Source organism: Fringilla coelebs, assembly GCF_963513975.1.
Source record: "Fringilla coelebs genome assembly, chromosome: 6".
Taxonomy (NCBI): Eukaryota; Metazoa; Chordata; class Aves; order Passeriformes; family Fringillidae; genus Fringilla; species Fringilla coelebs.
The window spans coordinates 40,831,995-40,892,942 of record NC_140034.1 but is presented as its reverse complement, the minus strand read 5'-3'; the positions used below and the strand labels follow the sequence as shown (position 1 = coordinate 40,892,942).

General features: G+C 50.7%; 1 protein-coding gene across 1 annotated transcript; it reads right to left on the bottom strand.

The window, feature by feature from the left end:
• Positions 1-4,953: 4,953 nt before the first annotated feature.
• Positions 4,954-43,278, bottom strand: ALX4 (ALX homeobox 4; the record flags this gene model as incomplete). Its single annotated transcript, XM_084207644.1, has 4 exons — positions 4,954-5,277; positions 7,336-7,464; positions 14,916-15,226; positions 42,882-43,278. 4 exons carry the CDS (start codon positions 43,276-43,278, stop codon positions 4,954-4,956), a joined length of 1,161 nt encoding a protein of 386 aa, XP_084063770.1.
• Between the last annotated feature and the right edge of the window lie 17,670 nt (positions 43,279-60,948).

Genomic DNA, 60,948 nt, shown 5'->3' with positions numbered 1-60,948 from the left:
AAAAAAGAAAAAAAGAAAGCTGCAAGTGCAATAACTTACTTCAAAAAAAAGTTAAAAAGAATCAAGCTGCAAGACCGTTTGTTCTTTTTTAATATTCCACTGTAATGAACTGGTAATACATGGTTGCATAGGCAATAACATTGCATGGCACAAACCTCATGTGGCAACATTTAAAATGATTTTTTTTATTCTTTTTTTCCTGAACATTTTAAAAACTTTTTTATTTTTTTCTATGTTCTACCCCAGGCCATTAAGCTAAAGAGAAAAAAAAAAAGGTAGCATTTATACAAGGTTACAATATTTTACAACAAAAAACCAATAATATTGATTGAGGTTTGTTTTCTTTCTTTCTCCCAGTCTCTCTTTCAAGCACTGCACACCTAAACCGATATATTATTATACATTGAAAACTGTCCTTCAAAATCAGTAGTATAAAAGTCCTAGCTCTACCTACCTACCTAGCTATGTGGGGGGAGTGGAGAACCATGTTACCAGCAAAGAGTTAAGGGGGTGTAAGGCTGTTCCCTCGCCTCCTCCCAGCTCCCTTCGGGAAGCTGCAGAGGCCTGAATGACTTTCCATCCGATTCCACCCCCTTCCCATTTGGGTTTAATTTCTCCCTCGGTCTGTTTGCTTTTTGCTGTGTCAGTCAGAGCAGCAAAATAAACATGGGGCTCTGCCTCTGCTTGATTATTTTTCAATCCTTTTCCAAGAAACTACCTTTTTGCCTTAGTTTGTTTGGAGAGTGTTTTACAATGTGCTGCCCGGTCTGAGTGTACTCTGGGAATCAGGGGAACGCGCCTCCTCCGGGGCAGGAGGAAAGCAGCAGGCAGCCCTGCTGGGCAGCACACGGGGTATTCCTGGACCGGGCTGGTGATGCATCCCCTCGGCTGACGGGGCAAGTGAAGCCATGTGCGCTGCAGCTCTGCGACCTCACGTGTGACAGACACATTGTCACTGCGTGTGGCCTTTCCCTAACACCCTGCCCATGCCATGGCTCAGGCCAGGTGTGTCACCCAGCAGGGATGTGCATTCCGGCAGGGATGGACGCTCGACCCTGCCATGAGCTTTAGAGGAGAGGGAAGGTGGTTCTCTTTTTAGTTTGCTGTCTTGGTCTTCCTCCCTGTAGGCTATACCCAGGTAGGTGCTGGGGCAGTGAGACCTGAACTGGGTAGCATATCCTGGAGGGGCAACTGGAGCCTGATGGGAGTGCAGGTGGGTGGCACTGCTGGCAGTAGGTGATGTGCCAGGGGGCTGACCTGGCCCCTCCCCAGGAGCTTGTTGAGGCACAGCAGCCCAAAGAGCCTGGACCCTGCAGGGCCCAGCAAGCCCAAGCCTAGTTCCCCACTGGTTTCAGTTGCTACCAAAGCCCTAACTACTGCTTGTAGGCAAGAAGTGCCTCCAAGTGCTTGGCAGCCAGTGGTACCCAACCACTTTTAAGCCAGTGCCAGGAACCCGTGCTGCTCTTGCTATTTACATCCTCCTGGTCTCAAAGCTCTGGGACATCTCTGGTGTTCCCAGCCATGGGCAACATAAGGCAGCCACCTTGTAGGATACCTGCTGCATAGCCAGGGCCAGGACTGCTTGGGAGAAATGTTTTGCTCCTTCCTCCATGGGGCTGGAGGGACAATCTGGGTGAGCCCAGTTTGCTGGGCTGCACCCACAGAGGATGCCACCATGGGCATGGCAGGTGTTGGGACGGCTGATGTTTGTGAGACATTTTGGTGGTGGATGGGGATAAAGCTTGCAGCTTTGAAGGCAAGTCCAAGCCAGGGAATTGTGATTCAATGTATAGATAGGAGTAAAATACTAAATAAGAAATAAATAGAGAAGAAAGTCATAAATAGAATTGAAAAGTATTAAAATAACAACAATAATAATAATTAAAAAAGGTATCATCATGGTAACATGAGATTGCAAGAACAGCACTGACCCTGTGACCTTTAAGAAATGCAGTAGCTCTAGGCTGGCTAGGTTAAGATACACATGCATATATATATATATACATATATATAAGCATATATATATATATTTATACAGTTTTTCATGTTAATTTAACAGCTAGTTTTAAAAACCCTTTTAAATTAATTTCAAAAATGTGTTTGAAGTACAGATGCATGTAGCTTAAAAACTACCAGAACTGCTTCTGAAGGTTTGGGAGGGACACCCCTTCCAGAATTATCCAGAAGTGTGGGTGCAAGGCACTGTGCCAGAATGGCAGCAGCACCCAGGGAGGTGAGGCAGAGCCCGATGAGCAGTGGGGCTGCCTGCAGCTGGAGGTGGGGAGGGAGCCCTGCACAAGGGGGTCCAGGGAACAACATTCCCCTTGCCTCGTGGGGTTTTCAGGCAGGCTGAGGGCTGGGCACGCGCAGTGGTGTTTAAATTAGACTGAGTCCAACATGTGCTTTCCACATGAATTTTAAGGTGAGAGAAAGTGGGGGCCAAGCTTTTCTAAATGCCAAGTCTGCTGCCAGGACACTCTCCTCTCTCTCTCTAACAAGACAGGGATACAACACTTAATCCTCTGGGCTGTTAAACAGCTCCCATGATATACTGGCCCCGCGGAAGTCTGTGAGGAAAAGCTACTCTTTAACTTCAGTAGGGAATGCAGCTAAGCTCTTGAATAGATACAGCCCTCCACTGGAGCTGCCTTTAGAGCTTGCAGGCTAAGTGAGACCTGTCCCCATATGCCTGCCTGCCCCACTGCCCTCTCCTTAGCTCTGTTTGTTGCTAATTGCCCTTGTCAACAATGGTACTGGACTGTTCAGGCAGCAGCCCTCCACTGATTGCCTGCTGACATTGGGAAGCATCAAGATCTCCAGTGTACCTGGGAAAAAGCTCAACACTGTGCCCAGCTGCCTGCACAAATCTGATGGACAAATTGCTTCCTGCCACCAGTCCCTGGGTAGCTGGGAAGCTCAGTGGCTTCTGGGGTACCCTGTGGGGATGTACACACCTCCAACTGGTCAGCATGATCCTGCCTGGTTTGGTGATCAGCATCACTTTCAGCATCTAAGCCACCATGCCTGAGGTCTCAGCTGAATGTTTAGGCTGGGATGTAAATCCTGGCTGCTTGTGATGGGAGAGGCCCTGGTTATGCGGATGATGCATGCTGGCTCCCTGTGCCTGTGCATAGCAGGGAATGCATCTCTCAGCATTTCTGAGGAGAGAAAAAAAACACTACTACTGGTGGGTTTTTATTCCAGTAAATATTACTTTTGACCTAGCAATAGTGTGTCATTAAGGTAGTGTATTGACAGTCTAGGCACTATGGAAATACTTGTATGGCTCATTAACCTGAAGCTGGACATTTGGTTGTAGCTTATTTGGAACTTTTTCTGAGACCACTAGATATTCCTGGACCTTAAACCACAAGATCCCCTAACACTGAGCATGAGGAAAGAGGGCAGGGTGACAAACCAGTTTTTCTGGGAGTAGTATGCTATAATTCCCTTACAAATCTTGGAGATGGCTACCCCAGCTCAAGCCCAGTTTGCAGAGCTACACGGTGTGGCTGGTAGTGCTCAGCTGACTTTCAGCTTCTCCTTGGCAGTATTTCAGTGGGGTAAAAGGATGTTCCAAAATTATTCCGTGCACTGTGATCACTGAAAAACTTGTAAAGGTTTAGCCTTGCAAAGGAGATGTTACATAACAGCTCTGTGCAGGTAAGAGCACTGGGATGGAAAAGCAGAGAGGCATGTTGGTTCACACAAACCAGAGAAGTTCTGGTCTCTTCTACTTCCTCTGCAAATGAAGAGGATCTGAGGTGGCTGGAGATGGGGCAGTATCACCTTGTTCTCCCCTGAGCCCCTCCCCAGCCTGTTTCCTTTGCTGTCCCTGGTGCAGAGATGCCCGCAGCCATTGTGTGGAACAGGGCACTGGGGTGGAGGGCTGAGGGAGGGCCTGTCATTGCACATGTCTGACCCCAGGATGAGGTGTAGGAGGGATTTGGTGGCCTTGTGCCACTGTGGCAGTGTGCTAGTGCTTGAGCTCTTTCTTAGAGCAGTCTTTCTGGGGACTTGCAGATTTACATAGCAGTTGTGCTTCCCCGCCAGAGCTGCTGTCTCTAAACTGAATAATTCCTGACCCAGTGAAAGACAGAGGAAATCTTTTCCTGTCCCACCATGCTTGTGAGGCTCAACATAGAGCGTGACTAGGGAAAGCAAAGCCCAGACACTCCCTGGGGCATCAAGCCATGCTGGAAAGCTTTTGTTTGCTGGGGTGTATCTCCATCTGGGTCACCAGAGAGCTGGCAAAGACTCTCAGCATGATAACACCATGTTATGGTGGGTAGAGGGGCATCCCCTTCACAACTCTGCTTCATCTCAGAGTACAAGATGGAGTGGGAGCAGGGTAGAAGGAGGTGGGCTAATGTTGCCTTTTTTCTAGCTGCAGTTATCTTCCCAGCCCTGTTCCCCACACAGCTGTGGGAAGTCGTAGCTCCCACTAAAATGATCTTGGCAGTGTGAGAGAGTCTCTTTGCTGGTGCCAGAGTCCCCATCCAGTCCCCTGCCCGGGGCAGAATATGTGTGTGAGAGTGTGTGTGTGTGTGTGTGTGGGTGGTGGGATGGGAGAAGCTGCTGAAAGGCCAGTGGGCTCTTGCTCTTTGGAAAGGCATGTCTGGTGTCAGAAAAAACAGCGGGAAGAAAAAATGCCCAGGTTGTTGGGGAGGTGGCAGTGAGGAGGGATGCATCCCATCCCAGATCTTGACGGAAGAAGTGCCGCTCCACAGCCTCCCTCTCCCTGCCTGATCCCAGGAAGCTGGGAGCTGCCACGCTCATGCTGGAAACACTCCACTTACATTACCATATGTACTTTACATGCCTAGGGTAGCTAAAAGTGCTGCATTCAGATCCCCGAGGAGGCAACTGCTGTCTGGAGTCCAAGCGGATGGATGTACTGGGCTGTCCCCACGAGCTCTCTCCGTGTCTGGCGGGCACCGGGCCGCAGCCCTGTCATGTCGCCCAGGAGATCGCGGCGCTGTGCTCCTTCGCTTTCATCCTCAGGGCAGCGATGCTGGAGGTCTTGCGGTCCGGCTCGCTGTTCAGCTCGTAGCCATTGAGGCTGGGGCTCATGCCGGCTGTGCCGAAGAGGCCGCCCATGTGAGTCTGTCCCACGTGGCTGCCGGGCCCGGAGACTCCGAGGAACTCGGAGACGCCGCCGGCCGCGTGGGGGTGGGCATGGGGGGACATGCAGGAGGGCACCGTCTCGCAGGGGACCACGCAGGCGGGCACGGGGGAGGCTGCTCCATTGTTGCCGATCCAAGAGGGGTTCTGGATCTGGGGGTGGGAAAAGAAGCGTCAGGGCTGCCCCATGCAGGGTATTTTGGGCAGCTGGCCTGAGGGAATGGCCTGTGTCCAGCCCCGGCCTGGCAGGGCAGCCTAGTGGAGGGGCAGGCAGTGAGAAGGGCGTGCAGTCCCGTCTGCTGGCCCCTGCAGCACCCTCAGCCCTGCTGCAGCCCGCAAATCCACTCCAAAAGTGTATGCCGGCCTGGCCAGGGGCAGGGAGTGCAGCAGGATTACTCACAGGGAGCAGGATTGTGCTCCTTCTCTGCCACAGCATCTGTTTATTTATTCCTCTCCCAGACACTCCTCTTACTTTTTTTGTACCATGAGCACTTTTCTCAGCAGAGGAAGCTTTGTGTCATCCATGGTGTTTCTGTGGTCCTACTCATTACAGAAAGCAGTGCTGTGAGGCTGCTCATCCACCATCCTTCTCTGGCTCGGGGCAGCTTTCCCTAGGCAAGGGCTATTTTGTACCACACAGACATGCCTGTCAGAGCTGAGCCCCCAGCACAGGCAGCTTCATTGCCCCTCTGCCCCAAAAGGGCCCATCCAGGCAGCATCACCCACCCTGCTGCAGAGCAGAGCCATGCAGGGCCACCCCAAGAGATGATCTGGGATCCTGCAGTGCCACTCATAAGATGATATTGCAGAAGAAGAGAGGAGGGCTCAGTGTTTGGCAGTGGGGATAGGTGTGTTGCTGCAGGGGGATGCATGGGCATGCAGGATGAAAGCAGGGAGGAGGTGAGCAGCTGGCTGGAGCAAGAGAGCAAAGGGCCCTTCATCCCACTGCCCCTTTCCACTGCTTGCCCTTGGGCCCTCTCTGATCTCTTACCTCCTGCATATTGCTTTTCAAATTTTTGATCTCTTGTGCTGGGAGAGGAGGGCAGTATGGAGGGAGAGAGCAGTGTAAGTTACAAAGGCAAGAGAAGGACATGCTAAAAAGGCTGCTGAGAGCATTCTCTGCTTGAAAAGCTGCTTTGGCATCTCAGCTGTTTCAAAAGGGTTTCTTGTTCAGTTTATGGGAGACGCCAAGCGGGAGAGAGGTCAAACACTCCCGGCTTGGCTGCAGGGTAGCATTGGTACAGCACTGGCTGGGAAGGCAGCTGACAGGCAGGGTGTTAGGGAGGGAGGGCTTCCAGCAGATGTGTGAGGACAGTCAGGTTCAGAGCATCATGCCTGTAGAATTGTGCCCTTCAGCAAATTCTGGGTGGTGGGAAGAGGAGTGGAGGAAGGCGGGAGCGCTTTCTGCGGCACAGCCTAGCCCTGGAGCTAGCAAAGCCCAGTCTGCCTGGCATCATCTGAAGTGTTGTGAAACTGGACCTGGCCTAATGTTGAGGAGGCTATTGTGCTGACAGGTTTTCCAAGACAGGAAGCTAAGGAGGAAAGGCAACCCTGCCACTTGCTTCCAGAGTCAGGGCAGGAATGGTTTCAATAGGACTCAGAAGCAGCCTCAGGTACCCCAACAAGGCTGCTCCCTCCCTTCTTCCTTTGGAGCATAAATCTACAACTCCCTTGGGAAGCATCCCCAGATGTCACCAAGTGTGCTGTGTGTGCCACAGCCCATCACTGGGAGACTGCTGTGGGAGTTTGCCAGGGGAAAAATGCTTTTATCCAACCACCATGTCCAAGGGGCATCAAAACCAGACGCGGTAACAGGAAGCCTCCCTGGGATCAGCTATTCTTTAGGCATGAATTAGCCTTTTGGATCTCTTTCAAACCAGGGGAAAGTTAGTGGGCAGCAGCGCATGTGCTAGGATGTGCTGAGCAGGGTGACCTGTGCCCAAGGGTGCTGCTCTGTATCACACAGAGCTGGGCCTGGTACCTGCTTTAAAGATGGCCACTCTGGCCAGGGCAGGAGGGAGCCAAGCAGAACACCTGGCTAAAAAACTGCCCTTCAGCCCTTCAGTGCCTGGCAGTATAGCCCTGCTGTCCCTGCAGCCTTGCCTAAGGGCAGGTGGATGTGCCTGAGAAGTGAAGCATGGCTCGGGGAGGACTGGGGCCAGAGGCAGCATGTCCAGCAAGCACAGTGCCTGGGCAGGAGAGTGCACTCACCTGGGCGTAGTTCTCAGCACGGGTGAGCAGAGGCAGCTCGTAGGCGGTGGAGAAGTGGGTCCGGACCTGCTGCATCTGACCGAACCGCTCCCGCTTGCGCCACTTGGCTCTCCGGTTCTGAAACCACACCTGGGGAGAGGCGACAGCGGGGCTGTGACCAAGGGGAGCCCGGCAGTGGCTGGTAGCCCGGCAGCCCTAAAGAGCCCACCAGAGGGCAGGGCCACACCAGGCGGGTGGTTTTGTATGGCACGGAGAAATGCCATACGTGCTCTGCAGGGGAGAGACAGTCCTTCCCTGCTTCTCCTGAAGGTCTGGGGCCAGCCTGCGCTCCTAGAAAGGGAACACTCCATGCAAAAAGGGACGTCTATCTTCTGGTGCACAGCCTCTAGGGACATTCCCAGCTCTTGCCTCCCACGGCCTGATTTGCCCTGGAACAGCCTGTCTTCCTCTCACCCCTAAATCTGCGTTACCCAGGCTCTGCCTGCAGCTCTCCTGCTGTCAGCCAGTCTCAGAGGAGAAGTGTGAATACATCTGTGTGTGCTGCTGCCAGGCTGAAAACAGCAGTGATGGGGCTTTCCCCAAGACTAATCCTGGCTATGATGATGCCATTGACTGCAGCTTGCATTTCTCACCAACTCCCTCATTTTTCTTAACCGCAACAAGAAATACAAAGCCGAACACCCCTTCCCTCCTTAGCTGCAGGAAAGGACAGGTGTCCTTCTATAGCATCCTTTGGTTTACACTGAGTTTTCTTTGCAGGGTTTGCTACTCTTTACTTCACAGTGCTGCTCAGATCCCTTCAAGGCAAAGACCAAAACTCTGTTTCTGCTCTTATTTTTACTGGCTTGACATCAGTGTGGATTATTGCACTGTTGTCAGCACCATTGCTCCTGATTTGCATCAGCCTTGGAGAGATCAGAGCCTGGCCCAGTGTCTTCAAAGCCTCTTGAAGCTCGTGAGTCAGGGAAACACATCAATCAAGAGCTGCTTTGAAGGCACTGAGAGATGAGGGCGATCACCAGGGGCTGGGTTGTGCAGGTCACGCCAGTGCATGAAAGGAGCAGTCCTAGAGCCTCTCAGCTCTGCTTCGAGTTTTACACGGTGACTCGCTGCGGGGGGCCAGAGGGGGTATTGCTGACAAGCAGCTTGGCCCTTCCCACGCCTGCTTGCCAGGCACCTGGGGAAAGCAGACGCCAGGTAGGAAGCTCATGTCTTCGCAGGACAGCAGGACAAGCCAGGTACTTGGCACAGGGTAGGATGGCAGGACAATTTTTGCAGGGGCAGGAGTGCTGCGGTACCTGCAGCCTGAATCTGTGCAGCCAGAAGCTGCTGCGGGGAGGGCTTCGGTTTTCTGGTCTGAGCTGACCTTCCTGCTTGTGCTGGAAGACTTGTTTCAGGCTCTCCTGCTTCAGTTTCTGCCTTCCACCACATAGACAGCCTTGTGCTGGTCTCTCGCAGCCAGGCCTGTGGTATGAGTCGGCAGCTGAGGGTCTGGCCACGCACTGTGCTCTGCTTTGGGCAGGGAGCCGATAGCGCAGCTGCCAGGCACGTGCTCCTCATGTGGGCTGTGGATAGCACAGGGTTCAGTGCCCGGCCCCATGGCCATGGCAATGCCCCTGGCACAGGCCATCCACAAGCTGGCCAAAGCAGCAACCCGCTATCAACCACCTACCCCAAATCAAAAACCCCGTGAGTGTTTTCAGCGGGCGCAAAAAGCACCGGGAGAAGCATCCCAACGTTATCCCAGCTGCGCACACGCTGCACACGCAGAGCGTCCTACTGGAGCAGGTTTGATGCCTCAGGCATCTGTCTGTTTTTCTTCTACCTCTTCTTGGCACAGCCACTCCAGCCCAGCTGCAGGCCAGTCCCAGGGCTGGCCTGGATCACGCCGCTTTGATCTGCAGATTCAAAGTTAGCGGTGGTGACCTGGTTCCTCCTCGGGCGGAGGAGGCCCCGCTGTGCACGGAGGGGTGCGGAACAGGTAGGGAGCAGAGTGCCGGCTGTGCACGGGCTGGGATGAACATGTGCCAGGCATGCACAGCCCTCCCTGTGCGGGGAAGGCCCCGGCTGCCTTGCCCGCCTGCGCAGCCCACCTGGGAGCAGGGCGGCCGAGCTCAGGCCCCCATGGCAGTGTGTGGCTCTGCAGCGGGACCTTCGAAGGCAGCAGCGCAGGGTCTGCGCCCTCTTCTTCCCAGGACAGCACAAGACCTGCCCTGACAGAGCACAGTGAGGTCTCAGCCTCTGCTCTAATGCATTCATACATTGGATTGAACAGAGCAAAGTGCTTTAAACTGGCAGTCCCCAAAGTGCCACGTGGCTGGTGGGCTGGGATGATGTGACAAGTCATCGCATTAGGCTGAAGAAGAAGAGTGTCTTCAGTCCAAATGTCGGTGTCACAGGCACCAGAGACACTCTGAGAGCTGACAGTGAGCTCTGAAGCACTTGTGGCAAGGTTTGGACTGCTTTTTAAAGCTTTCCTTTCTCCTCTGGTCCAAATCCTTATAGGCTTCTTGGTATCTTGCAAATGGGTTTCTCCAGGCCTCCACAGTGCTCCGGGGAAAACAAGACAGGCATGGCAACGTATAATGTGAAAATGTCAGCAAAAAACCTCAACTAATCCTCAGTATTTCCACAGTCTTAGAAGACACCTGCTTTTAAAAAGCAAATCTAAACCCGAACAGAAGTTCATTTTCCTTTCATTGCCTGTCACTCCTTGTCAAGAGCGGCTGTTGTGGGATGGGAATGTGACAGCGGAGGTTGCAGTGGCTAGTGCAGCATGTTCTCTGGGGTCAGGACGGGCTACTTCTGCTGTGCAGCAGCCAGCAGGCACTGTGGACTGAATCTCAGAGTTAGCAATCACAGTAGGAGTGTATGGTAATGTCATGTGTCCAACTCCTGCAGACAATGCTTTGATAAGCCCTGATGTACCAAATCAGCCTTGTAAAAATCTACAGAACAGAGTATGTTTCATGTCTCCATAAAAGTTCAGCTATATGTGGTACCTAAATCCATATGCATACACAGCTGATGTGCTCTTGGGGGTGGAGAGGTCAGAAGTGGCCTGAGACAAAGCAAGGAGGCTCCTGCTCACTCTCCTGCTGCCTCTACCCTCACACCCATAGGGCACTGCCAGTCTGCCCCTGCCACCAAGTCCTGTGTGCCCTGTGCAGGTGGATGGGCTCAGTTGTGTCTTTACCCAGACCACTGGCCATGTCTGGATAATTTAGGACTGCATCACTGATTTTTCCTTCCTCCAAGTTAAAGGAAAAGGTGTTTTCCCCTCTCTCCTACCTGTGCCATGGCAGTGGTGGGTGAGGCTGACCTCTGCACACGTGGTGGGTTGGTGGCAGCTGTGGGGTTGTTGTGCTCGTGCCCTGTGCTCAACACCCCTCATTGCATCACTGCTCTGATGCAGGTAAGAGCTGCCCACCATGCTCAAGTCTCTTGTGCTTTTCTCTCTTCTGGCAGCCTCACAGCATCCATTCTCACCGTTCCTGTCCTCTCACCCTGCTACCCTCTTCTCTCTGCTCAGCCTCCATCTGTCTGTGTTCAGGACCTCATCCCTCTGTGAAAGGCCAGGCTGTCTCCTCTCCTGCCAGAGATGGACACCAGCCCTTTGCTTTTCATACTGGAAGAACAGAGCCAGAATTCATCCTTGAGTGCTGAAACTGGACACCATTTTATCAGTGGCCTGGAATGGGAAATTGGAGCCTGGGATGAGAGAATTGAATAACTTGAGCTTGTTTTCATTTCATGTTTAATTTCCTGCAGGCTTAGCTCAGTCTTTCCGCTCCTTCCACCAGCCTCCCAGGGTTTTATGGGGGAAAAGGGATCAAGATATATTACTTCTTGCTTTGCTTTGCTTTTTTTCTTTTCTTTTTTTTCCAAGGCGGTGATTTTGCTACAGCGGAGTTTGACATTTCCCTCTCACTTTCAAGCCCCCGCCGCATCACAGGGTCACCACCAAAAACATTTCATTAATGGTCCCAGCAATCATAAAGCTGGCTCTGAGGGGGGCTGGCTGAGGGGTTATATTCCCTGGCTGTGAAGCCTCCTTCCAGTCCCATCCCTTTCTCCTCTCTCAGAGAGCAGTCCAGGAGGCAGATACTGATAACTCAAGAGAGATAAGCAGCCAGGGCCAGGCTGGCATGGGCTTGGCATGTGCCTGTGTGTGTTTCTGTGCAAGGGGAAGGAAAAATGTGTGAATACATGTGTCTGCCTTGTTTTTCTAGTGTCACTGCCTTAGACATCTGCTGCAGACCTGGATGAGCTGAAAGAGCCTCGAGCAGTAGCTGGTACCAAGCAGAAGCTCTTTGTGGGGCTCTGCAGCCCCAGACATGGAAGAGGACAAGAAAGGAATGGGGGATATACATGGTGCATAGGACCTACATGAACACAGCCCCCCCTGTGCACCCTTGCAGGTTTGTGGCTGAGCCATAGCAACCTCCTCCTGGCTGTGCCTCTGCACAGAGCTTATGCATGGCTCCCACTTTGGAAAACAGGGATGTGCAGTATCTTAATAGTACATGGAAACAAGGGGCAAGGTTGTGGGGAGTAGACAGGAAAATGTTGCACTGCATCACAGGGGGAATTAGCTTTTTGACATTGTCAGACACCAGTACAGATGGCTGGAAACTGAGGCAGGCAAGGAAATGGAGCAGGAGAAGGGCCAGGCTATGGAATTCCACTGCTTCACAGACAGTATGGTTCACCTCATGTATGCTGCTGGCACGGGCTCTTACCCAGACAACAAAATCTCCTGCAGCTACTTCACTAATGAAGCATGAGCTTGGGAAAGGGATGGAAGAATCAGAGCTGCAGAGCCTGTCTGGGCTCTGCATCTGCTCCTGCCTGCAGTGCAGCTGGTTATGCTCCCCAGGAAGCCAAGCCAGGCCAGAGGGGATGACCTCCAGCCAAAAGCTGTGAGAGGGAGCATCACACCTTAAACCTGCGTCTCGCCCTTCTGCCATCTTGCTTTGCTTAGTTCAGCTTTGCAGACAGATTAAGTTGGCCTCCAAAAAGTCATTCCAGGGCAGGATTATCTCTTAGATGACCATATCTTCCTTGGGAGAGGGGCTACTGAGCTTTCCTCAAAGCCCATGGGGCTGCAGCAGGCATGTGCTCAAACACCCCACAGCAGCCAGAGCCTTTCCCTGCACAACGGAGGGTGTCTGAGTAGCTAGCAGCTCTTTGGCTTGTGGGGGGAAAGTAGTGAGGGTTTGGTGTCGAATTTGTGATTTCCACCCTCTAGTTCTTGGTTCTTGCAGTAGGCATTTGCTTCACCATCAGCCTCCTGAGCTGCAGCCCCATGCCCGTACCCACTCTTGGGCTGTGAGCTCATGGCCCTTGATGCCATGCTGCTGATACTGGAAGACCCCACAGAGCAGAACTGCCCAGGGCTGGGAGACCAAAACCAAGGCTAAACAAGCTATAGAACAACCCAGAGGTGGAGACAGGCACTAGGTTGATCCACTAAGGCTTTGTCTCCAAGAGCCTCCCTGATGGGAAGAGCAGTCACCCCAGACTGCCCCTCTGGGGGCTGCCACTGCCATGCCAAGGCCACGCAGCTCCCTAGCCAGCAGCCTCAGCCCCCGGGAACACATCTGAGATACCAGCCCTGGGCTGCCTCTGAGCCTTCCCAGCCAGCACCTGCTGCTCTGGGCACAAGCCTGCTGGTCCTGGCTCTGCAGTGACAGGAGTGTGCTCTGCTGCTGGCAGCACGGCAGCCTGCATCACGAGGTGCTGGCCCGGTGCCTGCCCATGGCCCAGGTCGCTGGGTCCTGCCCAGCAGAGGCAGGGAATGACTGAAATGCTTACCCCTTTCACCATGGGGTAAGTGCATGAGCAGCCAGGCCACTCAGACAAGGCCTTCAGCAGCTCTGTCACACGAGCCCTGTCATCGCCATCCCAAGTGAGAGGTGGAACTGGCAGGGAGGCTGTTCTTGGCTGCCTGCTCCAACAGGCCACTGGCACGCTTATCTCAGAGCAAGCTGAAATTCCTCTTTGCCAAATATACTCCTGGGGAGTTCTTCTGCCCTCGGCTGAAGTGTGATCCAGTCGTAAAGTGGGGCAAAACCCCAAAATGAAAGGTCATATGTAAGGAATGTGTAGATTGCATCTGCCTCGCCTGCCCTGGCTCTGATGGACAGCCCTTCACACTGCCTGGGACAACACAGTAGCTGCAAACCCTGGCTCAAAAGTGAGCAGGAGGAGCTCACCACCCTCCAGCACCTCATTCTCATTCCTGAGCTGAAGGAATGTCATGCACTGTGCAGCCAGTAACCCGATGCTATGCCTGGCCTCCCAAGAGACCCCATTAGCACTTGTGGTGTGTTCTCGGGAAATGAAGAGCTGCATGCAGTGTGGCACAAGTAAAGAGCTGATGTTTGTAGCACTGCCTTGCTCTGCCCATCCTGTGGTGCTCAGCATGCTGCACTCGGGACCAATGGGAATCGCATTGCTGCCTACTGAAACACAGCCACGTCCAGCCTGAAGAGAAACAGCTGTGGGGAGGAAGGGCACACCAGCCCTGAAAACCAGTTTAGGCAAGCATACAAGAAAAGTTCTGCTTCTGGTTGAATTCAGAAGTGAATGTACAAACTAAAATGGACTTAAGCATGGCTATGGGCCTTATTTGCAACAACTACTCATAAAGATTGAAGCAGAGGCTGCCTGGGAGCTGGGAATATTCCTGGTATAAAAGATAGAATCAGGTGTCTCCATGGGCCAATTATTCTTGATGTTAGTGCCTGACTGACAAATGCCTGCAGACAGAAGTGACAGGATTAGCTGTGCTGGAGAAGGAGCTGGCCACCAAGGTGTGAGCTGCGGATGTCCGCCCTGTGCAGTGGTGCTCCTTTTTGCACACATTTCTGAGCCCTGACATGCCTCCTGCTTAACCTTGACTCACAGAAAAGAGCAGTAGTCAGAGAATCATTCCCTCCTGTGATGTGCATTTTGGGTCTGCTGGCCCCCCAGGTCAGTTCAAGGGAGCTAGTTCGTGAGAGCTGGCACCTGCGTGGGTGGGGGTGATTGAGAGGAACAGTGTGGCTGTTAGGCTCTCCTGCTCCTCCTGAGGTGGTGGGTACACCTTTTGCCTCCAGATCTCCAGCTTTCAAGCAGTCTCAGCACCTGCCAAGCAGCAACAAGAGCTGCCTCTCTTGCATCACCACATGTTCTCTGGCGCTGAACTCCCAGTCACCCTGCAGCCCCATGTGCCAGAAAGAGCTGATGGTGTGGAAAAGCTTGCTCCCACTCAGACTAATGAACCTGGGTCCCCTGCAAGCCTCCTGAAGAGAGCAGGTTTTGTGCAAGCTTTGTTCAGGGTGGTGGTGAGGCTTACCCACCTGCTGTCCCATTAGCTCAAGGGTGTTTCTGTGAACACTGGATTGCAGGACACCAGACCAAATAAAGGAGGTGACACCAGTGTCAGACGTGGATGTACCTCCTTGAGCATTCCCTGTGCCACAGGCTCTGATTAGGGCTCAGCTGCCTGCAGCTTATGGTGGGGCTGCAAGGGAACCTCAGAGGGTTTTTGCAGCTTATGCACCCCTCACCCAGCCCCAGGATTTCCCCCATACCTGTACACGAGCCTCGGTGAGGTCTGTCCTCATGGCTAGCTGCTCCCTGGCGTAGACATCGGGATAGTGGGTCTTCTGGAAGACCTTCTCCAGCTCCTCCAGCTGGTAGCTTGTGAAGGTGGTGCGGTTCCTCCGCTTTTTGCCCTTGTTGCTCTCGGAGTCAGCCTTGTCCATGGGGCTGGGGAGGTCTGTGCTGGCCCTGTCCTGGGGCACTTTCACCCCGGCCTCCTTCACGCTGAGGTAGCTGCTGTCCATTGCTGAAGGGTCGGAGCTTGGCTGCAAATCAGGCTCTCCCAAACCGCTTTCCTTACCTGTTTCAGTGGGAGGTAGGGGAGGGCAGAGGAGGGTGGGTTTGACCAGGGGTAGGGGGCAGGGAGAGAGAGAAAAGGAAACACATGTAAATCTTTTGACCTATTTTGCCCAGCACGGATGGGCAAGAGGAGGTTGGGGCAAGCTCTCTCAGCTCCTGCTCCCTCTCAGAGACCCAGCTGGGAGGATGAGCCCTGCTCAGGGACACACACACCCCCCAGCAAGACCCTCCTTCAACCTCTCAACACCCACAACAGGGTTGAACATCATGGAGCACTACATTCCTTGGTCCTGTCCACAGGAAAGGTCTCTGAGAGGTACCCATCTGCTCCTTGCACCATGCAGGTGCCCTGCCACCGGCCCATCTGTGCTCCCCTGCTGAATAACACAGTGTAGAAAACCAGGAGTACAGAGCAGCCACGCTCGGTGCTCGGTGGGATTTATTTTCTGCTCCTGCATTCTCAGGCAGTGCCCGTGGGTCAGCAGGGGTGCTCCTGACTGACACCCCCAGTCACCCCCACAGCCTTCTGCCAGGACTTGCACTACTTTTGGCAAAGAGGTTGTGAAAGGGGAAAAGGACAGTTTGAGACACCTGCAGAAAGAGCACCCCGTGTGTGCAGGGCAGAGAGAAATGAGAGGAGTGTGACAGCGGTCTGGGGCACTGTTCCTGCCTGGTTGCCCTCCACAATTAGTAATTAATGAGACATGACATATGAGAGCAGTATGGCAGGCAGGAGGAAGAGGTTTCAACCCCTGAACCAGTGAACTGGTTCCTTTCTAAAAACCACCTTTGTACTTTGTAAACAGGGTATCTGCATCCTCAGGCACAGGCACTGTGTGTGTCCTCTCCTGCAGACCTCCTGCCTCCAGTGACAGTGGTGTCCCCTTCCTTAGCAAGAGTGATGCTATGCCAGCAGGACCCTGGTGGGGATCTGTGGCTCTTCCCTGCCTGGTGCCACTGCTCTGCATGGTGGGCTGAACCCAGGACACAAAAAGAGGGATCTGTGTGAGTAACTGACCACCTGCCATGTAGTGCACAGCCAAGTGTCACACCTGGCCACGTTTCTGGCTGAGATCTTTGGGCAGAAAACATGGTAGCCCTACGGCTGGTTTTAACCTTGAGCCACTATGCTCAGTTCCTAAATGTGTGGGAAGTGATACTGTGGTATTTTCTATTCATGCCCTCCTTACTAAGCCAAGAGCACATCAAGCGTCTCATATTTTTTTGAAATTTCCCTTTAGTCTATTTTTAAAATTTACCAGGTCAGGATCAGTCTTTCTGGGAAACAGTTCCACTATTTAGTGATGTCCCCACTGGGAGCTTTTCCCAGGCAATGTGATTGAGTCATTAATGCCAGCTTAGGCATCTTAGCCTGTGTCTTTGGCAATACTCCTCTCTTAGTACAAAATCCTTTTGCTAATTCACTGTGTATTTACAGTTTAGCCCCTCTATGAACAGCCCTGTCACATCTTCACAGCCAAAAGCCCATGGAATTGTTGTGAGAAGGTGCACAGTGTACAAGTCCTTGCCCATCTCTCACTCTCGCAGCTGGAAGGCTGCACTGAGATGATTGGGTTGAAACCAGGAGGGTGAAATGTAGCTGTCACCCTCAGGCATGAGAGCAAGGGTGGCCCAAGTTTAAGCCTGGGGGAATGAGCTATGAAAGGGATTTGGGGAGAAAATTGCCCAGGTGGGACAGAGGGCTTGTGGGCAGACCTTGGATGAAGGCAATGGAGTTACCTGCTGCTTTCACCCTACTGTGATCTCGGATTTATTGCTTTCTCTAATATTGTTCCTTCGGACTTTTGAGGAGCTCTCTATAAAGCTTACCAAAGCTTGATGTCTATCTCAGCTCTCTTTGCTTTGATCCTTGGGAACATTTTGCAAAGATTTATGCTCCCTGGGTTCCAGGACCAGTGTCTAAGCCAGTGACTGACACACTGCCTCCTCTTTGAACCTGCCTTCTCCAACTGACTGGCCTCTCCCACTGCTCCTGGGGGATGCAGGTGGACAGACCTGTCCAAAACGGGCTGGGACGGTGCCCTGCCCCACAGCTTTGGTCAATCATAAGCTATGGACATGATATTTGTACTTTTTACAACTGAAAATAAAACAGTTCCAGAAGGTCTGCAGTAATGGACTACCATCTATGAGACTCAGTAGAAACAGAGTAATAAATAAAGTATTCCAAGAGGTTGGGTTTTGGGTTTTTTTTCCCCCTTTCTCTCTTTCTTTTATTATTTATGATGTCAGGGAGCTCAGTACATTTTCCCCCACAGCTTTGCTCCGGCTGCCTCCCTAACTCCTAAGCCCCCTGCAGCTCCAGCAGCATCAAACACAAGACCTAAAGCCTTTCCTTGGGAAATCCTCTGCTGGTTTTTATCTGCTTCAGGAGCTCAGTTAGCTGGGGAAAGGTCTGCACAAACACACTCAAACACACACACACAGAGAAAAGCGATGTGTCTGTTCTAATTTCATTGACAGCATAGCTCAGACTGCAGCTGAGAGCTGGGCCCAGGATTTTCAGCAGTGATAAGTTATCTCTATCACAAAGCATCAGCCCCAAGGAGCAAGAACTGTCCCTGCTGCACACACAGTGGGTGTTCCCTGCCTGCTCTGCCAGTCCAGAGCCCTCCATGCAGCTCAGCCATGCTGCTCTAGTGCTCCTGCATTGCAGCAGACATGGGCTTCTTCACCTCCAGCCCCTGAGAGCCCTGGTAGGGATGAACTGTTTCCATGGGAGGGGCAGAAACTCTGGATGGAGGGCCTGATGGCAATGCTGGGAGGGCATGGTGTGCATCCACCCTCAGCTGAGCATCCCAAGAAGCAACTCTCATTCCCTAGAAGCAAGCCCCCTGACCTCAAAGCAGCCACGCTAACTGCTGAAGTGAAACAAATTGCATACATCTGCATATGGATATGCCCAGACTTCCTGTAACTGGAGATGGCCTCAAAGTTTCAGTGCAAAGTTTGGGGTGTCTGTTTCTAATCAAACCTAGAGAGACCTTGAGTTACATATTGTGAAGATCTCTATGACAAGGAGCTAATGTGAGCACCACTGCACCCTTACAAGCCCAACAGCAGAGCTTGGTGCCTCCTTCCCTGCTTGCCAATCCATCCTTGCCCTCACAGCAGTAAAAAGAGGATATTTTCTGACTTCCCACAATTATACCCTGCTCTCCCAATGCCTTGGCTGCCTGCTAGATGTCAGCACTCCCAAGACCTTCCCTGAGTCACCCTGTGTCATCTGCCACGGGACAGTCCAGGATAACTGGGCATGTGGGCTCCAAGTATCTTGCAGCTCCTTTGGGCAGGAGGGATGCCTACATTCCCACTTCTGCAGGGAATATGCAGAATAAAGCCTTTCAAATCTCACCACGTCTGTCCTGGGAGCCCTTTGGAGGAGAAAGAGGGTGCAGGAGACACAAGACCATATTCACCTGTGGCCATGAGGTAAGGCCCTGAGACAGCAAGGCATTGCACTGCTCTGCTGATGCACTCCTGAAGGGAACAGTCATCTTTATCATGCTGTCAGAATGTTTGAATTCACAGTTTGTGTCTGTTTTGTTCCTCAGGTGTGCTATTTTGAGAGGGTGCTGAAGTAAAATCTTTGCTATGTACAATCCTATCCATGGAATTTCATTTGGAGCGAAGTCAGTTTGGTGCATCCACAGGAATGGACACTGGGGCATTTCCAACACACAGCTTTGGTTCCAACTTGAAATGGTAGGTGTGCTTTGCAGAACACATGCATGACAAGCCACAGCTCCTGCCTGATAGTCTCCTTCACACAGACCCTGTGATGGCAGCCCCGCAGCCCATAAGGCTGCAGGAGAGCAACACAGCCAGCACAGCCAGGGACACAGCCAGCACAGCCCAGGGACACAGCCAGCATGGCCCAGGGACACAGCCAGCACAGCCCAGGGACACAGCCAGCACAGGGCAGTTTCCCCTGGGCTCCAGGTAAAAAAGCCTGCTGGGTCTTGCCACTGCTGATGTACTGCTCTGGCAACATCTTGTCCAAGCTATTACAGTCTCAGCAAGAGCTGATGCTATCCCAGTCCTGGGAAGCTTCAAAAATAGCCTGGAACTCCCGCTGGCGTGTGGCAGCTCACAGACATTGTCTGCCTGTGGACAACCCATGTCCAAAGAGCATGGCACAGGTGGCATGGGGCTGCACCAGCCTGCCCCTCTGCTCCCACACTAAATGACATTGGGGCCTTCTGCCTTCCTGTCCAAGTGTGGGCACAGGGGTGTTCCCCCCTGCCCACCCCCAAATTCCATGGCCTCCAGTGCTGGCCACTTCAGGGTGCCTCTCCTTGCCTGCACAGGCATGGTCTGACTCCTCATAGCAGTGGCCCTCAAAAAAACAACAAAAAAGAGCCCTTAATTTCATTCTCTTAACTCTTGCTTAAATACCAGTGCTAAATTTTTGCCTAGAAAGGGCTCAGGCAGTGTATTTTACACTTCTTACCAAGGGAGATTTGCACCATAGCCCAGCCAGCACACCTCAAGGACTTGGCCAATTACAGGAACCTTATCCACCTCCTATGATTTTGCCATAACACATGCTGAAATGATTATACTTGTTTCTAGGCTGTCTGTTGCAGTCTTCTGCCTCCTATCTGTCACTGAAGTCTAGAAGTCAGCAGAAGACTATTATTTAAAAAACATCCACATTTTGGATTATATAGGAAAAATCCAAGTGACTGAATTTTAGACATATAAAGACCCAAATATTTAGGTTTATTTCTGTTCAGGGAGTCAGTGCTCTTGCAGTCTGCACTGAAGAAAAGATTTTAATGCTCTTTTATTTGTATGTGGCATCACTGATTTTATATGCAACGATCAGATGCTTAATCATACTTTCACTCTTGTGAAAAAAGTGAAAAACTGGGCAGCATTCATCTCTTAAATGCAGGTGGTAGAATTCTAGACAGGACACAAACCATTGGCTTCATTCTGGAAGCTGCAGTTACCATTTGCTGCTAAGCAGAAGCTGGTTGGAGCATCTCCATTTCAGCTCTGGATAAGGACAGGTATACAGCCTGTGCATCCCTTCCAGACCGGGCCTCCTTTGGTTGATTCTACAGAACCTGAAGGAAGGCTGAATATGGTCTGTGCTGTCCTCTGCTTTTGGTACAGCATTCACTGACTTCCCATTGTGCTCCAGAGACCACTGCATGAATGTTCTCATCTGCATGGACACTGTCCATCTCTGCTGAGCTTGTCAAAGCTGCTGGCACTGCTGCTCTGCTGCCTGCAGCCTCCTGAGGCTCTACAGCAAAGGGGACACACTCAGTGGTTACTCATGGTGGCCCTCACAGGCTAAAAATAGCTGTGAAATACCTGATCACCTTGGGGAGCTAATTACAGGCAGAGTGAAGTCCTACAGAAAAGTCTGTTTGAAGAAGAAGAATGAAAGGGGGAAGGAATGTTTCTCTCTGATGTGCTCCTCCTCACCTCACCTAGGACTCCCCTCTTTGAGAAGAGACTTATTTTTCTGCTCAGAGCATACAGCAGGAACAATGCTAAGGCCTGGAGCAGAAAGGTCTAAAACCCTCCTCCTGTTCCTGAAAAGCAGTCTGGAGACAGCATCAAAAGTCCCACACAGTAAGCCCATGGGTGGATTTTCGGTGGCCCTGAAGCCAGTGTATAACTTTAGTCTCTGGCTCTACCTCTGCTGTGTGCCTGGGAGATGTTTCTGTGGGAGTCAAATCCACCTCAGTCCTGGCTGCACTTAAGCCTCCTAGTTCCTGGCTGGCGAGTTCTCCTGGACTGAATCACTGTATGAGTTTGGGGACAGACAGCTTGATAAACATTAGCTCTAGTGCTGCTGAGAAGTTTACATCACAGCAAGCCTTGGGAATATGCACTATTTACTTGGGAAAATTGCTGTTCCTCTCACTTTTACTCTGAACTAGATTTTCTCCCCAATACAAACATCTGGTTTTGAGGGCATGTGTTGCTTTATTGCCTGATTAGCTGGATTCACACACCCTGTGGCTACTTGGGGAGAGCTCAGCATTGTCTGTACAAATGCAACATGTGCTGCTTGCTCCTCTTTCATGTTTTTTAAAGGACAGTAACAAAACTGGCTTTTACATAAACAAATCAATTCTGAAAACTCTGCATAGAAGCTGTGGCTAGAGAAAAAGGCACAGCTCATTCCCCAAGTCCTTTTTCATGTGGCACATCCATCTGAAAAGCAGGGAAGTGCTGACTAGCAAATTTTGAAGGCACAAAAATCCTTCTAGCAACCTGCTGCAATTGCAGTTGACTTTCTGGCTCCCAGAACATCATATGAGGAAAGATCAAGAAAATGTACTGCCATTACCTCCATGGAGAGAAAATGAAACTGCTCCATTGCATACCATGGCTTCCTCACTACTGAAGGTGAAGGGAGATTATTTCTTATGCCAATATTCTGGAGTTGGGCATCTCAGTTCTCTCTGATGAGCCCAGTAATTTCCCAGTGACATAGTTTTTTCCTCCCTGACACCTGAAGGTCTTCAGTGTTGCAGGGGGTGACACAGTGCCTTGGGGATATGCCAGGATCAGCCACAGGATGACTTTTTAAGTGACAGCCACCTCAGTGACATCAGAGCCTCATTAGATTCCACAGAGGTGTCCCCAGGCACAGGGCTGGGGGTGATCAGCTACAGGTTTGCAGCATGCCAGGCCATGTGCAAAGTTTGAAAGTATGACAGACAAGATGGGTCAGCTAATGCATTTTAAAATACCGCATTTCTCACATGTCCCGCTGGCATGTCACAAACAGCTAGGGAAAAATGGTGGATTTCTGCTCCATCCTACTGGTGTCTCTGCCTAAAGCAGTGCTTGTGAACCAAAGCAATCCAGAACCCCTGAACTGATATATCCCCAGTGAGTACCAGCCAGGGAAGATGGACAAGGCAGACAAGTATGAGAAGGGGGCTTGAAAAGGCTTTCAGTTTCCTCTTGGCTCTGGTTTTGATACCTTTTGGATAAGTGGTCTCCTCCTTCCCAAGCAGTCCTGTATGCCTTGCCATGACAGTGATCACCTGAGGGTCTTGGTTTTTCCTAAGCTCTCAGAACCAGATGTAAGCGCCTAACTGCTCTGAAGACTTAGCTCAGTGCTGAATGGATTAAATACGTGATTTCATTAAGAAAAAAAATCAGCATCACTAATATTGGACAAAGTATTGAATCTCAGTCATAGCCTCATACCTACACACAGAACAGACAGGTCCTCAGTGCTCTTTGCTGAAGACTTATGCTCTCCACAGACAGGCACTGTAGGGTTTTGCACTGTAGGGTTTTGGAACTCTGCTCTGCTCCTGTCTGAGCTGAGTTCTCCTAATGGGACATCCTTACTGGCTGTCAGTATCTGGAGCAACATCTGCCCAATCCACTAGGTCTACCTTACTTTGGGATCATTCAGTTCTCCCTCTGTTGTATTGTTTTTAGAAAAATCTAGATCCAGCAAGGTTGCTGCTCCTCTGCTTGGATGCTATCTCCAGCTGAGTTAGTGACAGTAGCACCTAAGGCAGCCGGGATTCAACCCCCTCCCTGTGCTGCAGGCCCTGCACCTGCAGCAGGGAGAGGTAAAGCTGTGGAGCTCTGGGGCTGACAGCAGTCAGTGCCACTCAGGGCCTGCAGTAGCACTGAGTGCTGTTCACATGTGAGTGACAGCTGAGGTTGATGCAGGGCTTAGGGCTAAGCTGTCGCTCTGAAAGGAAGAGCATAAGAGTTCCCATCAGATGGAGATTTATGCATTTCATCTTAACCTCACCTGTGCCATTTGGCCACCGCATGGATCTGAAAAGATCCCTCCCCTGAGCACTGCAAGAGAAAAGGGGGCTCTTTTCCACAAGCTGTCATCTTCTCCAGAGGTTTCCCCTGCAACCAGTCAGTGCCTCTCTCCTCCCCACAACATGCCCTGGACATTTCCCCTACAATTTCTACCCCAGGCTGTGTGCTGGATGAGCAGGACCTCTGCTCTGACAGGGTGAGAGGGAGGTGTGAGGCAGTCATGCAACCTTCCACACTCCAATGTGTGTGTTGCCTTCCATGCCAACTGCACACCAAGTGAGGCCCCACTGGCCATCACCTGCGACAGAAGGTATAAATCAGCCATTTAGTTAAGGAGGGAGTGGGGGATTCTACTTCCTGCTGGTGAGGAAAGCTGGTGAGACAAAGCTGCCTGAAGGGAGATGATCCTTGCTCTGATGTCTGGCTATGGCACAGTTTCATTCCCTGCTGCCAGCTTGCAGAGTGATTCACCCCATCCTGTGGGTCGGTGCCTGCCTGGACGCTGTTCACGTCATCGGGTTGGTTGGTCTGTCTGCCTCTCTCTGCATTCTTCTGTCTGTCTGCTTTGCAAAAGCAACCTCCCTGCAGCAGAGACAGCCAAACATTGCTGAAGTTTAGCTGCCTCCCAGAGGTGACTTCTAGTTGCCTGTTTTGTGCTGCTGGTAGCAGGGCTGGACCTGCTACCTGAAAATTGCTGACTGGGAAGAGGGGCAGTAGGAGGGAGGTCAGGGCCATTTTGTAATGGGCTGGGCAAGAGCTCAGCTGCATCTGCATTATGAAGTCCTGCTTCAGATTAATGACAGATGAACTTCAATGGCTTGTGGGCCCTGGCCAGGGCGGTGTCCAGCAGTCTCTGCCAGGCTGAAGCAGCCAGCCTGTGGCCCCAGTCCAGCAAGGCACTGCAGCACATGTGTGTCCCTGGACTACCCTTGTGCTCAAGTGCAGTGTTATGTACTTCAGATGGGCAGTCAGGCAAGCCCAAACAAATCTTCCCAACGCCACTCCCATGGTGCTCCTTGTGTTTCTCAGTTTGGGGCCTCAGGTGCCCCCACGGAGAAGACTTGGGGACTGCTGAGTCTGGATGAGATGCTGTGGCAACCCCATTGGAACCCAAGCACAACACAACTCAGGGGGATTTGAGTGCTACCAATTACACTTAGAAATTGGAAAGCAGGAGTGATAGAAAGCTGGAGTAAAAGCAGAAAACAACCAAAGTTGGCTGAACCTCATAGAACCACAGAAAGGGCTGAGTTTAGACATTGAGACAAAGTTTGGGCAAGGTTTCTTAGCAAAGCAGTTCTGTTGTTCTTCAGTTTTATACAGCTGATTAGTAAAGAAAGGCCCAGATGAGGGGAAAAAACCTTTCAGCCCTCCCCAAACCTGCCTGTTCTTGGAAGAACATCTATAATTTATTTCCATTTCAACTGCACATTGCAAAACTCAAGGCCAGCCAGGTCTGGGAAAATTCCTATGAGCACTGGTCTTTTAGAAGCATTCCAGAAAGAAATTAGGTTTCTGGCTACCAAACCCACTAATTCACCATCACTGGGCCTGGGCAACAGACTGGCATCAGCTTTTACTGGCAGAGAGCAGTAGGGCAGCAAAATCCCAAACTGAAGCAAAAAGTGGCACAACCAAACTGGGACCTTGCCAGCCAAGACACAATAACCAAGAGCAAACCTGAGAGCAGCAGGTTGTTCCCTCTGACCTTTACACCCTCATCATGAGGTGGCAACTCTGCTGCAGCCCCACAGGGGTTTCCTGCAGAGGAGATCCTAATGCCAATTGGGGTGGGAAAGCCCCAATGACTCCTGACATGATCTGAAGGTGGCAGCAGCAATGCCTGGTACTGGGCACTCTCATCCCTGGTCTCCATGAGCCCACATGCAGTGCAGGGGGTTCACAATGACGTCAAGGTCTCTCTGAGCTTGAGAGTTGTTTTGAGGTATTGAGGAGACATGGCTGCACTCATGGCCTGGCCATGAACTGCAGTGTGTCTATACCATAGCTGAGGAGAAAGGGCAAAGACAGAAAAATCCTTCTCAGACCGGCTTGCTTGGAAACTCCAGTTGACCCTGACACAGTCTAAACAAATATTTTTTTTAATTACTCAGAATGTCCCAGTCTTCTTATATGTATCCCCAAAGACTGTCATAAAATGTCTGCAGAAAGTATTCCATGAACCTCTGCTGCCCTGCACTAGAGGCACATATTTCAGCTCCAGTCAAACTGAAGTTTAATAAACCCTTGGCCTCTGTAGGTTCCCTCCAGCCTCTGCAGCAAACAGTTCTCCCCTGCCTCAGTCTGGCTCTGGGTCTGTGTCCACCACTGGTGTTCGCCATGAGCTGCCAACACCGCTGCAGCCTCTAATGGGAGACCACCATTAGTTGTGAGTGCTACTCTCTTACGCCTCACAGGTTTTCTGCTGGGGCTGTGAGGAGTAGGGAAAGAGTGTTTGAAACTCTCCCTCATTTGTCATCAGCTCTGAAACATATGTACCAGCTTAGGGCTTCTCTGGGGCTTTAGCTCCACATCCTTCATAACCCTGAAGAGAGAAGGTCTATGTTTACTATGGAGTCAAGATAATCTAAGTCTTTTGAATGATTCTAATAGCTGACACAAGCCACTGTGCTTGGTAAAATACTGGGAAACCCTGCTTGCGCCATGGTTTAGGTGCAATGCTTTCCTCATCCAAAAAAATACTTATGTGTTGTTCAATAATCCCCCTTTAATGAAGTTTTGCCAATTCATCAAGGAGTAAAATTGATAGTCCATTACTTGACCAATTACTCTCATGAGATACTTGTGCAAGAGCCCAAACACATGGTTCCCAAAGGAAAGGGATGAAAATGATTTACAGAAGCAGTGAGGCAAAGGTTTATTGATAATGAGGCACTAAGAGGAAATGGAATGGATGTGCCTAAGATTCCTCTAATAAATGAACAACAAATAGAATTCACAATCAGCAACTTACATTTTTAATTTTGAGCTGAGAATAGCCACATTCACAGACTCACAGATTATTCTGAGTTAGAAGGGACTCAAAAGGATCATTGAGTCCAAGTCTGACGTGAATGGCCCATATGGGGATTGAACCCAAGATGCAGGTCAAATGACAGTTATTAAGGAAAAAAAATCCATTAAGTAGTACTGAGCAAGGAAAACATCCACAAAAGTGTGCTCTTACTTGTGAAAGGGGAGTCATGAATTGCTCAAAGGGTAAACTGTGCTTGTCAAGTAATTCAGAGAGCTATGCACTCTGAGGTCAGAGAAAGGGATTTCATTTCACTTGAGAACTACTTCACCTTGCAACACATATAATTGTCACCAGGGGGGAAAAATGATATTAAAAAAAACCAACAAAACAACCAAAAAAACCCAGAAGTAGTTTTGCATGAGCCAAGAGCATTTGACCTTTACTTTCTACTCCATCTCTTAGTGTCAGTTCTTTTCCCAGACTGTGCCTGGTGAGCCACATTCCCACAGTGACTGCCCATCCTGCACATACTCTCCAGCTAAATACTTCTTGCTTTCTGTGTCTTTGGATCACAGACACTGGACCCCTCTCTATGGTGAGCACTTCTCTGTTTTCTCATCATCATCCCGTGTTGGAAGGTGATGGTTATTTACTGCATGGCATCCACACCCTGTTCAGCAATATCATCTGGGCTCCCCACAGCAGCCACCACACTCTGCCAGAGGGTCCCACAGAGATGCCCAAGTCACAGCAAGCCCCTGCTATTTCTTGTGTTGTGTGGATGGCAAAGTGACACGCAGCCACCAGGTACACAACACACACTCTATCTAAGCCTGAGTTTTAAAAAAGCGCTGTCTAATGTTTTTGCAGCCTGGAGGTGAAGGTCTGTGCCTCTCAGATGCCCTGAATCCTGCAATACCTTTGCATCTTGGCCTAGTAGATCTAAACCCCTATTCAATCCAGCACACTCCTTCAGAACAAGTTTCTGCCACATCAAAATTCCTTATCCTTATCCCAGGCTTTGCGCCCCTTCATTGCCCGGGTCCAAGCAAGGCTGGACCAACTACTGGGGTAAATGGCCACTGCAGTAAGTTCAGACCTGGTTGAAAACACTCCTAAAACATGAGAAATCTGCAGTGTCTTTAGGTGTGAAAATCAAAGGTGTCACTACTGAGACAGTTCAAACCACAAGTCCTTATGGCTAGCTGTTGGATAATCTTTCAGAGGAAAGGCACAAAGCATATTTCCTACCCAAAGCCCAGCTCCACTGTAAATCTGATGATCTTGTTCCACAGCGCAGTATAACAGAACTTATGAAAAAAGTCATAATCAGATTTTTGTTTTTCCTGACATGGAGAAAACAAAAATGTGCTTAGTTTTAGTTACATTCTTGGAAATGGCTTAATTGATTCAGAAGAACTTTAAAAAAATGTATTATAAAAACAGCCAGAGGCAAACAACTGCTGTGGGAGCTTTTAGGCAAGATTGTTAAATTTTGATTAAGTTAGAAGAAACTGGATGCAGGATTGTGGCATGAAGTGTCAGGCAGTAGACACAAACAATAGTGACTCTGGTAACACATTTTCCTAACAGAAAACAAAAAGATCATGACTTTTGGAAGGAGAGGAACTCCTGGAGCACCACTAGTTCTCAACCAAACTGGATGATTACATGAAAGATAATGACCATGAAAATCAGCCTAAATTAGACAGCTGAGTTCATGCCCACTTTTGTGTTTGCTTCCAGTTAACATTCCAGAACAGGATCATATTGACATGAGTGACTACAAATGTGAAGTAAACATTAGCAAACATTTACAGAAATCATCTTTAGGAACTTGTGAAAAGGGATCTTTGTCCCAGAAACCTGCTTCTGCCAGTGGTGCTCATCCAGTCAGGGAACAAGGACTCATCCTTTGTGTCCACCATGTCCAACCTTCCACTCACCACCCCAGATGCCTTTTCAGCTGCCTGCTCCTAGCACCAGTTCATCATCCCCCCGACACACAGTCTGCTGACCAAAGATTACTCACAAACATCATCCCAACAACAATCCTTGTCCAAGACAGACCTCAAAAACTCATACCTTGCTCACAATTTGCAAATAAAACACACGGGGTGTTCACCCCTCCTGCTCCCTATCTCCCAAAATACTTCCTTAGGGGAGCTCTTATTTTGGGAGATACCTCATCTCCATAAAGGTAGCTGTGTGCTGACATGGACCACAACTCAGAAAGTCTCTGCCCAGAGACATCATGATGCCAGTGCCACAAGCAGAGCTTCAGCGCTTAAAAGCTGCCTTTTCTAGCAAGGTGGGAAGCAGCAGGAGGCCTTAAAAGCAGATAGAAAGAGTGACTGCAGACAGGATGACCCAGAGAGGAGAATAAAATACACAATCAGAAAACATGGGCTGGAATCAATACACCTGGAAAGCACTGATTGGAAAGGTACGTGCTCTTTTGGTTTCCTAGATGAGAGCAAGACCCCTTTTCACCAGCTGCCTTCCTTTCCTCTTCAGAAACAAGCCTGTCTGCAAGGGTTTGGAAAGGTTGAAATTTAGGAAGAACACATAAAAACTTCAGTTTCCAGTGTCTGAGGGCTCCTGGAATTAGTGGGGCCACTAGGCACCAGCTGGCCTCTGTCTCCCCAAAGCTTCTCCAGCTGATGGGCTCAGAGTGCTTGCAAAGAAAGATGCTGTGGGCTGCAGCAAGTTACTTTCTCCTTCCTTCTCATCTCAGGCTAGGCTTCCCACACACTGCCTTCTCAGATTTACTATCTCACAGTACATTTGGGTCAGGGTTTCTTGGATTCATGAGGAGCAAACATGCCTGTGTGGGAATGTGCGATTTCTTCTGCAATTCATTTGGTTTATAGGGCTCTCAGGAGAAAATATACAGTCAGATGTAAATAATAGGACTCCAAACTCCAAAACCCCTTCAGCCGACACAGTTATGGGTATGTAGCTTCCAAGAAGCCAGGGTTTTAGAGCCAAGGTTTTAGTGCTAGAGGAAAGTCTCCATCCCAAAGAAGGGAGCACAGCCCTGGGCTGTGCCTGCTGGTAACGAGAGAGTTGCCTGGCATCAGGGACCCTCTGAGTATTTGCTGCTTATGTCCTCTGTTTTCCAAAGCAAAGATGCAACTTCCTGACTTGGCTTAAACCACATTTTTCTTCCCACTGAAATCTCCTAAATCTTATGAAGCTGAGGCTTATAAACTGCAATACAGTCCAATTTGCTTCTAACTGTAGTGCACTGTGGACTACATGACATGAGTTTTCAACTTTGTCAAGAATGTGATCTGACAAACAGAAAATGAAAGGTTACTTCATCTGATGGATGTCAACTGATGGACTGTGGTGTTTGGATGCTTCATAGGAAGTAGGAAGCTTCATAGATTATTACCAGGCAGGGAGAGCCTGGAAGCCTGTGTACCCTCTTTTTGTTTAATGGTTTTTCCCCAGGAGACCTGAAGGCTGTGGAGCAGGACTGCCTGCCTGGAACAGGGGTGGTCTGACATCCCTTTGGGCAGGACACAATAGGGTGAGGAGCGGGCAACCCCAGCCATGGTGCTACACTGCTATCACTGTCATGCTCCCCTGCTTTCCCCTGCCACCTGGGCCAGGCGTGCTCTGGGATGTGCTTTGGGCAGTCCTCAGTGCCCATGCTCACACCACTGTGCTTGTACTTCTGGCACAGGACTGGAAAAAAGGGAACTGCTTTGCTCACCACTGTCAGGCATACCTGCAAAGAAGACATGCCCTGCTCAGCCTCCTTCCAGAAGAACCGAGACCCATGGACTTACCTCATGCCAGGCACACAGAGAGGAAATGCCAGAGAGACCAGTATAGCTATTTACACACTCATATCACATTTTCCTACTGGGACATTTTCACAGAGCTTGGATTGACTTTGCTCCCACTGAGATGCCACCACAGGCTTTCAACTGCTGCTCCCTTTTCTTTTGAAATCCTGAGGAGGAGTTCTCAGCAAAGTTCTTGGTTTTAGTGAAATCTGTGGGCTAAATGAGGCCATTCCCTGTTTTTCCCCAGTGGGGAACTAATTTCTACCAGACTCAACACCCTTGGCTGTATTCTTGGCTTTCAGGACCCACTCAGTTACCCTCATAACTTCTCCTTGGCCAGGACCCACTGGCCTCTTACGTGTTAATGCATTTATGTGGTCAGTGCTACAGACCATGGTTTGTCTGCCTCTGGCTCCTAATATCTCCATCTCTGTGGGAGGTGCAATCAGCCAGATTAACACACAAAAGCATACATCAGAGAACATTCACATTGCCCGAGGCAATATTTGCATCATATTTTCTCTAGAAAAACCTAGGCTGTTCCACTTGATTTTTGCAGACTCCAGATAGACCAGACTCACATAGTCCAGATTTAGGAATTTCCCACAAGGACTGTGCTATGTTTCCTGGCTAATGTCTGAAAATGAGAACTGGGGTCACACAGCACTTTCCCTTTACACTGAAAGTCATTAAAACCCAACAGAATAGACAAAGGGCTGGATCAGTCCTGGTCCTTTTGTCACTCTCTTTTGAAGTGTCTGGGTTGTGATTCAGTTGCTCACTCATGGGGTTTTGGTGCTGTGCAAAACATATTAAAGTCTCAGATGCTGACACGGGACAGGTACCCAAGCCTTGAGGAGCAGCACAGGGGGAGGAGGGAGTGTAAATGGAGGCATGCCAGGCCAGGTGGCACACAATTGGCTCAATGCCTTCTCTCAGCACCAGCCAAGCTTCTCCTCCCTACTATCTTTAGGATGCTGGACACCTCCTATTGCCTTTACTAGCATCTGAAAAACCTGTCGAAATACTTCGGCATCAAAGCCTCTGCCTTGTTGCATGCTCTTTGTGCCTTGGTCCCCAAATATGGTGAAAAATTCAGCCCCTAGAAGCTTGGTTGCTATCATAGCCTCTTGGTTCCTTTTTGGGTAAACTTCAGGTCATTTTCTAAAGAAATCCATAGCTACCAACAAATATTGTCTGGCAGATTCTGTCTCAGGCAAAGGCCCAACAACATCAACAACAATGAATTGCAGTGAGGTCCCCAGGGGACACTGCTCTGTATGGCTTCTCCCCATCTTTGGGGACCCACTTCAGAAATACAACACATGCAAGAAAAGCATCACACCTCCTTGTACTAATTTGCCATCATCTGTCTGCGTTTTCCTCAAAACTGGCTCTCTAATGGCTTGACTAAAGACTTTACAACTTCAAGACATCATAGCAAAACATCAGAACCTCTTTTCTGAGTGTTTTGGTGATAATGAGCTCTCAAGAGTGCTTGTCGTATGTTTTCTTATTTTCCCATCTCCTATAAAACATTTCACCTTTAAATTCCAAACTTTCCCACCATGGCCAGAGGGCTTTTGCCTTGCTCATCTGAAAAGAGTCAAAAAGCAGACAAGGCTGCCAAGCAAGGGTTTGGTTTTTTAATCGCACCTTGTTTGACACCAGGAGCCTTTTTGAGGAACACTCCCTCTTAGTTCCATGAACTCTGCTCTTGCAAACTTACATCTATGGATGAAACAGGAGAGTTTTCATTCCTGCACACTGTGGAAGAAGGAGGTAAAAAAGGATGTAGTCTCAGTTTTTTCTTCCTGCCCTGCTGAGGGAGGTATCTGCACAAAAAAAAAAGTCTTTGAACGAGGCACTGGCAGAACTATTCTTTGGTGACCGTGCTCTTGTGTCAGTGCTGTTCCGACCCCACAGGCACCCCCAGCTGTGTTCAATGGAAACTGCTCCAGCCCTGAAAATGCCTGGCTGCTCTCCTTTCACTGTCAGGATAGCTTTCTCTTCTCACAAGGGGCATGTGGAGTTTTTGTAATCCTGGCAAGCCTTCAGCTGAGCCTCCAGGAGCAGGATCAGTGTCCTGCAAGGCCAGACAGGCTGACAGTTCTGTGCTCCCTTCCCTGACATTGGGGAGGCACTGCCCCTTTGCCCCTGGCTGAGTTTGCCCAGGGTGCATGTTACGCCTCTCTTCAGCAGCTCACCTTGCTCTGGGCTCAATTCAGCTTGGCAGCCTGGAGCTCATGACAGCCTGTTTATAAAACACCATTGGCTCCTACTGAAGGGCTCACCCCACACCAGGACATCCCAGCTGTACCACAGGGTCTGCGTGGCTGCCTGTGCAGTACCCACTGTCTCGGTTTCTTGAGGGAGGGCTGCTCTACAAATGGGATGGGAGACCCATGCTACAGGATTTTATGGACTTGTGCTAACAAGAAAGCCATTTTCACCTCCAGATATTCACTGTGGAAACCAAAATGAGCCTAGTAAGGCACATCCCAGATATTATCTAGTAATGGTAAGACACAAGCACCCTCTGGTTAATGTATCACACAGAAAAGCTCTTACTGGCTTTCTTCTCTAACCAGGACAGCTGATGAGGTCCAAAAATCTGTGTAGAAGCTCAAAGAGACAGCTCAGGGCCTGCCCATAGAGGCAGGCACCACCAACAGATTGCCCAAACCTCTTTCTTTCACATGAGCATGATTTTTGAAGGAAAACACCGCAGGCTGAAAGCCTTGGTGCTTTCAGGACTGACCAGGTCCCAGCCCCAGTGATGTGTATGCTCAGTGTTAGTTCATCTCCCACCTTGGCTATGCTGAGCAATTTACTGGATCACAGCAGTCTGGTCTGCTGCATGCATTTTTTGCCAGCAAGGACACTTTCCTCTGCCCCTGCCTTCCCTCAGACCCATGAAAGGGTGAGGGCTACATGTTGGACTGTCCCATCATCTCTCTCTCTGGTTTCCATGACCAATTGCAGCAGGGTTTCTCCCCATCTTTCAGGACCCACTTCAGAAATAAAACACATGCACGAAAAGCATCACGCCTCCTTGTAGTAATTTGCCATCATCTGTCTGCATTTTCCTCATAAACGGTTCTCTCATGGCTTGACTAAAGACTTTACAACTTCAAGACATCATAGCAAAACATCAGAACCTCTTTTTTGAGTGTTTTGGTGATAATGAGCTCTCAAGAGTGCTTGTCATACGTTGTTTTATTTTCTCATCTCCTATAAAACATTTCATCTTTAAATTCCACACCTGAAGGAGCATCTGTGATGCCTGTAAATTACACAGGTGATAAACCCCTCTCCTGCTACTTGGCTATTCCCATTGCCCACCCTCTGAGGTGGACTGCTGACAAATGAAGAAAAGGGTTGTTCAACCAAAAACTCCAATTTTTACCACCCAGGCCAAGGAAAAAGGGGATTTTCAGGACAACCAGCCACAAAACCAAACTAATTTAAGGCCACGAGGGAACAGCAGGCTTCTCTGGATACCAGCTTAATATCCAAGCCTAGGCACAAATAAGCTTTATTATAGCTTCAACTCTAACTTAAAACCAGCATCGCCCAACTTTGTATGTGCAGCTACAGGTTCCTATTTTTCCTGAGCTGACTTTGGGCCTTTCAGTAGATTTTTATGAGGCTCTGTCCTGACCAGCCATGTATTTATAACAACCCTCTCTGTGGATATTTCCCCTCGCCAACAGAGCCACAGTTAACTGAGTGGCTGTGCTCAGTTTTGTTTGATGTTGCAGCCAATACCCAATCGCTTTCTATCCTTCTAAGTCCCTTTTTCTAATAGCTTGAAGTGGTATGGTCTGGATGGAAATACTCATTTCTCTAGCACAAGAGCTGGTACCTATATAAAGCAACCAGCTTCCCTCTTCCAGTAGCAGCTTTCCAACTTCTCTTCAAGGGCTGAAATGCAATATGTAAGCTCTGCCTAAATCCCACAGCTTCATGGAGTGCTTCTGGCCTTCTGCACATTCTGTCTAACTGTCTGGTCCATCGGCTATTTATCTTGGAAGTCCTCGCTGGAGATGTGAGAAACACAAAATGTCTGCAGGTCCTCTGCCAATTTAGGTAGGTTCTTCTTCCTCTTGCCTTCTAGCATTTGGCTATGTCCTGTCTAGCTCAGAGTGATATCTGGCTCCAATCTGCTTATGAAGGTTCAGACCAAATCTTGATAAGCCAGGTTATGTCTCTAGTGCAGGGCTTCTCAGCTCTCAGCTATGGGTCCTTGCCACAGCTGTGCTCCTGACTCTACTCCAGGAAGAGGTCTGGGCACGCACCATCCCAGAGAAGGCTGGAAAAGAACCGCGCGGTGCTCCAGAAGGTCTTGTTGCTGCCTCACAAACTGTAGAGCAGCACTGTGGCCCAGGCTCTAGGGCATACCCTGCCCCACTGTTTGGCCTCAGGCTCACGTCTGGGAACAAGCTCTGCAGAGCGGGGCTCTGCCCATTCCCCTTTCCAGCTGGACACACAGTGGGAACGGACATGTTCCACATGTTCCCACTGACAATACTCAGTAATTCTTGAGTGCCATCTCTGGGGCAGGAAAAACCTGATGCTGTGGGCTTGTGCACACACACTGGAAAGGACCAGTCTCTCAGGTGACCCATCCCCACCTGGCAGACCCAAGAGCCTGGAAACAGCTCCATGCCCAGCACACTGGCACCCCTGTGAGCCTGTGGTATAATTTTTGAAGCGCTTTTCTTTTCTTTCAGAAACCTTGCCTTGGCACAGGCCTCGTATTAAGTTTTGGGCTGAGCAATATTTTCCTGTTTCTCTTGTTTTGTGAAACAACTTCTGGCCTGTGTCACACACATTTCTCAACACCTTGCAGACTCATAGTCTTGCAGACGGGGCTTCAGATCTCTCTGAGCACTGTCCCAGAACAGAGTCGTTCTCTGATTGTTTTTGACCCTTTCTGGGAAAATTCTCGATATTGCACTCTTTCCCTTCGCATACTGTACAACTTTGGTTTGTTTTGATTTAATTCTGGTGTGAATTTCTTTCACTTCTCACTGCTCCTGAATAGATTAGATACCTAAAAGCACTTTTGTTATCTGATCTCTCTTGCATCAAAAGAATGAATATAGTCCCCCATTTCCCTTTTTGGAAACAGCATCCTACCCTAAAACTGATGTTACAGCTCCCAAGTGAAGTAGTCAGTCAATATCCAAAGTCCCGAGGGGACTGCTTCCACTGCAGGGGGGAACTGATGTGACACAAGATATTTCTGTTAAGCAGCAGTGCTTGCACCTAGAGCCCAGATGGGGAACAGCAGTCAGATAGCAGTAATAGCGAGATCTTACAAATTTATTTTATTTCTCCTCAACACCAGTCTGCCCAAAGCATTTGCACTCTTCCTCAGTTTCCTCATTCCTCATTGATAGCACTTTTCTGATGGACCTTCATGCTGCTGACTCCCTGCCCTGGGGTTTTGTAGGGTTTTCAGACTTCCACTGAATAAAGGTGGCAGCTATGTTAAGTCCCACAGAGTTTGCACTCAGGCTCAGAATGCAACACACAGTCTGTTGGTGAGTAAACCAGCTTACCTTTCAGGCTGCACCACCAGCTCACCCACTGCCTTACAGCTAATGAACCTATTAGTTCTTGCTAATAAATAATATATTTAGAAACAATACTGATTCAACCATCTGTTTCCAATAAGCAGATTAAATGAAAAGAGGATACCACTTAAACTGCATCTTCATTTAAAAAAAAAAAATTAAGTACAAAGAGACTTAAATAGACATTTAGTACTGAGTTGGATAACGCAACAGTGCAGATGAGTGCAGATGAGAGACCATAGCTCATGATATACCAACTTGTCATGACTAAGTCCTGCTGGGACCTGAAGACAGCAGCTACAAAATGTTGAATCACAGATATTCTCAAGGGAGATATAAAGAATTTTATACTGGTGGGTTCATACTTAGATAGTTCATAAAATCTTTTGCAGACCACCTTCCATAATAATGCTGAGTCTGTCACTGCTTATTACCCATCCAAGATATCTTCTCTTCTTCTTACCCTGCCTCTCCTCATCCATCTCTTCTTCCTCTCTCCATCCATTTACCCATTTCTTACTGATTCCTCTCTTTGACCAAAAAATGACCTTAGAATTATCATGGTGATCACAATTGCTCTTTCACATTGTGTCTACTTATGTGACAGTCAAAATATGAAGATGATTTACAAACGTGAATGAAAAATATGGCCAAGGAGATTCACCAATATGTGTAATAACATTGAATCATCTGAATTTATACAGAAAATAAAGTGGAGGTCATTTATTTATTATATGTAAGTAGCTTTCCTCCTTTACTTAAGAACTTTCCTTTACAAGTTGAGGCTGCTGAGACACATGTAACTATGATAAATTGCTCTGACATTTTATTAATATGAAATATTCCCATCCATCTGTTAGTAAATGTTTCTCAAGTCACAGGGGTCCTATATCAACTGCATTACCACTGAGGCTTCTTCTAATCCACAACTATCTCTATTTTCTATTTGAAAATGTATCTACGTAAAGATATTAGACCTGTACTTTCCAACATGATTAACAATTGAGATGGGATTTTTTTTTCAGATGTGTAGGATGAGTACCTCAGAAACATAGGACTTTCGGGGCAGGGATTGCTCAGCATTTTCGGAAAAGCATAACTCATATCTTGTGTTGGCCAATAAAGGTTACCTGTGCTGATGAGTTACTTTTCAAAGATTAGACCATTAACGTGGATTGGCAGGTTGAGCCTATTTTGCATACTAAAAAACCCAAGGATATGAGAACACACCGATTGTTTACAGCTTTTTGCACAGAATAAGGACATGGCTGTCAAGAAACCTGAGTTAAAGCCCCTAGGAAATCACACATGGGACCTCTACTCCATGAGTTTCTGGCTCCAGTAGTGGCTCCTTCTCAAGCCGGCTGAGTGCTTCTTTCTGCCTGAGCCACGGCCCTGCAAAGGTCACACTGATGCCACTGAGTGGCCAGAGCTTCACCTTGCACAAGCCACTCAGGTATTACAAGTGCCAGTTTTTCCAATTGTAAAATGAGAATAAAAGCTTCTTACTGCCCCAAGACATATTCACACTTTTAACTTGAGGATTGCTAAGCTACAAAAATGCCCTGAACAAGTAATAAAGCATCTTAAGGGCTCCAGGGAGCAAAATTGGCTAAAGGGCCAGGAACTAGGGTGACCGAATGGACAGCTCTGGAGGTGTCCTTTAGCAGCAGACCTTGGCTCCGAGCCTCTCAGACACCACCTCCCTCTTACAAGGGAAACTCATCACAGCTTTGAATGCCGGGCTTGGAAAATGAATAAATCCACACGATCTGAGGGATTGAAGTCTGCACATTAGCTCGCCTAAACCGTGGGTGCATTTAACTTGGGAGGTTAGAAACCACAGCCAAAGAAATCTCTTTTGATTCACAACTTGTTTTGAGCAGTCACCCATAAAGCAGCCAGTGAATCACTCCAGCCAGTTAGTCATGCAACCACACTGAATGTACACTCAAAAGGCTGCACAAAATAAACAGCCTGCAGCTCCAGATAACACACACAGAGCTCATTTGTGCTATCTGGCATCAGCATATATTGTTAATAGGACTCCTACACCAAACCCTTAGGAAAAAAACGCACTCAAATAAGCACCTCCAAATCTCTCTCTACATCAGTATTTTCCTCGTCTGCTTCGCTCTGTATTGCTTTCAAAATAATTAAGACTAGTAAAAGTTTTAAGACTCTTTCTCTTTCTGCACCTTCTTGCTGCTGGTAACGTCCTGCTGGGTTTACAGGCACGCGCTGCTGAAGTGTAGGGAGAAAACGGAGTTAATTCCAATCAGCAGCGGCAAGTCGAAAATAAATAGCTCTAGTGTGAAAAGAAATCTTCCTGCAAGGAGGGAGCGGCAGGGATACAGAAGGAGGGAGTCTCCCGGTCCTTTGACACATGAGTGTTATAAACAGCTCGGGTCAGGAATCCTATAAAAGCCTCCAGCCAGATCTACCAATTTTACCGTCCAATTCAAGAGAAGCGCAAAACACCTTTTGGAAAGAGCCGCGAATAAACCTTCCTGCGCGGCCCTAGGGGTAAGGAACGTGAGCCCTACCTTCGCGTCTGGCTCCCTGAGGAAATCCCGCAGGTTTTCGCGGAGGAGATCCCGCACCTCCGAGTGTCTGTGCAAACAGAAGCTTAGCCAAACTCCTGGCGAGAGCTCCCTCCCCTCCCTGGGAGGGTGCCGGAACCCTTGAATGGCAGATCTGGTGGCCCTATTGTGGAAAAGAGAGGGCTATTGCCAGGGCGGCGTCAGCAGCACGCCGGGAGCCGGCGGCCGAGCCTCGCCGGGCAGCCGGTCCCACATCAGCGGGAGGGAAGGGCCGGCTCTGCCGCCCTGCTCCCTGAAGCTCGCCTCGTCTCCCCGCCCTCCTGGCTCCGCTGGCCGGTTCCTGCTCCCTGATGCCGGCTTGGATCACGGCCCCCCTTGTCCCCTTCCCCGCTTCCCCACTCGTGCCTACCTCCCGCTCACCTCTCCCCTTTATACTCCCTTGTTGCTCCCCGCGGGGATCAGGGCAGCGGCATCTCCCCACCCGGGCGGAGAGAGGTGCGGGGGAGGCCGCGCACCCCGCCCGCCTCCCCGCCTGCGCTCTCGGCCGCGGCGAAGGAGCCCGGGCAGCCGCCGGGAGCCGAGATCAAAGCCGCTGGGAGAGGGAAGGGGAGGAAGGACCGAAGGGCCGCGGCAGTTCGGGACACTCTTCCCCAAGTACTCTGCACCCCGGCCTCTCGGCGGGCGAGGGGCAGGGGCCGCCATCCCCCTCCTGGCAGAGCGGGGATCTTTAGTGGAGATCCTTGGCAGGGCGGCCCGGACGCCGGTGCGCGGACACGGCATCGCCCGAGGTGGGGGAGCCCTGCGTGAGTCCCAAAGGGAGCATACGGCCCCCGTTCCTCTCCGGGCGTGGGGCTGTGGCGGAAGCCGGGGGAAGGGGGCCCTCCGCGGCGAGCGGCGAACTCCGCAGAGCCCTTGAACGTCGGCGGGGCTCTGCGCGGCGCCGCGGGGAGCCCCGAGCGCCTGGCAGCGAGCGGTCTCTCGCGGGAGGCGGAGAGGGACCGCCAGCGAGCTCGTTCCTGCCGTGCCTGCAGCTTACGTTACATCGGGGAACGACGAGGAGGAGAAAACCATTAAAAGTGTCAATTTTAAAAGCACGCAGCGAGCCTCCGATTCCTACAGCAGTGGCTTTCTGTACTTCTAATAACAACGCACTTACGGCCGCGCTTTTTATTTGCTAGCTAAATAAATTTAAAAAAAAGGTTGTTATTTGCATAATGGGGTACTTAAAGAATTTCCTCTGTTAGAGAAAGCCGTTTCCTTTCTCCTGCTTCCTTTGAACAAACATCCCCATCACATTCGCCTTCACTCCCGAAAGGATTTTGTTCCAGCCGGTATTTCCAGCCGGTATTTCTAGACAGCAATATACGTATACATTTCTGTGAGTATAGGGGTATATGAATACATATGTTTCGAGAAATGTAACTTACTTCAGCTCCACGCAGTAGAAATAGCAAGTCAGATTACTACAGCACATAAATCATCCGAAAGTTTTTTCCCCTCCTAAGCCAAGATATATAACCTGTTCTCAGGACTAGATGATATGGAAGGTCTCTTCCAACCTTGAAGATTCTCTCATTCTGTGACTTTTTTTTTAAGAATTCGGCTTTCACCGCCTCTGCCGGTTTGTAGAACAACCCGTACCCCTGTTCGAGGCAGGGAACGCGGGGTCAGCAGGGCGAGGCTGCCAGCCCGTCGCAGGGCAGGGGCAGCGGGCTCCGGGTAGGCACAGAAGGAGCCGTGCCGGGAACCTCATAGGGACAGGCTGGCAGCCGCCACTGCGAGGGGGCCGCGGGGAGCCCGGCCGAGAGCCAGGGCCGCCCGGTGCCGCTGTCCCTGCCAGAAGCCGGGCTGGAAGCGCTCCGACGATTGCCGTCCGCGTCCTCCGTGTACTTAAGGCCGCAGTTCTCCCTGGCCTATATTTATCCGTACAATGCAGTGGAAGGTCTTAGATCTAGAAATAGAAGCCGAGAGCAATAGATGGCAGGCTCGGGCTTTTTATAACTCAAAAAGACTTGTTTATTAAAGAAATAAAATGAAATTAAACAACTGAAAAAAAGGAGGGGACACCCTGTTTCTCCCGCACGCGGAGTGTGTGCCATGCCCGACGTGCCCCGCCAGCCCGGCCCCCGCCGCAGCGCCCGGCCACTCGGCTCCGGGCTCTCCCGGACCTCCACAGCGACCGGGGGAAAGGCGGAGGCGAGGGCTACGGGACCACCGTGCGGGGAGCAGCACCCCGCAGGAGGGGACCGGGCCGGGCGATGGGCCCATCGCAACGATGGGCGTGGGGGGAGCCGGCCGCCTGGGTATCGCCTGGCAGGAGAGCCTGCCTGCTGGTTGGCCTCGGTTTCTGTTTTGCTTGGTTGGGGTTTGTTTCCTCTTATTTTGGGATTTTGTTGTTTTTAAAATTGTGGGGTTTACAGTCACGGCGTCCCACCACTCCAGCATCCTGCTCAGGCCCGGACAACAGGGGATGCGGGGAGCCAGCGGTCCCTGACGCGCTCCTTCATCTCTGCACAACGCGCACGGCAGTACCAGCACCGCAGCTGCGGCGGGGTGTCGGCGGGAAGCAGTGGGACAGTCGCCTGTCCCCGGCTTCCAGAGCAAACCGCTCAGGGTAGCGCTCCTCACTGCCTTGACCGCCGTGTGCGCGCTGCCGACCGCGCCTGTGCCCGCTGCAGAGAACGAGGACGGCTTCCTGTTCCCCCGGGCTCACTCGTGCCGAGGGGATCTACCCCGACTGCGAGGTTTCCCCGTCCCTTCAGCCGTAGCGGGGTTCCTCGGGCGCAACTCCTGCGCCCAGCGCGGTGGCCTCGCGGTTTGGGAAAAGGCGGAGAGGCGCCTGTGGATGTTGCAGTCGCTCCGTGAAACCCCGATCTGTCTGTTATTAGCGAGTCTCTCTCTTCAACCATTAAGCACTATTATTATCGCTATTGCTATTAATTATCCTTGCCGAACCATGTGTCTCTCATTACAGCCCACCGTCCCCAGCCACATCACAAGGGGCTCACAACGAGCGCGGTCTGGGCCGGGCCGGGCCACCCGCCGCCGCCGCGGGGCTCCCACTGAAGGAGAACCCCGGGCCTCGCTTGAAAATAAATCAGGGGAACCCCGGCGGTGTTAGGAAGGCAATAAACTCGTGTGATTCGGGGGGGTTGTAATGTGTCATCACAGGCTATACCGGCGCCCTGGGCCTTGCAACCTACAAAAACAAGAGAGCCGGTTAGCAGAGAGAGGATGTCGGGCGGCGGAGAAGGGACGGGGGCTGACCTGCGATCCCATTCCCAGAGGGAGTGGGGACCGGTTACCTCCTGCACGGGCCGCAACCGCGCAGGTATCCCCGGTCCCACCGTGTGTCTTTTCCCGCGGAGCCCGGCTGGCCCCAGAAGGCCTCGGCGAATGCGGAGCGGGCCTGACGCTGGTGGGTGTTGTCCGCCCACGGCGAAAGGGCAGGGGAGGAGAGGGAGCGAAAGAGAGGGTCAGCTCTGGTCAGAAAATGTGTGCAAGCAGTCCTCAAAGAGAGCCCTCATGCCGCTTCGCAGCCCGGTGAGGAGATAGCCGCGGGAGGATGGTTGTGCCACCGGGAGCGGGAAGGACCCGTGCGGGTCCAGGCAGGAGCCCGTCCGGGCGCAGCGTAGCTGGGCGATGCCTGCGGCTCCCGGGCACGGCTGTATGGAGAGGACTTAATGTCCTTTTCCTGTAAAGAGCAGTCACTTGTGCGTGGGGAAACTAGGGCCGTGGAGCAGGATCCGGGGACACCTCAGCTGCAAGCCGGGGGCGAGGGACTGCGCCTGAAGGCGACCTGGCAAGCCGGGGTTTGGGAGACAGAAGTGAAGCGCCTCTACCCTCTTTTAAGTCTAGAGACGGAGGAAAAAGGTAAACAGAGCAAAGAGTGCTCAAATGACGGCAGAAGCCTAGAAGTGGGATTGCTGGCCTGACCCGGACCTCTTCCACCTTCTCTGTGCCCCCAGTCCGTAGTCACTGTCCGTCTTAGGGCCTCCCTGGAGTCACGGTCCTGTAGATGTCCTTGCCTTTGGGACTAACGCATCGAGAATGGGACCCCGTCAGCGGAGACGCGCTCTGAATCTAGGCGGGGACAGCCCCTCTGCCCACAGAGAGATCACCGGGAGGGAAAGGAAGAGCTTTCATTTCCACCTTCTCTTCTAAGGAAAACTCAGGGGGATTTATTTGTTTCATTGTTGAATTTTTCTATTTGCTTTAAGGGGGAGCTGTTTGTTTGTTTTGCTTTTCCCTAACTGCCCCGATACAGCGAAAGCCTCCCGAAAAAAATCTTTGAAAGCCACGGTCGGAAACGACATGAGAAGCGCCCCGTTCCAGGCTGTACTGTCGAGCGCCAGCGCGAGGGAGTGTCTTAATTGCCGCTAATGACCCACGGAGAGGATGCGAGGGGGTTATCTGCAGCCGGGCAGAAATCAATTAGGGGAGTGGCAATTAGGGGAGAAAGTGAGAGACAGGAGAGGCCGTTACCGCAAAAATGATGAATTCGGCGAAATTTTCCAGAAATTTTTTCTGCGGAATACGGTCCCCGCAGAGAGTACATTGCACAGCCTGGCGCTCCGCTCTTTCTCTTTCTGTTTCTGTCCCGGTTTCCGCGGAGCTCCCCGCATTGCTCAAGAGCTAACGCTTTGTGGGAGCGCATCGCCCGCAACCCGAAACTACGATTTGGATCGCGGCTAAGCGGGACACGGGGTAAGGGCGGCTTCCCGCGGGCATCGCGGGCTCCAGAGCCGGCCGGCAATGAAGATACTCGTGGGGCACGGCGGCCCCCGCTGCGGCGAGAGGGGGCTGCGCGCCGGAGCCGGGCAAGGTCTCCTTGACCCCGGTAGGGTTTGTCCTGCCAGGCAGCCACCCCCCACATTCCCGGGAGGTCCTTCCCAGGCCCGGGAGTCTCTCTCCGCTTTCGCCTCCAGTGCTTCCCCGCCACACGCCAAGGACTCACCGTAACAGGAGACCGGCAGGGCTCCGTTGTGGCCGCTGCTCTCTTGCAGCTTGATGTTGCTGTCCGGGGGGGTTTTGCAGGGGCCTCGCTGCATATAGAGGTGCGGCGGCTGCTGCTGCGGAGGGTATTTGTTAAAGGAGGCCGGGGACCCGGCAGAGCCGGGAGCCTGCACGCTGCCATCCAGGGACTGACATTCCTGCTGGCTGTAGCGGCTCCGGCACTTAGTGTTGCTGTCACCAAAGCCTTGTCCTTTGCTGGCCAGGAAAGTAGGGCTGAACTTGTCACTTGCTTGAAATGCCCTAAAAGGCGAGGAGCCTTCTGTGTCCTGGGAGGCTGCGTTGTAGTAGGAATCCATGGCAGCCGGATCACAATAAGAAACACAAGTATCAGCATTCATTCCTAAAATTAAAAGGCCCGAGTGTCCTTAATGCGCTTGGAGGGGCACCAGGAGCCACTCTTTCTCTCTCCCTCTCGCATAGACACACACTCACAGCTGGGCCGGGCAGCTCTAAGAGGATTCAGATGTTTGTGAAAGCTGACCAGATCTCCAAACCCCCTTAAGTTCTCGCACAGTAAAAGGGGTCTTTTTCTTTCCCTCCCTCCCTCTCTCACATATGCTCGCCCTTCGTGTCTCCCTCTAAACTACATTCTAAAGAGGCTCTTCTCTGTGCTTTCCCCCCCACCACATAGGGAAAAAAAAAAAAAAGAGAGAGAGAGAGGGAGACAGACCTCTCCCCCAATTAATATGTAGATGATGACAGTGGAGGGGAGGGGGCCTAGGAAGGGGTGTGTGTGAGTGTGTGTATGTGTATGGGGGTGTGTGGAAGCAGAGGGAAGGTGGAGGTCATATCATTCGCGTTAAAAAATAAATTAAAAATAAACCAAACTAGAAAAACAAACCAGCCCCAAAATTTTTATGATTATAAACCAGAAAATCAAGCAGATGACATAAACTCCACGATGGGATGAGTGCGGTGTCGGCGGAAGAGCCGGGGACGATTTAATGGTCGTGACACGCTCTGCTCACTCCGGCTCTCTCCTCTGCTCACTGCCCCATCTGTGGGGACCCTCGCCTCTGCGACCCCCTTCTCTCTATTAAAGGCAATACGGATTTTCCCCTCAGCTATCTGCCTTTAAGCCTCCCCCCGCCCGTTAACCCCTTCAGGGCCGACAGCTCTGCCAGCGCTGCCGTGAGCCGTTTCCCTACTGTGGCACGGCGCTGCCGCGGCCGCCCCGCTCAGAGCCGGGCGAGCTCTCCGTCGGGTCTCGCCACACGTTTATGATGGTCTTTATTTATTTACCTCTAAAAACGTGCTCTCTTCAGGTGTAAAACTACTGGATCCAAACAGGAGGGCAACAGGGACGGATTTTAACAGGGTCACCAAGCACACGGAATTGGATCAAGCCTTTGGGATTGCCAGAGGTGACTTGCAAGGGGACAGAGGCTGGCAGGAGCCCTTTTTGGTTTGAGGGGTCACTTACAACCCGGAAAGAGCTTAAAAATAAATCAATACTCACCTTTCGTCGTCCTCCCCCCCACCCCCTATTCAACCTGATTCCTCTCCTCCCCCAGTTAACTCCTGCTACGCCTTACTTACTCTTACCCTGCCTTCCTCCCATCCCCACATCTGGTTTCTATTGCTCACTTACCTTGAAGTTTTCAGTAATAAAGATATTACGCGAACTAAATGCACAGTTCTTGAGAAGAAAAGAAAAGAAAAGAAAAGAAAAGAAAAGAAAAGAAAAGAAAAGAAAAGAAAAGAAAAGAAAAGAAAAGAAAAGAAAAGAAAAGAAAAGAAAAGAAAAGAAAAGAAAAGAAAAGAAAAGAAAAGAAAAGAAAAGAAAAGACGAGACGAGTAAGAGAAAGGGAAGACAAGAAGAACCTTAACCCCTTCGGGAGCGCGGGCCGCAGCGGAGCCGGCTGCGGGCGGGGAGCGGGGGCACGGGCTGCTGCTCTGGGCTCCCAGCGGGCTCCCGCCGGGGCCCGGACCATGTGTCCTCCCTTCTCCCGCGTAGCTTCCCCCACTCCGTGCAGAGCGGGGGGGACTCGTGGCTTTCATCTGTGTATGCGTATATCTGGGGGGGGGAGCGGGATGCGGCTCAAGGGGAGCGGGACGGCAGAATGGGAATGTGACCCCCGAGACGACGGCTCGGGAGGGGCCCGTGGCCACCGCCACCCTTCAGGCCTTTGCTCCACGAGCAAGACCGGCACCGCCGTTTTCATTAGCTCGGATCAGACAAGAATAGGCGCCCACCCCTCGCCCCCCAGAAGAAGAAGGGATTTCTAGCGACGTTGTCATTAAAAACAGCCAGAGACGGATTCATTTACGAGATTTTGAACCATTTTGTGAGTTTCCCTCAGAGCAGGGCCGGGCTCGCTGAGTTTTCTAGTCCAAGAAAGCTTTCAGCGGATTTGCCTTCCTTATTCTCTTTATTACCTCTACTTAATTATTTTCTCGTCCTTTCTTTCTCCCCTCCCAAACTCACCCACCCCACTGCAGGCCCCATTCTTTCCCTCGTCCACGACATAATAAAAACCAAACCAACTCAATGCATGAAAGCCTTTCTAAAATCCGCTTCGGGGCGGCTAAGGGAGCCTGCGTACTGCCGGTACCGGCAGCCTGCGAGCGGCTCTGCCGAAGGGCAGCTGCCCGGGGTACCGGGAACACCTCAGCTCCCGCATCCCCCGCTCCTCCGCAGCGGACTCGCAGCGTCACTCACGGTGGAGGGGCGCTTTAAATACGTGTTCCCCGGTTCCTTCCTTCCCCTGCAATTTGTTTGGGGGAACGAAGAAGAAGCCTGAAAGAAATGATGTGATGGCAGTTCTCGATGCTTCAGCATTATACTCGGCCTCGGGATTTCTCTTCGGCAAAGTTAAACAACGGCAAGAGCAAAAAACTAAAGGGAGATATTTTGAGATTATAAACACACATATGTGTGTGTATATGTGTATATATATATATATGTAACATTTTTATTCAGAAACGCTGCAATGCACTGCTCGCAGAGGCAGTGCAGCGTGGTCGACCCGAAGGAGAGCTGCCCAGCATTCCTTTGGTCAGAAGTCTCGGCTAGCCCCTCCTTGCATTAAATGATAACGAAAAATCCATTATCTTCAAATCAGGGCTAATCCTCAGCCCTCGGAAAGGACAGCCATGGAACCGTCTGACTAAGAGCCAATTTGCATTCCTAGAAGCGGAAGGTTAATTCGGGAATCGTTACCGGGGAAAGGACGTGCGCAAATACCTGGCGATCTAGCGGGCGTGGGGGGGAATAACCGGGAAAACACTTTTCCTGACTGTTTTCGTTTAGCTGGACTAGGTTTGGCGCGCAGTTCTCTCAGCAAGTGTGACGGGGGATTCCCCTCGGCCCCCGTTAGCCGGGAGTCGAGCCTTGCGAATACAAAGGCACACAGGGAGCCTGTAGCCGCCCTCCCGTTCAACGAGGCGATGGAGCTGCGTGTCGCGGTGCAGCCGGGACGGCCGTGTCCATCCGGCCGCGGCGTTCTGCCCGCCCGCTGTCTCCGCATTCTCGGCTGCGGGACCCGGGATACACAGAGCAAGGGCGCAAAGGGACGCGCACCATTTGAAACACGGTCTCATCATTTTTCCTCCGAGTGACCCCAAACCTGCCCTGTCCCTGCACCAGATGCATCCAAAAGGGAAGGGAAAAAGAGCGGCCGAAAAGTCTGCGCTCCGTAGGAACAGTTTGCCAATTCCATGTGTACAAGGACTTTATATTGAGACAATTTTCAGGTATGGTCCCTGACGGTTTTGGAAGAGGTCACTCCCGAGGGTCCCTTCTCCCCCAGAGCTGCGGGAGCCCATGTGAGAGCCAGCCGGTCCCGCCTTTATGGACGGCAGCTCACACCGACCGAGTGATAGATGCGGGAATCGTCAGGAATCTGCAGTTCCGGGCGTTCCAGGTGTCGCCTGCCGGCGACACCCCAGGGAGAAGGGACAGCCCAGGGCAGCCCTGACTAGCTTGTTTCCGAAGAGCTGTTTCCTTTTCGCCGAGGCAAGGGCGGGCGTCACTCCCGGGTGAGGACCCGGAGCGAGGCGCAGGCGATGGCAGGCATATCCTGCATTTCGATTTCTGGAAGAAAAATAAATCTTTATTCCCGTGTGATTTAAACACTCAGGCTTGTGTTAAACCGAGGGAAAAGGCAGACGTTTCCGCTGGTCCCTGCACACCGGGCGCGGCAGCGCAGGGCTGCGAGGAGCGGGCAGGCGGGACGGCTGCTGGGACGAGCCCGGCTCTCGCAGGAGGCCGGGGGGAGGAGGCAAGAATGCTCTTCCTCACTTTCCCAGCCACCGCCTAGGGAAACCCGCGGCTTGAGAGGTGTCCCCTCAAGTCTCCGCCGTCCTCGGGGTATTCCCGATGGCTGCAGCCAGAACGGCGGCGGGATGGCTGAGGAGAGCCACGGCAGGACTCCGGGGTGCCGGACCCAGCACTCCAGAGGAAATACCTCGGTTTAGGGAGCGGGGTCATTTCATTGGAGGAGGGGATGGAGAGAAGGGACATCTTTCACACCGTTCCCTCCTGGCACTTTGGCAGAGCCCCGCTCTTCAAAATTGTTTCGAATTTGTTTCCCCAACGGATTGGTTTGTGCGGTCACTTCAGACCTGCGGGCTCCTTTTGTACTGGACCGCGATCTGAAGGCGACCTATTTATAACACCACTGCAAGGAGGGAGTGAGGGGAAAAAAGTACTCTTGCTAATCTCCCCCAACATTTTTTTTTCCAGGGGGATGAAGGCTGCGTCTTTATTTCAGGAATGGATCTTGCTTAGTAGCCGTCCGGCAGCTACCTGCCGCCTTGCGTTCTGACTCCTTCCTGCCGGGCACCGGCTGGGGCCTGAGCTGCCCTGTGCGGGAGCTTTGCTGTCCTGCCTTTTGAGCCTTTCCTCGGGAATAAATATCGAATGTTGTTAAAACGCGTTCCACTTGTAACGAAAGAGCTTGCAGAGAAGCTGACCCGCTCCCCCTCCTTTCCGGGAAGAAGGATGGACCGGACTCCGATGCTGGCCAGGCTAGCCCCTGCCTCTCTTGGCTTGTGCGGGCAAAGCCTTTCCATCCGCCTCCTTGGATCCCGCTCCGCTGCCTCTTACAGTCACCTCAGCAAGGGAGCTCCGCTTCCCGCAGGCTCTCACCCCTCAGCCCCGCTTTTCGGCCGCGGTCCCGCAGCCGCGCTGTCCGCGGCTGTCGGCCCCGCTCCGCAGCGCGGCCCGTCCTGCTGCTCCGGGGACGGAGGGCTCCATGAGGATCCACATGGCCACCTGTGCCTGTGTATCTGTATGTTGTCACCAAAGAGGGCACCCGCTGGGTCGCTGGGACGCTGGGTGAGGCACCCGCCGGACCCAGGCTGCCGCCACTGCCGATCCGCGGACTGAGCGGCTCATGGTGGGGCCCCGGTGCCCGCTGGGGAGGAGGGGGCGAGGCGGGGGTCCCCAGCCCTCTCCGTGAGGGACACAAGGGGAGGCAACGGGAGGGGGCCAGAGCCACCACGGCCTGCTCTGCTCGCAGACGCCGGGGTCCCTAAGGTGTCATAGGGTGCTGTTCCGGGCCGCAAGGTCTTTCCAGATGAGAATTGTGTTCCCTTAGTTTTTATTTTAATTTTTAAATTTAGTTTTCTTTTCCATACAGTGTGGAGCTCGCGCCCAGCTGCGGGCAGCGAAGGGCACTCATGTTCCCGGTCCTGCACGCAGACCCCGAGGCTGCCGCGGCCAGAGAAGGGCGGCTGGGCCCACTCCGCGGCGGGCCGTGCCCTGCGCTGTCCGGGTGCTCAGCGGAGGCCGGGGTCCCCGGAGCAGCAGAAACCCCTCGATCCCGTCCTTTCCCCAGTGTTCCCCGAAAAACATGGAAAATCACCTCTTTTGGCATCGCACTCGCGGGGCCCCGGATGACGCCAGTGCGTGAGGACCAATGGGAAGATGGAGCAGGGGCGGCCCCCGCGCCCCCCGCACCCCGTTCCGCACCCCACTCCGCCTCGCGTCCCGCCGGGAGCGGCGGAGCGCACCCAGCTGGCACCGTGTACCGATCCGGGCTGAGCCGGGTCTGAGGACCACAGACTGGCTTAGACCATAACGCCGGGCTGAGTTAAAGCCGTGCCGCTCACTTCGTCCCGCTTCCAGGCACCCCGAACAGATCTGGGATGGTTGGGGGGAGGATGTCTATATTGAATATGTCATCTCTGGTGGCTGTCGGTAAATTCCTTCACGTGGGCAAATATGCACTTGCTATTAATTTGCTCGATACTTTCCTTTTGCGTGTAACCTTACCAGCACTGGCTCTGAAATCAGGGCTATTTTTTGCGTAAGTCAGAAATTCGGGCGCAGTGAAGGCAGGGGGGCTCTGCCTTCAGGGGAAGAGCTGGTCCTCCGGGCAGTGATGCCTAGCCAGCGGCCGAGCTCGCCCCGCGGCTCCTGCGAGGGCTCCGCGGGAGGCTGCACGGCAGCACCCCCGGGGGCTGAGGGAGGCGGCGGGCCGGGCGGCTCGGCGGGGTAGCGGAGCCCCGGGGATGCGGCACCGCGCTCTGGGTACCGCCCTCCCGTCCTGGGAATGAGCTACGGGACCGGGAGGACCCACCGCCCCAAGCGTCCGGGCTCTGGTCCCAGGAGCAGGACAAGGACTGCCCCGGACACTCGTGACCTTTTGAGGCCGGGGCCGAGATGCGCCGCGGGAGAGGCATTTGCCCTTGGGGTGCGCCGGCCTGTGAATGTCCTTCTTGGCCTGCGATTGAAACAAAGAGGTCAGGGAGGAGGGAGCTCCGAGCCGAAGGCATCCAGTGGCAGCTGGTGCACCTGTCAGCGCGGCGAGAGCGGCTCTCTCTGACCTTTATGAGCAGGGCAGAGCTGGGACAGCCCGCGGCGGCGGGGGCGAGGGAGAAGACACAGGCTGGGGCAGGAGGGGAGGTTGAGCGAGAGGGAGCTCGCCCCCGGTCCGTCACGCCTGGTGCTGAGACCCGGCCTCGCCGCCCAGGCCGCGGGGACGACGCTGGCCCAGCGCGGAGATCCACCTCCAGTATCCCTCGGCGAGCAGCAGCTGGTGCCTGCTGCCAAGGGAGGATGAAAAGCTCTCCCAGAGAAGCGTGGATACTTGTTATTACAATTATGAGGCAAGGGCAAGGCGGCTCCAGGGCTGGGAGAGGGGCGGCAGATCCGCGCCCGTTCCCGCACTCTACAGTGCTCTGCTAGGCGCCCCCGAACCTGCGGGCTGCCGCGATGGAGCGGCCGGCTTAGCCCCGTCCCGCTCCTGCCTTGTCCTTGAATTTCGTTTGCTCCTCTCCCTGCCTTTCTCTCCGGCAGATATTTCCGGGGTTGTTTGTAACAAATGCACCTTTCTCGTTGCAATGTCCAAGCAGCTCCCTTAAACCAGCTATAAACCAAAGGAAAACAGATTTTTCCAGATAAAGCAACTCCTGACCTAGTGCTTGGAATTATAATCATGACGATTAAATCTCTTCCTGATAACAATTGCGCACCAATTACAGAGATCACAGCACAATTTTAGGCGGACAGTGCACCACGCACAAACTTATTTTCCTTGTGATTTGCGCCAAAATTTGCTGCCCAGCACGGTTTATGTACTCAGGGCGATGGCTAAATATGTCGCGGAGCTTCTGAGCTCCTGAGCTCCTAGCCCGGGTGAGGAGCGCCCGCGCCGGGCTCCCACGCTTGCTCCGGGGCCACGGCAGCGGCTTTCTCCCATCCCGCTGCTCAGAGCGCTGGTTTTCAAGGCACTGGCGCCGGAGGAAACCCTCCCTTTTATCAGCAGGTTCATTCGAGGAGGAGTACAGGAAGGGGAACATGCGCTTTTTTGGGGGCTTAGGCAAGCCCTGGAAAAGTCCCTTCCAGAACTGTCCCGAAGAGGGAGGGGAGCAGGACAAAGGGGATTCGCAAATAAAATCTTTGGCTTCTTTTTGCGGTGTCTTCTCTCGGACACTCCGCCGCCGCCCTGGGCAGCCGCGGGCGCACAGCGCCCGGCCCGAGGGCTGCCGGCCCCGCCGCGGCTCCCCGGGGGCTCAACTTTCCGCCACGGCCGGGCCTCGCAGCAGCAGCGGAGGGATCTCTGAGTAGATGTGATTCCTAGCAGGGGCTTCAAACTGCTCTTCCAGTCTCCTGGACCATAGATATGACCCCTTCTTTCCTGTTACTCGTTTGCTTGTTTATTTTTTTTAAGCCTTTCAGGAGCACTGCTATTCCTTATTTTTTTTTTTTACTTGGAAAATATCCTATCAAGGCTTATTGTGTCAGAGCCATGTGTAATTAAGGGGTAGTCGGTTCACAGGGATCGCAAATTCCCTCCACAGGATGGTCCAGGATTGGTGTTACAGAAAGCACCCAAGATATTTTGCAAGCAGGGGAGCAGGCTGAGGACATGCCTGCCTGCATGGACATCCTGCAACGATGTCACGTCCTTACTTTAAAGTCTCACACTGAGGAAAGCACCCCTGATTTAAGGCAGAGAAAATGAGCCTCAAACAGCGATTGCCCGAACTCACACTCAGCCACAATTTCTGCTGTCCATTGGATGCTGGGAAGAGCCCAGGAGTCCTGTGGGTGACTGCCCCTTCCTTCAGTGAGCAGCTCAGCAGCAGCAGCCCAGGTGAGCATGGCCTGCCTCTGAATTTCAGACAAAAGTACCTTATCTACTGACAGACACAGGGACACAAGTGACTGGTATTTCTCTAGGTCCTGAGCTTCGTCAGCTTGCCTGGAGCCTGCATTAAGTACCAAGTTAGCAACCTTGGTGAAGTGCACCCAAATCTCCAAATTGCATGGTAACAATCTTGCCCAGTCACAGCAACAGACTTCTGCCCAGCTGCCATCCTCAGTTTTAGGGGTCATCCACTCACGAAAACTTCTCATCAGGACACATTGCTGCCAGGGCACAAGAGAAGGTCACTGAGAAAGTCCTAAAAGGAAGTGTTTGAATGATATCATTAGGAAACTTGCTATCAAAGCAGGAGCAATGACAGTCTGACTGGTCATTTTTGGTGGCTTAAAAATCAGGGCAAAAAGAGGGAGTAAACCCAACAGCAACAACAATAACAGCAAAGAATCATAGAATGGTTTGTGTTGGAAAAGACCTGAAAGATCACCCAGTTCCAATCCCCCTGCCATGGGCAGGGACATCTTCCACTAGAGTAGGTAGCTCAAAGCCCTGTCCACCCTGGCCTGGAACACTTCCAGGGATGGGGCATAAACACCTTCTCTGGGCAACTTGTTCCAGTGCCTCACCACCCTCACAGCAAAGAATTTCTCCCTAAAATCTAAACCTCTCTTTCAGTTTAAAGCCATTTCCCCTTGTCCTACACGCTCTTGCAAAAAGTCTCTCTCCCTCTTTCCACTTTAGGTACTGGAAGGCTGCTGTAATGAAGCAAAGGCAGAGCCTCCACAGCCATTGCAGTCTGTGATGGAGACAGCCTGTGGCTGTGCTGACGCTGGGATGGGGTGGGAGGACAGTCAGACAGACCTAGCCCAAGTTTAGAATGACAGTCCAGTCAGCTGAGCCTCGGGCCCACCTGTGTCCTCCCTGCTGCTCAGATTTATAGAGTGCAACATTTTAATAAAAAACACACACACCTCTCCACTTTGGTGCATTAAGAGATTTCTAGCAAAACACAGTAATGTTGCTATAAATTTCCCTCCCAGCACCCTCACAAGTAATAACTCAAGCCCCAGCATTTTGCATTTAATGTTTATTTTGATGGCTGCATTCCAGAAAGAAAAGGGAAAAAGAGGCAAAATCTACTCAACCACTCTCCCCATTGCTATTAGCCTGATGTTTTCAATAAAATTTAGTGCAAACTGGGAAACAAACACTTGGAAAAAGAAAGGAGGAAAACAAGCACACTTGGGCAAAATTCTCCTAGACATCTGCCAAGGCCTGGGTTCAAATCCTGGCTTAAATTAAAGATGCCCTGCCATGGGTTCTCATTATGTTCCACTCCCTTGGCATGTTTGAACAGCGCCCCAGGGAGCCATACCTGTGTTGAACAAGGTTCAGTGGTGGGATGCTCTGAAGGACTGAGACGTATGGAGGCTTATGGTTGAAGTGGCCACAAGTCTGGAAGTTAAAGGCTGAGGCTTCTTGGCCAAATAATGCAAGGCAGAATACTAGGAGTGCTGCCAGTCATGTTTGAAGTATGTGGCAGAGCTATTTAAAGCTTTCAGAGCACCTGCTTTTCTGTGAAGCCACCAGTCCTTCATGTACACCAGCACTAAGCCCACATTTGCCACTGAAAAAGGACAAAACCATGCAGACAGATGGTGATACATCCAGACAAGCCATGGGCATTTGCTTGATCACTCCTGACTCTGCTGAGGGCAGCTTAAACCCTCATGTGATGGTGAGTATTTATGCAGATGCAGTTTAAACTTTTGATTGCTTACCCAGAAGTAGTAACCCTCATTCAGATGTGATTAACAAAAATGTGCTGAGAGCAGCAGCGCTGTGTAACCAGGTTGCTCAGTACAGAGAGATGTGTCCCAGGCCCGTGGTGAGACGTGTGTGTGCATGGGCTAATCGTGTAGAACTGCACATCCAGAGCATGTGAAACACATCCTTGTGCTTCAGACCAGAAGAATCAATGGGTTCCAGGAATTACCAGATTTAAATGTCATAAAAGCTTTTGGGTTGTCCCTTCTACAAGGCACCCTTCACCTTGCTTTTCCTGTCCAGACACATGCTGGTGTGGCTGTGTCTCTGCCTTGAGATGTGTATCCAGTTGTGGCTAGACCTGATTTTTTCAGATTTCCTTCTCTCCTCAGATCACTCTAGATCCCAAGCAGATTCAGAGACTGACCATACTGTGATGTTTCACTGAACCACCAGTGCCTATACACACTCCCTTGGAACAAATTCCATTGGTTCATGAAGGCACCACCAGCTCAACCAGCTCTCCCTTTTCCATGGAGTATCTCTGATCTCTGAGTACTTTTATATGGTATTCACTCCTCCCCATTTTTCAGTAGTGAAATCAGAAAGATTCTCTGCCCTGGGTCAAGGGCACCAAATCCACCAGACAGTTCTGCTACAGTGGCACACAGTGACTTCAACCCCTTTTTGCATTCAGACCATATGTCTCTTGAGTTCACATCCAACACTTGAGGTTTCTGTGGACAAAATGACTGTCTTTTGTTTGGCTTATGATATTAGATTAATTGGACAAGTGGTTTATAATAAATTAGATATTGTGGTCATGACTTCCATATGTGGAAGAATCTGTTATCACACACTAATTCTTGTATTTTGACATAAGTCACCAGTTTGCAAGTGTTCACAACACCCAGATTCTCCTAAAAGGGACTTCATGCTTCTGTGACTCTGAAATTTCCATGCCATCTGGGTGAACTTTGGCATTGAATCCTGTCATTAAAGGCAAAAAAACCCAAATCACACAGACACAAAATACTGCCTATGGCATCTTGTAGTGTCCCTCTATTTTTTTCAGTGGTACGAAATGAGCATCAAGACTTGGTCCTGAGCACACTGGTCAGAATGAAGGTGTCACTGCCTGTAAAGGTCAATAAGGTTTTTCATCTCCATCTCTGAGCTAATGTGATTATTTCTATTTGAATTATTCCTAGTCACACCTGTCATGAGTGCATGAGGCATACACATGATTGTGAACTCATGTCTGCTTTACTGGAGACAAAAGGCTCATGGCAGTGGTGAGCTGCCCACCAGCAAGCACTCTACTGACAGGAATGGGAACAACTCTCAGCTCCTTGCCAATGAGTGTCAAAAATATATTTGCTGCCAGAACATGGCTAGAAAACGTCAGATTTTTCCTTACTTCAAGTTGTTTGCTCTATTGGCTTCAGAGTGGTTTCAATGAGGATAACACTAGTTTTAAGCCTGGAAGTGTAAAACTCTAGGTGTTCACTCTCCTTTTGAACAGAAATTTAACTAGAGAGCCTACAGCTCTGAGGGGCAAATTTTAAATATGCTGGTAAAGCAGTATTAATCAAACACGCCTTTGCTATTACCTGGAGAACATCTGCTCAGTGAACAGAATTTGTGACTTTTTGACTCCTTTTAAGAAACGCATCAGTCTGTGACCCCATGGGTCTGAAATATGAACCTGCTGTTTCTAGAAGGGTTAAGGCACATAATTTTACCTCTTATATATTCCCATCTTCCTTCCCAGCAGAACTGTCTACAGCAGCCTTAGTGTACTGAATACCCAGGATGGTTTTTCACCTCACAGAAATTGACATGGCTCTGATAGCATCATGGCAATTCACACAAGGCAGTTTACTCTTCAGCATTTGTCTCCATTAAAAAAAATTCTATTCATGTTTTAAAAAAATGATGCTGTTCAGAAGGAGGGCAGCTTGGGTTTGGGTTGATTGTATTTCAACAATCAGAATCAGCAAAACTTCCAGCCAACCTGGACAAAAGGAGAGAGTTCAGGGCTGTGTCTATCTGATTTCTTTTTTTATACAACATACAGCACTGAAAAATATTGGAAGAGGTATAGTAGTTCCTCTTCAAGGCCTCAAGCAGCATGAGGGAAATATATTCACTAAAAACCTTAAATTGACCCACTCAACTGATAGCTAGTTCCAAGAAAATCAGCGGTTTTTTTTCCTTTTACTTTGGTTAATATTATTTTAATAAGGAGAATGGGAATAAAAGTTCACTCTGGATGACTGGCATGATTTACTTCAACTGCATCAGCACTCTCCCAGGTCATATTTGAGGGAGTTTCTTGGTGATATTTCCGGGAGGGCAATGGAGTTGTGTGATGCCATTTAAACAAAACAGAAAGCTGAAATATGATTTTTTTAGGTTCCTTGAGGGACAAGAAGAGATTTGTTTTAAAAACCTTCAGTCACCTTAAATTCATAAATTTATTTTACCTTGGGACAAGCAGCAAGGATGAGATCACTGAACTGCACAGATGAACAGAGACCTCACAGATACCAAAGAAGTATGAATCCAGTTACTTCCATGCCTGAGGATGAAACAGAACCCCATCCCTTGCCTCATGTCCAGTTCCCTCTCTCCAGGGGCATAATTCCTGTGTTACCCTGGGTGCAAGCCTCCCAGGTGGAGTCAGCGCCCTGGCTTTGGCAACTACCCAGGAAACCCGGTGCAAGAGGCAGTGGGGATGGTTTGGTGGTGTCTTCTTGGACACTTGACCCTGACCTCTGATTCATACCTACATGTGACAAGCTGCTAAGCACTGTCTTGGTTTGCTATCAGAAGCTATATGGGGTTTGCTGAGCTGATCCTTCTGGACTGCCCTCTGAAATCCCTAAATAACAATATCAGGAAAAGAAAAATGCTGTGGGTATGACTGGGTCTGCAAGGTTATGTCCTTCTTTGAGTGGCAAGTGGGTCTGTGGGGAACTGAATTTACCTGGAGATTAAATGAATCTCCCGGAGGAAAAGCCCTCCAGTAAAGTTGCTGCAGTGGTGTCTGCTGAGGATGCACCTCTTACACAGTCACTTTACTGAAGCAGAGGCCAGTTCAAGGCTCTTGTATTGATATTTTCATCTCCTGAGAGATTCCTCTCTTTAGAATACGAAGGACCACATACATGCAACAATGTGGATCCCCTGCAGCTGCAGCTGCTCACAGAGTTAAACCTGTAAAAGGATGTCTGAGCTTGAAGAGTTCAAGAACGTGCAACAGTCTGGAGAAACGTTAAAAATATCCATTTCCTCAGCCCATCTTTACACAAGAAGTATACCTACATATATGTTCAACTAGTACTGGGATGTGGACTATAAAGTTTGCTTTCCTATCTGCTAAAAAGAGAAATATATATATTTTTTGGAGCTGTCCAAGAAGAATACATCCAAATCTGTGAGGGAAGTTGAGTTTTGGGAACTATCTCCTTCTCATAGTCATAAGAAACGCCAGCATTTCAAGCATTTGGGTGGACAAGTTTCCAAAGGGAAATCTCCCTAACCTCTAGAGACTGCATTATGTTGGCTCATACAATCTTGATAGCAACTTTTCCTAATTTCTCTGTGCCTGGGCCCAATCTGGCCTGTGCTAACGTCAATAAAATTTTTGCTGTTCAACTTCTTGGCAGCAGGATTAGGCTTTCTGTTTGTATTACTTCTTTATCTGTGATTTAGATTTTCTGCCAAGGCCTTTAACCATTGATGTCAATTGATGATAGGGAAAGAGAGAGGAGAGGGAGAGAGGATTTATTTTTTATTTGAAATACCATACACTGAATGTTAAAGCGACTTATTAGTTGTGTACAAAACTTATGTTTCTATGCAAATGCCTACCTTCCCAGATTGCAATAACTTGGCAAAGTCACTCTGCACTTCACCTTTGCATAATGGCTCTTAAAGATACTTGTACATCTTACTCACTTAGAGTATTATGCAAATAATTTAAGAGCCAAGACCTGGAATATGGACAGTTGTTCTTCAAAAACTGGGTAAAGAAGAATCTAAAGTTAACTTCTTTCCTCTTTCTCTGCTTCTCACTGTCTCTGTCTCTCTCTGCCTCATATGGGCCATAAACCAACATCCTCTATTCTCCAGAAGCAGCAGGAACAGTGTCTAGTAGCACAAACATGCAGATATTAAAATTTGAGCTTATTCAACCATAATCGACCAAAAAGAAAATGAAGTGAAAACAAAACGCTTACACAGCTAAGAAAAAAATAATGTATTTGCCGAACACATAAGGGTACAATTCTCTCTCTCCGATTAGAAATCCTCAGGAGATTTGGGTTTCAAGTGGGGTTAAAAGCTTCATGGTTTGTTTAGCCAACACATGTAAACCCAAAGGCTATTTTTGACCAGGAGCGTATCCTTGGTGCAGGGAGGGTTTGCAAACAGACAGGGACACTGTCCCCTCTGTGCTGCTGCCCAGCTGGTACATGAACATCCTTTGTGTGCAGCTGCTGGACAGGCAGCTTGGGAAGGGCAGTCATGGGAATGGGGGCTCTGCACCTCATGGGCAAAGACCAGGATGGCCAAGGGCTCTGGCAGGGTCTGAGAGGACACTGTGTCCTGGTGGGGCAATTCACTTACACCCGGCTCTGCAAGCAGAGTAAGGAAAACCAAGTGCCCGAGGGTTGCCTCTGGCTCTCAGTCCTTCCTCCCTCCTGAGCAGAAAAACTTCATGTCCAGTTCCAGGCTGGAGCCTTGACACAGCCCAGCTCCCCAAAGCTTTGACAGACAGACGCTCTTCTATAAAAAAATCAAAGGACAAATGCAATTTTTCTCTAACATGGTAATAGACCTGGTACAGGCACAGGAATTTCTTGTGGGTTTGGATCATGGCTGAAAAATGTTACTACGAAAGTATCCTTGCTATGTCCCTTCTGCAGCAGGGGTGGTTAGACAGAACTGCTCCCGAGTGCCCAGGCTGGGCTCTCAGCTGCACAGAGGTACATCTAGGGCCAATCCACAAGGCTTTGTGAAGAAACAGTGCTAATCATCCTACAGTCTGGGACTGAAGGATGATTCAGGGATCTATAGACAGAGCAGTCTGATGTTGGTCATGGATTAAAAGCGCAATAGTTTTGGTAAACAGCAAGGACAAAAGTCTTTTGCCAATACACTGTTTCACAGGAATGGGTCTTGTGAGAGGAGCTGCTTGTCCTTTTGAAATACAGCTTGCTTGGTAAAGTCAACTTACATTAAATCCAGCTACTCATATTTCTTGTTGATGCCTGTCTCAATACTGCCAGATTAAAAACTTACAGTACATGGAATTAAGATGGAACTTTATAAACTGGAAAAAAAATTGTTCATGTATTTTAATGAAAATACTGCCAGTGTGACACCAGTAGAAATGCATATTTCTGCTAGCAGAGCTTGTATGATGCTTGGTAAGGTTGCTACTCAAATGTTGCACCAGTTCTGCCTTTCTCTGGCTGGACAAGTGCTGGAGGAAGTTGAAAAGATTTTCAGCAAGGCAATCTAATAAACTTCATAGAAAGAGGCTGTCCTGTTGGAGACAAAATGCTGGGAGATCATTGAATATGTGCACTTGCAAACAGAAATATCCACCTACATGGGGCTTTTCCATACTGTGAGCAAAATGCTTTTTATGGCGCAGTGGCTGGATTCTGGAGTCAAGCAAGTTCATCCTTGGAGCAAGGTATCATCTCATTGTCACAAAGTCACTTCTGCCTGTCCTGGGCTCTGTGCTGGCACGTGGGGATTTTAAGCTTGGGCAGCTTTCAGGAAGATATGCTTTCACCCAGCTAGTGGGAGAAACCTATTGCCTGTGTAATACAGGAAGCAAACAAGATGATCACAGCAATCCCCTCTGCTCTGGGAGCCTGGGAATAGGAGAGTGGAGGCGCTTTGCTTTTGCAGTGGCATGTGGTGATACAAAAGCTTCTCGGTCATTTAAGAATTTTGGGGTCTTTATTTTATGGGCAGGGATAATGTCTAAGTACACATTATTTTTTTAACACCACCCCCCCTCTTGTGCTTTGTGGAGTCCCAAGCTACAGTTGCAGAGCTGTGGTCAGGATAAAAGCCGGCAGTCCAACCATAAATCAGCCAGAACCGAGTTCCTTAACCTTTCATATTAACCTCTTGCATTGACTTGAGTTAGGTGCTACGCTCTGCTGCTATAAATTGTCCTGCAGTGAATTTATGAGCCTCAGCACAATAAAGGAGTTTTTCTTTGCCCCCCGCCCCACCCCTGCCTCCCACTTTTCTCTTAGTGCATTTTAGAAATTATGCAGGAAAGGCCTAATGACTGGGATCTGTGAATATTGCTAACCCTCCTTCCCCGCCAAAGGGATCTGACAGGAAGATGTGGGGGTTGGGAATGGGGGTAGAGAAATTCTTAGTTTCATGTATTGGTGACATGATGAGGAAAGCCTGTTCTGAAAAACCCAAGAAACTGTTAGCTGCCCCTTGGAATAAGGAAAAAAATTCCTAGTAATTAAACCCATTTGAGAGTTAAAATAACCATCTATTCACACTGTTGCAGTCATCACTCTGCTTCCCTGTCTCCTCAAGTTATTTGGTACATAAGGACAGTGGGATGATTTGCCCCCTGAGCACTCTGCTCAGGTCACCCCTGCGCACGTTCCAGGGGCAGAAACTCTCTGTGCTCCTGAACAGCATGTGTAGGAACCTGCCTGTGGCAGCATGAGGGGAACCCTTGGAACAGCACTTTCCTCTCTGCATATCCCCAGCAAGGCTGTGGCACTGGAATGAGAGCCAGCAAAACCCCATGGCTGGTGGGAGTGCAGATGTGCCTTCCTGCTCCCAGGGACCAGGGGGGAGACCAGGGCTGGAACTGCTGGAGATGGGCTTGCAGGAGAGATGGCAGCTCTTCGGTGCTGTTGGGAGGGAGCAGATATTTTTGCATGGACATCAAACACCATGGATGCCTTTTGGTGTGAGTGGGGGCCTGCCAAATCCTTCCTTCCTTCCTGCCATTAATCTGTAATGCCGCAGTTTGCTATCTGCTGCGCTCCATCCCAGAGCTGGCTGCATTTCTGTGTTATTCGGAGGTTTGAAAGTATTTTGAGATATTTATACAGTGATAAAGTGTGTGACTCACATCTGCATCCTGGTGTCCTTGAGCCTGTCAAACTGCAGTATTTCCATGGTGCTGGTGACTGCAGCACCTGACCCAGGTGCTGAAGAGTTCGGTGTCACTGCGCTGAGTTTGCTCCTACCTCTAGATGTGGCCCTGCAAATTAATGCTGATGGACTTCACGTTCCATGGATGACCATGGCCTGCTTGGCCTTGCAAACCCAAACTCTCTGACCTCATGGCTAAAGGCAAGACATTGTGCCCTCTGAAGCTCTTGGGGGTTTTTGCACCCTGATATTTTGGTGGCTGATGCGACAGATGCTCTCCCACACAGCAATACTGCAGGGGCTGGGGGCTTGGAGACACAGCCCCACTGTTTCCAAAGCAGCACCTCTGGGCCCCACACCACGAGGTGCTGTGGGTCAGAGGTACTCCAGCTGATTTAGACAGAGCTCCCTCGGAGGCAAAGCATGAGCATCAGCATGGCCCGACACCTTCCTGAAGGATCTACTTTTCTGTGGAAAATCAGAAAAGGAGTAAAAAAATGAGCCTTCCTCTGTCCCACCTGTGGT